Source organism: Triticum urartu, chromosome 4A (assembly GCF_056163025.1).
Source record: "Triticum urartu cultivar PI428250 chromosome 4A, HENAU_Tu73, whole genome shotgun sequence".
Lineage (NCBI taxonomy): Eukaryota > Viridiplantae > Streptophyta > Magnoliopsida > Poales > Poaceae > Triticum > Triticum urartu.
In genome coordinates, this window is record NC_141876.1 from 602,045,538 (window position 1) to 602,117,626 (window position 72,089).

General features: G+C 45.0%; 2 protein-coding genes, 1 long non-coding RNA gene and 1 pseudogene across 7 annotated transcripts; 2 read left to right on the forward strand and 2 right to left on the reverse strand.

The window, feature by feature from the left end:
- Positions 1–5,252: 5,252 nt before the first annotated feature.
- On the reverse strand, positions 5,253–8,706 carry LOC125554384 (uncharacterized). The gene is made up of 5 exons (XR_015602197.1): positions 8,358–8,706; positions 8,163–8,256; positions 7,995–8,080; positions 6,013–7,912; positions 5,253–5,927 (listed from the first exon to the last, which is right to left on the reverse strand). It is a non-coding gene; the product is annotated as an uncharacterized LOC125554384 (long non-coding RNA).
- A 10,200-nt stretch (positions 8,707–18,906) lies between these two features.
- On the reverse strand, positions 18,907–21,046 carry LOC125553151 (uncharacterized). 5 transcript variants are annotated; one of them, XR_015601773.1, is made up of 5 exons: positions 20,866–21,046; positions 20,494–20,759; positions 20,238–20,385; positions 20,017–20,156; positions 18,907–19,234 (listed from the first exon to the last, which is right to left on the reverse strand). XR_015601773.1 is itself a non-coding variant. In XM_087519177.1 (5 exons), the coding sequence occupies exons 1-5, from the start codon at positions 21,032–21,034 to the stop codon at positions 19,146–19,148; spliced, it is 768 nt and encodes a 255-aa protein (XP_087375303.1). In that variant the 5' UTR covers positions 21,035–21,046; the 3' UTR covers positions 18,907–19,145. The 5 variants fall into 5 exon arrangements, 4 of the variants coding, with proteins under 4 accessions (XP_087375303.1, XP_087375302.1, XP_087375304.1 ...); XM_087519177.1 differs by having other exon boundaries at positions 20,017–20,112; XM_087519176.1 differs by having other exon boundaries at positions 18,907–20,112.
- A 4,520-nt stretch (positions 21,047–25,566) lies between these two features.
- On the forward strand, positions 25,567–27,835 carry LOC147977160 (uncharacterized). Its single transcript, XM_087521086.1, has 3 exons — positions 25,567–25,791; positions 25,849–27,139; positions 27,540–27,835. Exons 1-3 carry the CDS (start codon positions 25,567–25,569, stop codon positions 27,833–27,835), a joined length of 1,812 nt encoding a protein of 603 aa, XP_087377212.1.
- A 7,515-nt stretch (positions 27,836–35,350) lies between these two features.
- Positions 35,351–36,557, forward strand: LOC125554972 (uncharacterized; annotated as a pseudogene).
- Positions 36,558–72,089: the final 35,532 nt, after the last annotated feature.

Here is a 72,089-nt window from a genome sequence, read left to right on the forward strand (position 1 = left end):
GGGGCGATATGGTACTATTTAACAATGGAATCAACCTTCATTCTACAAGTAGCACAAGTTAGCTCAACTGGCTGTGCCACTCTATCCTTATCGTGATGTGCTGGGTTCGAGTCCTCTCACATGCATTTCTTTTTTCTTCAATCGGGATACATGGGCCAGATTTATTGGGCCGCAACGCATGATTGGGTTCGGTTGGCCTGGCTCGGACTCGAATGGGATGAACGATATTGACGGACGATGGTCGAAACAAACGTCACATACGAACGCTGGCCTGGCTCGGACTCGAATGGGATGAACGATATTGACGGACGATGGTCCAAACAAACATCGCATACGAACGCTGGACGGACGAATTAGTACCGCCTTATTTATACTAGTAGACGGCCCGTGCGTTGCCACGGGCTTTTAATTTATTTATTTTATTACATCTACGAATACATGATAGATTTTTTTTCTTGATTTATTGGGCCGCAACGCATGATTGGGTTCGGTTGGCCTGGCTCGGACTCGAATGGGATGAACGATATTGACGGACGATGGTCGAAACAAACGTCACATACGAACGCTGGCCTGGCTCGGACTCGAATGGGATGAACGATATTGACGGACGATGGTCCAAACAAACATCGCATACGAACGCTGGACGGACGAATTAGTACCGCCTTATTTATACTAGTAGACGGCCCGTGCGTTGCCACGGGCTTTTAATTTATTTATTTTATTACATCTACGAATACATGATAGATTTTTTTTCTTGATTTATTGGGCCGCAACGCATGATTGGGTTCGGTTGGCCTGGCTCGGACTCGAATGGGATGAACGATATTGACGGACGATGGTCGAAACAAACGTCACATACGAACGCTGGCCTGGCTCGGACTCGAATGGGATGAACGATATTGACGGACGATGGTCCAAACAAACATCGCATACGAACGCTGGACGGACGAATTAGTACCGCCTTATTTATACTAGTAGACGGCCCGTGCGTTGCCACGGGCTTTTAATTTATTTATTTTATTACATCTACGAATACATGATAGATTTTTTTTCTTGATTTATTGGGCCGCAACGCATGATTGGGTTCGGTTGGCTTGGCTCGGACTCGAATGGGATGAACGATATTGACGGACGATGGTCGAAACAAACGTCACATACGAACGCTGGCCTGGCTCGGACTCGAATAGGATGAACGATATTGACGGACGATGGTCCAAACAAACATCGCATACGAACGCTGGACGGACGAATTAGTACCGCCTTATTTATACTAGTAGACGGCCCGTGCGTTGCCACGGGCTTTTAATTTATTTATTTTATTACATCTACGAATACATGATAGATTTTTTTTCTTGATTTATTGGGCCGCAACGCATGATTGGGTTCGGTTGGCCTGGCTCGGACTCGAATGGGATGAACGATATTGACGGACGATGGTCGAAACAAACGTCACATACGAACGCTGGCCTGGCTCGGACTCGAATGGGATGAACGATATTGACGGACGATGGTCCAAACAAACATCGCATACGAACGCTGGACGGACGAATTAGTACCGCCTTATTTATACTAGTAGACGGCCCGTGCGTTGCCACGGGCTTTTAATTTATTTATTTTATTACATCTACGAATACATGATAGATTTTTTTTCTTGATTTATTGGGCCGCAACGCATGATTGGGTTCGGTTGGCCTGGCTCGGACTCGAATGGGATGAACGATATTGACGGACGATGGTCGAAACAAACGTCACATACGAACGCTGGCCTGGCTCGGACTCGAATGGGATGAACGATATTGACGGACGATGGTCCAAACAAACATCGCATACGAACGCTGGACGGACGAATTAGTACCGCCTTATTTATACTAGTAGACGGCCCGTGCGTTGCCACGGGCTTTTAATTTATTTATTTTATTACATCTACGAATACATGATAGATTTTTTTTCTTGATTTATTGGGCCGCAACGCATGATTGGGTTCGGTTGGCCTGGCTCGGACTCGAATGGGATGAACGATATTGACGGACGATGGTCGAAACAAACGTCACATACGAACGCTGGCCTGGCTCGGACTCGAATGGGATGAACGATATTGACGGACGATGGTCCAAACAAACATCGCATACGAACGCTGGACGGACGAATTAGTACCGCCTTATTTATACTAGTAGACGGCCCGTGCGTTGCCACGGGCTTTTAATTTATTTATTTTATTACATCTACGAATACATGATAGATTTTTTTTCTTGATTTATTGGGCCGCAACGCATGATTGGGTTCGGTTGGCCTGGCTCGGACTCGAATGGGATGAACGATATTGACGGACGATGGTCGAAACAAACGTCACATACGAACGCTGGCCTGGCTCGGACTCGAATGGGATGAACGATATTGACGGACGATGGTCCAAACAAACATCGCATACGAACGCTGGACGGACGAATTAGTACCGCCTTATTTATACTAGTAGACGGCCCGTGCGTTGCCACGGGCTTTTAATTTATTTATTTTATTACATCTACGAATACATGATAGATTTTTTTTCTTGATTTATTGGGCCGCAACGCATGATTGGGTTCGGTTGGCCTGGCTCGGACTCGAATGGGATGAACGATATTGACGGACGATGGTCGAAACAAACGTCACATACGAACGCTGGCCTGGCTCGGACTCGAATAGGATGAACGATATTGACGGACGATGGTCCAAACAAACATCGCATACGAACGCTGGACGGACGAATTAGTACCGCCTTATTTATACTAGTAGACGGCCCGTGCGTTGCCACGGGCTTTTAATTTATTTATTTTATTACATCTACGAATACATGATAGATTTTTTTTCTTGATTTATTGGGCCGCAACGCATGATTGGGTTCGGTTGGCCTGGCTCGGACTCGAATGGGATGAACGATATTGACGGACGATGGTCGAAACAAACGTCACATACGAACGCTGGCCTGGCTCGGACTCGAATGGGATGAACGATATTGACGGACGATGGTCCAAACAAACATCGCATACGAACGCTGGACGGACGAATTAGTACCGCCTTATTTATACTAGTAGACGGCCCGTGCGTTGCCACGGGCTTTTAATTTATTTATTTTATTACATCTACGAATACATGATAGATTTTTTTTCTTAATTTATTGGGCCGCAACGCATGATTGGGTTCGGTTGGCCTGGCTCGGACTCGAATGGGATGAACGATATTGACGGACGATGGTCGAAACAAACGTCACATACGAACGCTGGCCTGGCTCGGACTCGAATGGGATGAACGATATTGACGGACGATGGTCCAAACAAACATCGCATACGAACGCTGGACGGACGAATTAGTACCGCCTTATTTATACTAGTAGACGGCCCGTGCGTTGCCACGGGCTTTTAATTTATTTATTTTATTACATCTACGAATACATGATAGATTTTTTTTCTTGATTTATTGGGCCGCAACGCATGATTGGGTTCGGTTGGCCTGGCTCGGACTCGAATGGGATGAACGATATTGACGGACGATGGTCGAAACAAACGTCACATACGAACGCTGGCCTGGCTCGGACTCGAATGGGATGAACGATATTGACGGACGATGGTCCAAACAAACATCGCATACGAACGCTGGACGGACGAATTAGTACCGCCTTATTTATACTAGTAGACGGCCCGTGCGTTGCCACGGGCTTTTAATTTATTTATTTTATTACATCTACGAATACATGATAGATTTTTTTTCTTGATTTATTGGGCCGCAACGCATGATTGGGTTCGGTTGGCCTGGCTCGGACTCGAATGGGATGAACGATATTGACGGACGATGGTCGAAACAAACGTCACATACGAACGCTGGCCTGGCTCGGACTCGAATGGGATGAACGATATTGACGGACGATGGTCCAAACAAACATCGCATACGAACGCTGGACGGACGAATTAGTACCGCCTTATTTATACTAGTAGACGGCCCGTGCGTTGCCACGGGCTTTTAATTTATTTATTTTATTACATCTACGAATACATGATAGATTTTTTTTCTTGATTTATTGGGCCGCAACGCATGATTGGGTTCGGTTGGCTTGGCTCGGACTCGAATGGGATGAACGATATTGACGGACGATGGTCGAAACAAACGTCACATACGAACGCTGGCCTGGCTCGGACTCGAATAGGATGAACGATATTGACGGACGATGGTCCAAACAAACATCGCATACGAACGCTGGACGGACGAATTAGTACCGCCTTATTTATACTAGTAGACGGCCCGTGCGTTGCCACGGGCTTTTAATTTATTTATTTTATTACATCTACGAATACATGATAGATTTTTTTTCTTGATTTATTGGGCCGCAACGCATGATTGGGTTCGGTTGGCCTGGCTCGGACTCGAATGGGATGAACGATATTGACGGACGATGGTCGAAACAAACGTCACATACGAACGCTGGCCTGGCTCGGACTCGAATGGGATGAACGATATTGACGGACGATGGTCCAAACAAACATCGCATACGAACGCTGGACGGACGAATTAGTACCGCCTTATTTATACTAGTAGACGGCCCGTGCGTTGCCACGGGCTTTTAATTTATTTATTTTATTACATCTACGAATACATGATAGATTTTTTTTCTTGATTGCGCATATAATGTATATCATATTTCACATGTATAGAAAAAAATAGCTTGCAATAATTGGAAAATAATTGAAATCCATGTCACCTGCCATGTAACTCGATGGTATATAAATAGAGAGCAATTATCCGATTAATTATATGTTACAAGCTAAGATCTGCTTGATGCGCTTAAAATGTTTCCATACAAGGTTAGAAACGTTGTCTTTAACTTCATTTGCATGGTGCTTCACCAAGTATAATAAAATTTTATTTCTGAGCTCATAAGCATCTTACACAAGCAATATATATATATAATTAGTATAAAGATTTAGTCGAGTTAAAGTATACCTACAGTTTTTTTGTGCACATCTGCAGTCTACTTTTTTATCAATAGATCCCTCCGCCCCCCCTCTCTCTCCCTCTCCCTCTCCCTCTCCCTCCCTCTCTCTCTCGGACATACACACACACACTCCTGTCTCTCTCTTTCCCTCTCCCACAACTCAAACCTTAATATTGTTCAGTGTTAACATTCAACGGCTACAGTATATCCTAGAAGCTTAAACACTAAAGGAAAATCTTAACCTTTGCACGGGTTGAGACAACTTTTCTAACTTAATCCTGGCTCATTTACTCCACCATTCCGAAGCACATAAATTAATGGTTATACTCCCTACGACAATCAAAAATGACTTTATAGGGGAATGTTTTTAGTCCATTGCCAGAGTTGACAAGCGTCAATGTTTTTCTTGCCAACGGGCTTCCTTTGAACTGTAACCGGTTGTCGTTTCCTTGATCTTCATGTGTTTCATTCCACCCTTACCCAACAGGAAGACAAAGTCCCTATACGTCTCACTAAATAACCTTTGGAATTACCGCCACGACGCCATTGTGTGGTTTTAGATTGTCCAACTTAAACAAGGAAAGGAATCGAAATGCTCCACCACTCTGTTAATTAGCCATCTCAAATTTTGCTGAAAGCCTGAAAAAACTAATGTTAGTGCATGACTCTAGTGCTGACGATTTTAGGAGGCATGCACCAGTACATTATTCACATCCACATATCTCATATGGTCGTTCCAAAATTATTACAGCACATCTCTTCTACGAGAAAAATAAAACACATGACAAGTTTACACGGCCACACGCCATGGTATACAGAATGCACGATTTCAGTTTTCTAAATCATTAAGGAAACATCCATGAAATGAAAAAAATTCCGGTCTCATGGTTGAAAGTAAAAGCAGTACTTACTTTGAGTATATTTCTAAGGTTTTGCAGAAACAATGAATTCTTTTCCAGTGCAACTGCTGAAAGCATAATAAATGTGAACATATAGTAAAATATTGTAAAATAGGCATGAAAATACATAAGCAAAGTATAACATGTTACCAGTCGCAAAGGACGGCTCCACAACCACTATCGGTTGTTCTGATGTAATATCCCGCGCAAATGCATTAACCCAGTTATGTCTGAAATTCGTGTGTTTCTGCATTCAACCAACTTTGAAACCAATGCATAAAACTGAGTGCATGAGGTGATTCAGCTGTGTCAGAAAGAAAAAAGTACCTTAACCAAGTCAACAGCTTGTGAAGAAAATTACACACATGAACAAATATATCTGGAGATATATGCCAGCAGTGGAAATATTGTACTTCCGGCTCTACGGCCAACCTATATCGAACTTCACATCAGTCATGCTCATATCACGCAAGCAAGAAAAAACATGAAAATCATCTAGATTCAGATAATTAGTCATATCCATTGAACCATAGATTCAGATAAGCAATGTCCGCACCTCCAAAACTGCCATATTCCCCTATATTGGACTTCAAAGTATTTCCCCATTTCTTATCAAGTAATATCAATCATTAAAGAACTATACAAATCGAAGGACACGAATCAAATAAATGGCAAAATAAATCAAACAAGATGACATTTGCAGTATCACTTGCACTTGCAAGGGCAGTTTATAAGATATGGAAATTGTGTGTTTTACGAAGAGACGAAAAATTCACTGGTCCAAAGCTTAGGGACGAAGGGATCACAAGAGGTTGGATACGTTCGTTGCTTATATTGCCGATTGACCGTGACACGTATAGAGCTATGATGTTCAGGAGGACATAGAGAGGAGACATGCCCGTGACCTCCATCCGTCCACTCGCTGCCACCGTTGTCCTTCGTTACTGCTTCGCGCGGCCCCGGCCGCTGCTGCTAGCAGAAGGGGAGGCAGGGGAGAGGAGGAGTGGAGGACCAGGGGCGGCGACGGAAGCACGTCCTACCATTCATACCCTGCATCCACTATAATTCATGTCAAGTCTTCACAAGGATCAAAGAACTCTTACGAAGAGAACTGAAGAAAAAGTATACCCACTTCTCATAAGTAGATCATGCTTGTTTACTAAGCACCATGCCGGCCGAAGATAACAGAAGATCAAGCATCAAAGACCAGCAACAAACCGATCGATATGAGGACCAGGCCGGACGGCCATCGGCATCACCTTGCTTCATCCATGGGGCAACCCCCATACACGTAATTGTTTATTGACAAAAATAAAACAATAGGAGCATTCTTTCTTGACAGGACCAGTGATATTCCTCTATCTGACCTTCACTTTTATCAGATTATGGATTTAAGTTCTTGTTATGGACGAATAATATGCACATGTTACTTGCTTCCAGTAGCTCTATCCTGAAGAATGTTCCTGACTAAGCTGAATGCACCAAACCAGCTGGCACAAAGGTCTCCATATTAGCAGAGTGAAAACCCATGCATTTGTCCCAAGACATTGGGACCAAACCTGCCTCGGAATTCCTTATAGCAAGCTAAATTTTCTATCTAACTGTAATTGGTTTTCTACATACAAATTCTTTAAAATATTTACACCATATCAATACATTAGAAATATTATCAAGATTTTGAATGCAGCAGACTTGATAACGTTTCTGTTAAATACATGCAAAATCGACTCTTTTAGAAGAAACAAGGCAAATTTGTTACTATATATGTGAACTCGGGAACTTTTGAGCATGGCCTAAATTAATGTCCAGTACAACCAACTCACCTAGAACTGCCCACACTGTACGATCAAATGAAGCAAATCATTTGATCCTTCACCATGTTTTACGATGTCAAGTACCCAAAGCTCATGTTCAATAGCATAGACAATGAATATTACGGCAAACCTCACCTGATCGAATCATCAAGCTGCAGGTCAGTAATACCATGCCGTGCAGTACCTAGAGCACCCTATCAGCCACTAATTAAGGTTGTGCCTTGGTACTTCCAAACCTGCCAATAAATACAAGACATGAACGGATGAAAATCGCTGACCCATGTGCTCACATGGCTCGAACATAATTCTTTGACCAACCTAACACTGCACCGCTCACTCTTGCCCTCTTTCTTGGGGCCTGGAGGGATAGTCTGATTCTCCTGGAAACCCTCTGACCTCTGCAACTGCACAACCGGAAGTCATGACGGCCCAGCTAGCTACGGTTAATACGAATAAGATACAAGGTTATTTCTGTAGTCCCACTACCATCAAGACTGGTGGACGCAGCCGATGAACTCACTGCAGTCGGCCTCCTATGCATGCGGAGGGCCGCAACGCAGCCACGAAACACCCATTCCTCCTGGAGCGAACGAGATTAGCAATGCAAGATTTTTGTTTAGGCACTACTAAGAGGGTGAGATTGGGCAAAGCGATGAGAAACCAATAAGAGCAGGGGGGTACCTGGAGTGGCTGTCTCTAGGGAAAGATGGCGAAAACCAGCAGTGCACGCACGAAATACCAGGCGCATCCTTACGGACGTACCTGACGCCGGAGACGGTGCTCTTGTCCTTGCAGCGCCGCACGACCTGCCCGTCACCCTCGTGGACGTAAACCTCCAGGTCCATCTCCCGCATCGGCAGGGCTTCACGCGCTCGTGGGGATCCTATCGTCTCATCTATCTGGACCGGAGGCGGCGCCGGGTGAGGATGGGCGGCAGGCTAACCCTAGCGCGCTGCGAGGTCGGGGTCATGGGTTTGTGCTTCCTGCGTGCGTCTGCTGCTTGAGGCGCTAGAGAGGATTGGGTGGGCTGGGCTCCCGAACCACCTCTTCCTTGTTCGGGAAAAATAATCGTGATCCCATAAAAAAGGAAAAAATCGGGATGAATTAAAATAAATCGGTGGGGATTGGTGGGAAAAAGGAAGGAGAAAATCGGTGGAACGAGGAGGACTAGCGACGGGTGGGGATGCGAACGAACGAAACCAACGAACGACCTACTGAGAAATTAGGAGTAGAGATTACGATTTTATCTATACAAATCGTAAAAGCGTATTATGACATGAGAAGAAAGCGTATTGTGACGGTGAACCTGACAAAGTCAATCCGTACTTTATTATTAGGAAGAGACAGACAACTATAGGCATATTTGCTTCGTGCCACACGCGCGGGATGGGGATGAGTAGTACTTGTTTGGCATGTGGCACAAAGTAGTTGCGCTTACATTTGTGAGCAATTCTAATATTCTCCCACACACAGCCTGTGTAGGCTGCCTCCTGCTTACGCCACACACGATGTGTGGGCAAATGTCTAATTTGTCACACGTGTGAGCGTTATCAGGACCCTTTTTAATTCACGTATTATGAAAAAAGAAAAACATTTTTCGCGCCTGGTGGGCTGGGCCAATCGAGTCCGTCCAGAGCCAGACATGCCACATTGACAATCCCTTTGAAAACGCGTTCAAGTTTTAAAATAGACCAGAATTAGAAAGTTTGGTGTGCTGATTTCAAGGATTGGAAATTTAGGATTCAATTTAGCTTTCGTCTACAAGTTTAAGGTTTGTTTTAGATTTTTTCTTTTATTTTTTGCCTATTTGTCCATGAAACATCTGCTCGGGTGTCGTTGCAGTGGGTTAAGTCAGGTTAATTAGGATACCTTCCAAAAAAAAGATTAATTAGTACACCGTTAAGGTCACTCTGGTGTCGTTGCATTTTTTTACGAGCACTTTGCTAACAGTGGAAAATCATTTGTTATATTTGATTACGTTGCCCGAGTACGCCCGCTGCTAGTTCAAGTCCTTGTCGGTAGAGGGCGCCTGAACATTGCAGTTCCTCTAAGAGAAGATGTCTTTGGATAAACTATATTGCATCGTTCCTTACGGCTTGTATAACGAAGAAATGTAATTCTGTTAACTAATCAATAAAGCTATTGACTCCAAAAATATAACTGGTAATGAAACTAAACTTGGTCGCATCTTTTATTCCAGTTTCAAGTGGTGCGCGAGGTCTGTGCCAATTTTCAGTGTGTTCGGACATCTGAGTAGCTGTCGGCAAAAAAGAAAAAGATCGGTTCGAACAGTACGTGAACGGTAAATAGTTTCACAAACCTAAATTTGTCTTTTTTGTTGAGAGCTTCTCAGATGTCCAAACATGCTGAAAATTGGCATGGACCTCACGCACAAAACATCTTACATCCAAAAAATCAATCACATTATATTCAATAATGAATGTAATGGTATTGATTTTTTTATTGTATATGTTAATTTTTGTTTATAAACTTTGTCAAAGCTTACAAAGCTAATACGTGGAGTAAATAAAGACGAAATGAGTATTTAGCATACTATTCATGCGGGAGGAGATGCGCTCGGAAGCCAAACCGCCCCCCTCTCTCTATCTCTCTCTCGCTATTCCTTCTTCTTCCTCACTTCAGGTGACCGAGCTCAACCTAGACGTGGTGAGGGATTCCCCTAGTCCATATTCTCGTTTGATTCAAAGCTATGGTGTAGCCCCCACGAGGGGGGGGGGGGGCAATTGCTCCCCACACCTCCTAAGCATCTCTGGCAGGCAGGCGAGCCAATATGGGCTAAATTCAAACTCCGCTCCGCTACAGCCCAAGCCTCCTAATGACGGGTATTCACTCCGCCCCATTACTTCACACTTGTTTCTGCTCGCTGCTTCGACGTTGTGCTCCTTGTCGATCGTAGACCCTGTGACAGTGAGGCCACCTTTCTCCAAGTACCCTTCTTCGGCTCACCGATGAGCTCGTTCGTCATGCGCTACACCACAGCGGCTCTCGACTACGCTGCCGAGCAGTGTAAGTACATTATATTTTGTTACTATATCATGATAAATTAGTTAAGTTAATTAATGCTAGGCTTAGTATTAAATATGAGTAAATGAACCTCATGTGGATTGCTCAAATGCCTAGTACTGTAACATGAAATTAAGCGAACCCTAGGAGAAATCAAGTTTGTTGGACCAGCTAAAATTGATTAGCCAAAATTACAGTAGTATTTACTAGACTTGTACAATAGTTGATAAAATCAATTACATTAATTAAATAACAACTAAGTTGAACAACTCGCAAAACTGCAATCGCGTACTGCACTAAGCAGCACAATCTAGCAGATTAGTTAGCTAAACCTGCACAATTTGGTAGAATAACTGAATTCAAAACATCGGGATAGAACACCAAAATCATCCGAAGCTGCCTACTATGTTGAGCAGAGTTTGTTGTTGCCAACACAAACACACAGAGAACTAATTTCTCCTCATGACCAACAACAGCTTGATTGTAGTCACATAGGCCGTATGCCTGGCAAAGCCACTGCCCAACTACTCCCTCCGTCCCAAAATTCTTATCTTACATTTATCTAAATACAAATGTATCAAGTCACGTTTTAGTATTAGATACATCCGTATCTAGACAAATTTAAGATAAGAATTTTGGGACGGAGGAAGTATAATTTAACAAACCAAGCTTGTCTTGCTAAGAGCGCCTGATTGGACACTCTCATATCCTTAAAACCCATTCCTCCTCTAGTCTTTGGTTTCAGCATAATGTCCCAGGCAACCCAATGAGTTTTCCTCTTTCCTTTCTCCGAGTCCCACTAACAGTTCCTAATGATTTTAGTTAAATCATCATAAAGGCCAAAGGGCGGCTTATAGACACCCATTACATAGGTTGGCAGTGCTTATGCTACTGCTTTCATCATTACTTCTCTCTCACCTTGCGCCATGTGATTTTCCCCTTGCATTAGTCTTTTAGCCAATTTGCCTTGCAAGCTCTCGAATTTTCCTTTTGACATTCTTCCTTCTGGAGCAGGTAGGCCTTGAAAGAGAATACACTAAGAACTATTTGTATCTTTGAGTTAGGATTAGTTTTATCTTCCTCTGGTCTATAAGTAGCTCTGCTAAGAAGTTGTCTGATTATTTTTGGTTAGTGATCTTTACATTTGAATGCAATGAATTATAAATTTAATTAGTTGGCCTCACTAGAAGTACCCAGCACTGAGCAGGCTAATAAAAATGCTACCAACACTAGCCGTTACTTGTTATAGTTCATTTGATATTATAACAATGAAAAGATACCAGGTTCATCTTTTGCGCTTACTAGGAGAATGCCTGTGTGTTGCAACGGAATACAAAATAGTATGGGGTATTAAGAAATGATAATCAAGGTCATAATTCAACTTCATGGGCATTACATTTAACTTCCACCTCTACTATGACCAATGTGCACCTGAAAACTATTCCAGCCTATTTGTTTCCATAGGGTACATATAATTATCTGAATGCATCAAGCAAATGTCATCATGTTTTCTAACATATATAGGATTGGCTCCATTCATCTTCTTGGACCCTTCTGGGACCACTATACGCTTTGTTCCTTCGTTCCTTCCTATTCATTGACATCTTCAAACACACCCTCTTGGAAGTAGCCCCACACTACTAATCAAATGCACTAATAAGGGAATTGGTACTATTGACATGATAAATAACATGATCTAAAATAAACATGTATTCCTTGGATATGAACTATATTAATCAAATGAGAAGTTGGATATGTGGGATCTTGAGTATAGCTGGATCGGTGACCCCGGATTAAAGAAAATAATTGTACAATGAAATAACAAAGAAAAAGGACATGGTTCGACGAGCACCTCAATATCTGCAATGGAAAAGCTACCGTGACACAAAAAATGGAAAAACTTTGGATTCAATGGATAATTTGTAATGTATCTAGGAAGTAAGGGAAAATGATAGCTTACATGAACTGGTTCCTAAAGATAGAACACACATCAACTACGGACAAAATAAAAATGTAGAAGTTCCTAAAGAGTCCTTATAAGAAGTGCAAGATACTGCTTAAACTACCAAAAAGCCACCAGATCTTAGTAGCGATTAATTAAGTAGATACTACTATTTCCAAGGATGAACTATAATATGAATGTGACTGGAACAATAAAATATCCTACAATAGCATATTATACGCGCGCACACACACACACACACCAATATGTTCAGAAACGAGAAGTAAAACCGGTAGCAATGAACTTGTAAACATAATAAAAGGATACTTGTCTACACAGGCGACACCTGAGTTTTGATGATGGTCCATGAGAGATGAGAGAAGAATAAGCTTGAAGCCCCCGCGTCGCCCGCTCGGGCGACTCGGGCGGCAACTAGGGTTTCGAGCGCCGCCACCTACATCTCCTCTACTCCTCCTCGCCGCTACCCGAGGAGGGCACCGGGCAAGCCCGTGCGGCCACCAGTGACGGTGGCGGCGAGGCCTTCGTCGTCCCTTTCGCGGAGATCCGGATCCACGGGGCGGCGGCCCCTGCTGGTGCGGCGCCGCCGTTCGCGCCCTGGACGGTGTGCGCGGGGACTCTGCCGGCGTCCTAGACCGCTCGGGTGGTGGGGCGTCGGCGCTTGGCGGCAGCAGTTCGGGGGCCTTCGTCCTTGCCAGATCTGGAGGCCTGCTACTCCCTCGTTCCCGCTCCTTCCCCTTTGCGCTGGATGCCAGCGGCTGCTGCTGGATCCGGTGCTTCTGGGGATGGTGGTGCAGATTGGGACCGGGGAAAACCCTAGGCCGGCTGGTTCGCACTAGTAGAAAAAGGGTCAAACGTGAAGCACATTAGTGCCGGTTTGTATTTGAGCCGGTACTAATGGTACCATTAGTGCCGGTTCGAACGGATTTGCATTAATGCCGGTTCGTGTTGAACCTTTAGTACCGGTTCGTGGTACGGACCGGCACTAAAGGGGTGGTGGCAGGCTGGCGTCAGGCCGGGGCCCCACAATCACCTTTAGTACCGGTTCGTGGCACAAACCGGTACTAAAGGTCTAACCTTTAGTACCGGTTCGTGCCACGAACCGGTACTAAAGGTCCCATTTTCAAACTCTACCCCCCCCCCGGTGGATCGCCTTTTCAGTTTTAAAAAAATAAAAGAAAATAATGGAAATGTCAATAAAATAAAATAAAATAAGTTTCTCATGTGATATGTGGTCTAGTTGTTGGGAAAATTTGCAAATGTGAATTTTGACTTTATTTGCAAAATCTCTCTGAAATTTGTAAAAATGGGCATAACTTTTGCATACTAACTCGAATGAAAAAGTTTTTTATATGAAAAATCATCTACTTGAAAAGTTACATCCGAATTGATCCCCGTTAAACATTTGCAAAATCCTCAAAAACCTAATAGAAAAAAAGTTACGGGGCTTTTAAGATCTAGAGTGGAAAAAATTGAAAAATATTCAAACAGTGGGCAAACTGTGGTCAAACAATGGTCAAACTAATTATTCAAGAATATTAGTGTTACTAAATAATTATTTCAATTTTTTGAATTTTGGTCAAATCTGGTCAAACTATGGTCAAACTGTGGTCAAACTATGGTCAAACTTATTTAAGAAATATTAGCGTTACTAAATAATTACTGTTTTTTTAGAATAATAGTTTCAAACTCAAACGGTGAAATGTGTGACTTCATGCTCAAGCTAAACTCCTGAGGGTTAATAGGATTGACATCTTACTATTGTCAGGAAAACAACAAGTGCAGACTCGGAAATGAAGGAGAATAGAACCTGAAAGTTAAGCGTGCTCGGGCTGGAGTAGTGAGAGGGATGGGTGACCGGTCGGGAAGTTAGATGATTTGGAATGACTGATCCACACTTGAGCAGTTAAGAGAGGTGATTAGAGCCTAAATCATCAAATAATTCAGAAAAATTAAAAATCAAAAAATCAAAAAAAAATTCCAAAATTTTCAAAAAAAAAATCAAAAAAAAACCTTTAGTACCGGCTGGTAACACCAACCGGTACTAAAGGTCCCCCGTACCAGGGCGCGAGCTCACGCCACGTGGTGGCACTTTAGCGCCGGTTCGTGCCGAACCGGTACTAAAGGGGGGGGGCCTTTAGTACCGAAATGTTAGTGCCGGTTCCATAACCGGCACTAAAGGCCCTTACAAACCGGTACTAATGGCCCGTTTTCTACTAGTGTCGGCTCGACAGCAGCGTCGGCTTCGGGCGACGCATCCTTCCTGAAGGCGGTGTCATGGTCCCTATTCTTGCCACCTCCGGTCCTCTCCCGGGTGAAAACCCAAAATCCGGCCTGGATTGGGCAGCGGTGGCGCCATGGGCGTCATCCCCTCCTTGGAGGCGTTGCCTGGGGAGATAGGATTCGGGTTGTGGGTGGATGAAGGTGGGGGCTTTGGCCGTCGGCTGGCTCTCTGCAGCTGCTCGCGGCGGCTTTCCTGCTGTGCAGAGTGCCCGTTGTATCTTTAGGGCGTTTCCTGTTTTTGGTGTTCGCGTCGGAGGAGCGGCGTGGCATCTGGCACGTCGACAACGGCGGGTCTCAGCGGCATGGAGCAGTGGGGGTCTCGCCGGTGGGCGTGTGATGATGGACGAGCGCAGGGTGGTGGCGTCGATGGGAGAGAGACCTGGCACGGTTCATGCAACATTACAGCTCTGAAGATAGATTGATGGCACGTGGCTGCGGCGGCCTCATACCCGGCAGGCGTCCTGGTTGAGGAGTGCGCCGGACTGGTAGGTGCCCCATACCCGGCAGGCGTCCTGGTTGGGACCTCAGGTCTTAAATGTTTAGGTTTGGCTGCGATGTCTTTTTGGTATTAGGCCCAAACTATCTGCGCCCCTTCATCAATTGGATAGGTGTAGCGACAACTGTTGCTTAGACGGTGGCTTTAGTCTTGCTGTTGTATAACTTTATAAGGTCTTGTGAGAATAATAATAAAGTGGCCGTATGCATCGTCCAGATGCAAAGGCCGGAGGTCGTCCTCCTTTTCTAAAAAAAAAACTTGTCTACACAGGACTCTTTTTATACGACTAATCAGCAGTGCCACACATATCAAGTGAAACATGGGCCACGTCCAAGAATGCTGATGCTGGGTTGTAGTTTTACAGATAAACAGAGCAGAAAATCAGGCATGCATTTGGAAATCTTGATATACATACACCATCGATGGACAAAATACCTTCACGTGACCAAGGCCACCAGCAACATGCAAGTACAAGAAACGTGCCGCACACTCCAGCGCCTCTGCCAGCGAAAAATGCGTTTGGTGGCCGCGCTACAGGCAGGCCGCTATCCCTGCCGTCTGGCCATCATTGAGATTCTCGCTGTCAGGGGCTGTTTGATTTGTGACTAATTTTGCCAAGTTGCCACATTTAAGGTTAAGCAAGTTTGACTAACTTAGATGAGTGTTTGGTTCAAGCCACATTTTAGGCAAGCCACACTTGCGCCCCACATGGCATACACACAAAAAATGTGGCAAAATTCCCTTAAACTTGCCAACTTATGGTTTCTTTTTTGATGAACTAAATTTAGGCAAGGTTGGCAAAAATATATGACAAAGTATGACAATATTAGGCCTAGAATCGAACAGCCCTCAGTGTATAAGGCTTGTATTCAATTTATTTTTGGCTTGTATCCAACCAGCCCTGACCCACCCACATGCCAAAGCACCTAGGGCTCTTACACCCAACTGACATGCACGCACAACGTCAGGCTTTTTAGGCCAACTCCATCGCGTGATCCCAAGCAGATGTCCGTTTTGTCCGGATTCTGTCCGTTTGGGTAGAGCAATGGGGTCGTGTCCGGGCGTGTTCTGGGATGCGGTGGCCGTGCGTCCAGCGCGCGGACGCATCCCGGCCGCATCCTGTTCGCGTGCATTTTTCTTTGCAAGTACTTAACTTTTTTCATCATTTATTTTCGGTACATGAAAAATACATCATCACATTTTGACTAGAAAAACAAGACCAAAGAAAACAAGAACAACAAGAATACATTTTAGAAGATACCCAACTTCCATAACTGCTCCCTTGAGTTGGGTTAGGGCCTTCTTGATACACTCATTGTTGATCTATGGAGGAGGCTCGATCTGGCATCCTCCTTTCTTTTTCAAGCCAGAAGTCGATGTTGCTTCCTCACACCTAGTCTCATGTCTAGCCTCTAATCTAGCAACAAATGCACTTGTCTCATCTACAACCTCTATGCTAGCTAAAAGTGCACGAACATGTACTAAATTTCGCTCTATCAATATATCAATGTACTCTTCTTCTCAATACCAAAACTTGCATCCATACTACACAATAAAATTTAAATTTATCACAACTAGTCAAATCTAGAGCACAAACCGAAGCTAAAAAGATCACATACCCCATCATTTAAGCACTTGATGAACACCCATTCGGGATGTTCCGGCGTTGTAGACATGCGGCGCACGACCATCCTTGGGCAGTGGTCGCACTTAATGAGTGGCAACGGTGCGGCGACGAGCTTTTGGGCAAGCATCGAGCCCGGCCGACCGCCATTCGTGTATCTGCCGGCGGACGACCGACGGTGCAGATACGAGCGGCTAGAGGAGGAACCACTACCTGCATGTGTCCTTGCGGCCCTGCCAGGGCCTTCCGGCGAGGTGCCCGGCCAGTCCATGGCGCAGCCCGGCGTCCCCCAGCCGGGCGAGCTCAAGACCGACCGGATCCGCCCCAAATCCGGCCGGTGGGTGCGCAAACCAGGTGGCCGTGGTTGGGTAGCTCGGCGGCGCCGAGGGGAAGGGCATGGGCGAGCGCGCGTCCGAACTGCATGACTGCAATGGCAACGGTGGCGGCAGCGAGGGAAAGAATGGAGGGGGTGCGGCCGGAGGGAGGGAGGGGGCGGATAGAAAAAGGCCCGCCCTGTGCCACCGACGGGCGGGCCAGGGGAAGACACGCGCAGACGGCCCGCGCGTCCACGTGGTGTCCGTTTCACTCCAAAACTGGCGCAAACTTGGGCCAGGGATGGGTTGAAAGCGGACACAAAGCGAACAAAAGTCCGTTTGCGCCCGCACGCTGGGCCATCTCGTTTGTCTCTTTTACCCCAAACGGACGGGGACGGATAGGATAGGGTCGCGCGATGGAGTTGGCCTTACTACACATGCTCCATGCGCGTGCAGACTTGTACGACCAGCGTATGCTAGTCGTGGTCGATTGGTGGCCAGAGCCAGAGGAGAGCAACCCGCGGGCAATTTTCCGTTCGTGGATCATTTCGGGCCAGTGAAAATCACTCTCGTGTTCTCCATTATGTTTCACCAAGCATGATTTTTTGGGCGTGGTGATTGTGTTTTTTTTAATATCAGGCAGCTCCTCGCTTGGCAGTTTCTGCTGAAAGCCGTTCCACCTCTAGATTAAGTACATTGTTTAACCACTGTTAACCACGTTCTAATCACACTGCTGCATGCTAAAATCGGAACAGCTAGGCACATGTGTGTGTTAATGGTTTTGAGATATGTTTATTCAATATGAAAACGTGTCAGGGACTCACGATTAGATTGTTTTGTGCTGAAACGTTTATGCCCATGGTTTATCAAGGCTGCGCTGCTAGATTTCCAATGAAGCAGACTTACGTCACGATGAACAATGAACAATGTGCATGCCAATTCGCAGCCCATGCCGCTCGCTGCTGCTTGCATTGAATGCCTGTGACACTATGACGTCGTTCAGAAACATCTGCCATATCCCGTGAATCCCCAATGAGCTCTAGGACATGAATTGTCACTTCACTAGCACTCATCACTCGTCGATGCATTGCATTACACGCCCAGAACACGACCCTCCAAACAAGCAGTGGAGAAAGAACTAATACTGTCACCCAAAGGTTATCAATTTAACTAGTCCATCAACATTTCGCAAAAAAAAAAACATCTGCCAGGTAACCAAAATGCAATTCAAATGACCCACACAGTTGTCCTGTGGAGCTATTACTTGTCTGTACACACAATCTGAACAAAGCCCACTAAAGATAATAATTTGAGGGCACCAGACCCATGCAGGATACAAGCCTCGTGCACAAGAAAACACAGTACTTCAAAATTCAAACACCAGCCAACATAGCGAGCAGAAAAACGAACACATTTTCTAAAATACCAATCACCAGGGTATAAACCACCACGCAAATTTCACAAATATTGGTTCAAATCAATGATGCCAATTAACATATATACCCAGAAAACATGAGGCCCAGAAAACCTCAAGGCCCACAAACCCTCACATACCAGGCATGATTTTATCAGCAGCACAGCTAAGCAGAATGGATTTGCAAATACAGCCATACAAAATGACCAATATTAAATTTTCTGGGATTTTAACAGGAACAAGCCGAAACTACAGTTTTTCCAACTGAATAGATGACACAAACAGTCCGTTACAGAAAGCATACAATGGTGAAGCAGTAATGTCTTTGTTTCATACATCTTTTGCTGGAGGAAATTAGGCTCGGATGGTCACAGTTACGCCGCAAACAAGCTCTTGCATACATTTTGTCCTCTCGACATTCAGTCTGCTTTTGGCGTAACAGACTCCACAACCAAAAACATGTATGATCAGATGAAAAATAGGCACAACAAAAAAATTGTACAACGCTAACAAAATAAATTGACTTGGTTAACAATTGTTGGCACAGTGGGTTATACAACAATAAGGAAAAAATGTTGGCACATGTATAAATTGATGGCACATTGGTTAACAAAATAAGACGTAAACACGAAATTTATTTTCATGAGCACACACTAAGGATATGTCTATAATCCATATGTACAAATTGCATTGAGTTTACCCGCAGCACAGCTTATCACAGTGATAAGGAACTCACAGTTTGAAGGCAGCAGGGGCTTATTTCCTTAGAGACATAACAACGGATTCTTTTTTTTTTGACCAGTGAAAACAGCAGGAGAGACTCCTTTTTTATTAAAATGTTAACCTATGGTTAACATTAGGGATATGGTTGTTTTACATGGCTTTTTACTAGAATACAGTAAGCACTGAACTAGCCTATGTAAAACAGGAGATCAGACAGACAAATAAATGCTAAAACCTTCTAAAAATGTTAAATTTTGAGGGTTGATCCTGTAACCTAAGATCACAAAATCTTCCGTGAGCTTTCTTAGCCACTCAGCGTGGGTGGCTGCTTCACCATCGAATACCACTCTGTTGCGTTATTTCCAAATAATTTTCTACAATCCACGGCGTGATTAATGACCAGACCAAAAGCGGCACGCCATGACAAGTTCATCTTGCAAACGGAAGATATACGCAAGGACCTCATCTTTCCATATCCATAAATAATAATCATAAGACTCACCTTTTGTCCAGCCGCCAGTAGCTCCAAAGCACATCTCGAACCCGTCACCGCGGCATATTTGTCCGTCGGCGTTTCTCATTGAAGCCCGTGACTTCACTGGGACCATCACGGCCATGGGCGGCACGATATCAACATGGATGCTGGAGAGAGGGGATGCAAACTTGCTAAACAGTTGCAAAAATAAAAGAAGAACTACTGTGCCGCCCTGTTTGCTAACTAACCTTCGTGTCCAGCCACTGGTAGCTTCAGAGCACATTTCGTATCGATCTTCATCTTCACATGGATGTGCCTGCCGGCCCCGTCACTCATGGAATCTTGGGACTCCGCCGGGAGGCGGAACCACTCCATCCCGCCGGGCCGGCAACGCCCCTGCGTGAACCAAATCTAGCCATGTGAGTAAGAAGTTTCCAAATCGACGACGCCGATCCGACACTCAGGAGATGAAGGAAGAAAAATAGCGGGGTAACATACACATACCAGTTGAGCTCCACACCGTCGGTGGACATCTCGCCAGAGCAGAGCCATTGCCGCCCCTGCGCGTATGGGGAAGAGACGGGACTGGGGAGGGAAAGCTGTCCCGTGGCTCTGTCTGCTCCACAAGGTAAGCCGAGGGTGGATCGGGTCGCATGGGATTCTATCACCTGTGCTGTTTCGAATCACAGCCCATGTGATAGCAAACTTGGTGCAGGCCACCGAGTATTGCCATGGGACAATTCCATCCGGCGATGTCTGCTCCCCACTTCCTACAATCAAATCTAGACCCATCAGAAAATAAATTTCGAATCGAAAGCCGTCCAATCCAGACGGAAAATATGGGGAAAGGAGGCCAGTGAAACAAAATGAACATACCCATCGAGCTCGAGGCCGTCTGTAGACATCTCGCCGGTGAGGAATCGCCGCCGCAGTGCGCCTGGAAGAACAGAGCAGCCGCCTTCCTGACCTTCTGTGGAAGAGAAGGGGATGCCGAGCCAACCTGGTCACGTGGTTCTATCTGCTCCACAAAGGTCATTGGGCCCATTTTACATGTGTTGTTTCGAAACACCACCCTGTACTATAGCTGGCCAAACGGCCCGGCCCGGCCCGGCACGGCACGGCCCATCCTAATCGTGCCTGGCACGGCGGCCCGGCCCACGGAGGCACGATTATTATACGGGTCGTGCCGTGCCGGCCCGCGTGCTGCAGCCTGCAGCCTAGGCACGACCTGTAAGCTAATCGGGCCGGCCCACCGGCACGCTAGGCCCGCTAATCTGCCTCCTATTTTGCGCACTGGACGTTTTTTAGCCTATTTTTACCTGTTGGGCCACATTAGGATACATAAAAAAATAAAAAAAGATAATCGGGCCGTGTTGTGCCGGCCCGTGTGCTCGGCCTTCAGGCCCAGGCACGGCCCTTGGCGTGCCGGGTCTGGCCCGTTTAGCACGTGCCGTGCCGTGCTAGGCCCGTGCTACCGGGCCTGGCCCGTTTAGCACGTGTCGTGCCGTGCTAGGCCCGTGCTACCGGGCCGGCCCAGCTATCCCGGCCCGTTTAGCCACCTATACCCTGTATTGCCGGTCCAGGACAATCAGTGCTCAAGCGGGCCGGGGGAACAGCAGCGGTTGGTGGGCCGAACAGCAATACGCCTATGTGAATATAGGTGTATCACGGGGAGCAACTAGTTAACGAGCGCTCCTTCGGGAGCCTCGCAACGATCAGCGTCACTTGGCGCGCTCTCAGCCATTCGCCACATGTCGCGCTCTGGACGCTCCTTCCGGATTTTATTATTTATTTTTTTCGCACGCGTTTTCGGCTTTTTAAACGGTTTTTTTTCCGGGTTTTTTCGACGTTTTGGTTTTCCCCCGGTCCTCATTTTTTTTTGCGCGAAATAAACGTGTTTTTTTCTTTCACGAAAGTCACGGTTTTTTTCCGCGAGAGGCACGTTTGTGCTTTAGCGAAAGTCACGGCCGTGCCTTTCGGAAACGAAAAAAAACGTGTTTTCTATTTTTTTTCTTTTGTGAGAGTCACGGTTTACTTCCGCGAGAGGCACGGTTGTGCTTTCGCGAGAGTCATGGCCGTGCCTCTCGAAAAGGGAAAAACAAAACGCGCTTTCTGTTTTTTTCTTTCGCGAGAGTCGCAGTTTTGCTTCCGCGAGAGTCACGGCCATGCCTCTCAGAAAGGGAAAAATACGTGTTTTCTGTTTTTTTTCTTTCTTGAAAGTCACGGTTTTGCTTCCGCGAGAGGCACGGTTGTGCTTTCATGAGAGTCACGGATGTGCCTCTCGGAAACGAAAAAAAACGCGTTTTCTGTTTTTTTCTTTCCACGAGAGGCACGGGTGTGATTTCGCGAGAGGCACGGGTGTGATTTCGCGAGAGGCACGGGTGTGCCTTTTTCGGAAAGAGAAAAAACCATGCTCCCGGTTTGGTTTTTTCGCCCGGTTTTTTTCGTCCGTTTTTTTCATGAAAAAAAAGTTCGTCAAAACCTATCAACATGGGATCTAGTTTTGAAGATCTCGACGCGTGGAATCCAATGATGAAAACGGTTTGATATTTGGACGCAAGGTTTAAAAGAAAAGGCGTTTTGAATAAACGAATCTACGAAAAAAGGGAAAACTCCCCGGTTGTGACAAGTGGCGCGTTGCTTGTTCGCCACTTGTCGCGACCTGGGAAAGTGGAGTGTTCTTTCCAACGAGTACTCCTTAATTAGTGATTTCGGTATCACGGACCGTATTTCGCCCACTAGGCCTGTCAGGCTGCTGCAACGAAATGACTGATTCACAATCCCAAAGCCCACACGGATGGACCAGATTGCGCCTGCCTGTAGCCCGGCCACCAAAAGCCCTCACTCCTCTACCAGCCGCTTGCCTGAGGCCGCTCTTGTTGCACGGCTGCTTCTAGTCCGTCGTTGCCGCACTCGAGCAGGATGTTCCGAGACGTTGTCTATCATCCGCCGCCACAACAGGACCAGGGAGATTGCAGCTCATGGCAGGAAAAGTGCGGATGGAGGTTGGAAGAGAGAGAGAGAGAGGTCCGAGGCGAGTTCAATGGTGGCGGCGAACGACGAGTACGACAGGTGGCGCCTTCAGTTTTGTTGAATCAACAGTATGTCACAAGGGATGTCTGCATAACGACAGATGATTGTGGGGAGATGAACGGAAGTGGTAGAACAGATGCAGATGAGTGCGGCGGCGCGGGAAGGAAAATGGGGCGTGGATGAGGAGATCGGCTGCTCCAAGCCTCGGACCTGGAAAGGAGAATCTCAATCCTGATTTTTTTGGCACGAAGTAAATACGATTAATTGGGGGCTAAAACCCATGGCAAGTGAGGGAGGAGGGAAGGATGTGCGGGAGGGGAAGGGTCGGACGAAGTGGAGGACGTAACAGGGGGAGGGGCGGATGAGATCACACTTTTCCTTCAGTACATCCCCTGAACACATTGACGGCTGAGATCTCTCTATATCCCTTCATAATAAAGGATAGGATGATCTTTTCACCCGCACCGATACGTGGCCTGCGTACATATACGCAGCACCCTCAGCTGTTTTTCACTTTTTTTAAAAGAAAAAAGAGTGTAGGCAACGTGAATGGGACTCAAGACCTTTTGGTCTAAGGAGAACCACACTAAACACTAGGACATCTGCGAGCCCGATGGCAGTGGGCCACGCGATCAAAGAGCAGATCCACACACCGCCCCATCTGTTGTGCATCACCAGCCACGATCCGGAAGACTTCCTCGTCCATTTCAAGCTCCCCGTGCACAAGGAGAACGCCGTCCGCCGCGGTGTCATCAAGGTGGATGGCGTCGACTTCGCGGTGAAGGGATGGCACGAGGATGACCATGAGGTGCCGGATGACCGCACACTCCACATTCGCGTCATCATGGAACATATGCCCATGCAACTGTGGTCGCTGGAGGACGCGGTCGAGGTGCTCGGCGACCTCTGCATCGTCGACCGCCTGGATAGCCGCACCCACGAGCGGGGCCACACCAAGACGTTCGCTTGCTGGGTGTGGGCGGCCGACATCACGCACATCCCCACCAGGCACACGCTCTGGCGCGCGGCTCGCGGCGCGGGCAAGGGTCGAGGCCATGCTGGGGTTCTCGCCTCCGAGCCGCCAAGTCGCCTCGCCACCCAGCGTCTGATGCCGGGAGCTGTTGGTGCGCGTGGACTGGATTGAGGACTGGACACCCCGCATGCCGCAGTCTTCCAGCTCGTGCCAGAGCGGTCTCCCATCGTCAGGATCAGGGGAGGAGCCCCCCTTCCTGGCAGTCTACCCGGGGACGTGGACCAGGCATATAGAGGACGGGCAGGGTCGCCGCCAGCCCCCTGCGGTGGCCTCCTCCGGCTACCACGGTCTGCAACGCGGTGGCGGCCGCAGGGACCATGATGACCAAGACGGAAACCGCAGGGCCAGGCGCTCCTGGGCGGATACGCTGCTCGGGCGGAGCCACTCAACCAAGGCATCGGCAGCGGCCAAGGACCGCCCCCAACAGAAGCGGCAGCGCAGTCGCACCCCCACCAGCTGGCACCACAGCTCGAGCTGCCACGGGCATGAGGTTGCGATCCACGTCACCCCGCCTCTGCCTCTGCGACGCCGCGCCCTCCCCACCCCTTCCCCCTCCTTCGCCCCCGGCGAACCACAGCCCCGACCCCTGTCGCCGATTTCTTCTCCGGCAAAGAGAACCAGCTTTCAACCCCGCCTCACGTCGAGCCGGGGTGGGATGAGCTTGAAGAGGCCGTCGCCAGCGTGCTGGCGTCATCGCTCGACTTCGGTGGGGATGGTGCACATGACTCCAGCGTGGACGTGTCGGCTCCTGGTGGGCCCTTGCATGCATGCAAACCGGCTCCGTCCAGGCATGCAGGACCGCTCCGTCCCCTCCCACGATTGCAACTGCTCTCGGGGCGGTGACTCACCAGGTTCAGCAACTGCAACTTGGGCAAGACGGCGCCACCGCTCAGCTGCTCTACCGCGAGGCTCCTCCCCCCTCATGGCGGCACCACCACCGGCACGGCGACCCTCCGCCCCTCCCAAGACGCGAGCACCATCGGCCCCCGTCCGGCACAACGCCAGGCAAGCGGCCAACCCCTCCTCCACCCTTGTCATGCAGCGGGCCACGCTCCGACTGGTTCAGGAGCTCGGCGTCCTAGGGCCAAAGGAGCAGATGACGGTGAAGGCTGCGGAGGCACTGCTACGTCGTTTCCACGAGCCGCTCACTGAAGACAATGTCGCCTACATCGCCAAGCTTACGCGCCTCGACGTCCAGGCGCTGCGTACCATGGCTGGCCTGGCCAGCCCAGACGGAGCAGCGCAGGGGTAGATCATGTTAGCACTTGGATTAGGAAGTCTCCGGCAGCAGCTGTCCTTAAGCCAGTCTGAGTTAGGTATCTTTGTTATGATTAGTGCAGGTTATCGATGTTTAGCTCGTAGTCAGCGTGATTTGGGGCGTATGGGTGGACGCTGGCACGCCATGGATGGGCGGTGGTGTCTTTGTGCTAGAATGTTATCTTCAGTAATAGAATTTGGTTTGTTGCTAGAGCATTTTCGAAGGTGTTATGAGTAACACAACCATCTCCATCATGAACTGGACTGTTCGAGGCCTGAACTCGCCGGCTAAGAGAGCAACCATTTGTGAGATAGCCAACGCTCACAGCCTCGCTCTCCTCTGTCTGCAAGGGACCAAGATAGATGCGTGGACACAGGGCATCATCAGAGAGATCGGTGGTGGCCGTCTGGACAACTACGCCGTGCTCCCGGCCGTGGGTACGCGCGGCGGGGAAGCAATCTTCTGGGACTCCACCAAGGTTGTCGTGGCTACGCACTCTGTGGGGCAGTTATCCATCACTGCCAGTGTCCTCTAGCTGCGCACCAACACTTCTTTCTGGTTAACAACATTGTATGGCCCCGCCGACGAAGCCAGGAAAGATGAGTTCCTCGATGAGATGATCAGAATCAGGCCGCCCCACGGTGAGCCATGGCTGATCAACGGAGATTTCAACATCATCTACGAGGCAAGAGACAAAAGCAACCACAACCTGAACAGGAGAATTATGGGCAGATTCAGAGACGCCATTAACAGGGCAAGCCTGAAAGAAATCAAGTGCAAAAATAGATGTTTCACCTGGAGCAATGAGAGGGAAAACCCAACCTTCGTCGTGATCGACAAAGTTTTCTGCAACCAAGAATGGGAAGATTCTTTCCCAGCGCACATTCTCATGGCTGCGTCCACCTCTTGCTTAGATCATTGCCCTCTGCTTCTGACAGACGCCGCGGCACCACCCCGCAAGGCCATTTTCAGATTTGAATCTTTCTGGCCCAAGTTCCCTTACTTCCAGCTGACGGTGGCCAGGGCATGGCAGAGGCCGGTGAATCACAGTTGCCCTTTTACCAGGATGAAAATCAAGCTCAAGAGAACCGCGGCTAGCTTAAGGATTTGGGCCAAAAGCATCTTCAGCAACTCTAAACTTCAATTCCACATTGCATTTGAAGTTGTACTCCGGCTATATGTAGCACAAGAAAAGCGTCAACTCACTCCTAGTGAATTTTGGTTAAGGAAGACGCTGAAACTAAAGATTGTCGGGCTCGCAGCGCTCGAGCGCGTCAGAAAGAGGCAGGCAGCGCGGACCACCTGGCTGAAAGTGGGCGATGCTCGCACCGCTTTCTTCCAGGCAAAGATCATCTCCAGGAGGAGGAAGAACCACATCCATAGCATTGAGGCCACGAGCAAGCAAGCAACAAACCACAGTGACAAAGCGAAGCTAGTACATGAACACTTCTCTGCCCTGCTTGGCACCAAGCGGAGGATGGCTCGAGCAATCAATTGGGACTCAATCGAGCTCCCGCGGCTGCAGGCAGGGACTGGCCTCGACAACCCTTTCATGGAGGGTGAGGTGTGGGCTGCGATCTGCGCCTCTCCGGCAGAGAAGTCGCCAGGACCAGACGGTTTCAATGACACTTTCTTCAGAGCGTGCTGGCAGACTATCAAAGCGGACGTCATGGCGGTTTTTGAGGCTTTCTACCAGCTGGCTGGCGGCGATTTTGCAGCCCTCAACCGAGCAATCATCGTGTTGCTGCCAAAGCAATCAGGTGCAACAAAACTGACTGATTTCCGCCCAATAAGCCTCATCCACTATGGCCAAACTGATCGCGAAGGTTCTATCCATCAGGATTGTTGGCGTCCTGGATCAACTGGTTTCCCCCGCCCAGAGCGCTTTTCAGAAGAAAAAAGGGATACATGACAATTTCCTCTACGTGCAAAACACGATCCGGATGTTCCAGAGGAAAAAATCGCCAGCGCTGCTGCTCAAGATTGACATCACAAAAGCTTTTGATTCGGTTTCCTGGGAATATATGTTAGAGCTACTGCAACGATTAAACTTTCCAGCGCGCTAGAGAGACTGGATTGCGCTGCTCCTCTTCTCCGCATCCTCGGCATGCACGCTCAACGGCGACCTAGGGCAAGCCATCCTCCACCTGCCCGGGCTACGGTAGGGGGATCCGCTCTGGCCACTCCTCTTCATCCTGGCGATCGACCCCCTACATCGGCTGCTAGAGGCGGCGCAGACGGCCGGCATCCTAACCCCACCGCCAGCCAGAGCCGCGCGCCTGCGGGTCACGCTCTACGCCGACGACGCCATCCTCTTCGCCAACCCAGAGTGGCATGAGGTCGACATCATCATGCAGATACTGGAAAGGTTCGGGGACGCCACGGGACTGCACTGCAATCCTCAGAAATCATCAGTAGCGGCACTCAACTACGACAACTTAGATCTCATGGACGTCCTGGGAAACTTCGGTGGCAAGAGAGTAGGCTACCGATCAGATACCTACGTCTCCCCCTCTGCATAGGCAAGCTACAGCTGGTCCACATTCAATCCCTCCTCGATCGCGTTCGCGCACGGCTGGCGGCATGAAAGGGTCGGCTCATGCCAATCGCAGGGTGGCGTGTGCTCGTTCGGTGCACTGCCCGCCTTCGCGATGGCCGTCCTGTGCATCCCAAAGAAATTCTTCAAAGACGTGGACAAGGCTAGATGACGCTTCCTATGGGCACAAGATGTGGAGATCACCGACAGGAAGTGCAAAGTTAACTGGCGGACAGTCACGTCGCCGGTGGACCGCGGCGGCCTCGGGATCCCGGACATGGAGCGCTTCGTGCGCGCTCTTCGGCTCTGCTGGCTCTGGCTGGCATGGACCGACCCAGCGCGGCCGTGGGTGGGCACAGGAACGCCCTGCGACGACAAAGACCAGGCGCTCTTCGCCTCGGGCACAAAGGATGGAGGTGGGCGACGGAAACCGGGTCCTCTTCTGGCACTGCCCCTGGCCGGGTGAGTTGTCGCTCTGCCGGGCCTTCCCGCTGCTGTTCAGCCGCTCCGTCAGGAAAAACCGCACGGTGGTGGAGGCCCTGCATGGAGACAGATGGGTGCTTGATCTAAGGCACGGCAATGCTATAAAAATCATCCCCCAGGTCGTCTTGCTGCGGCACCGGATCACTGAAGCCAATCTGACACTCCGAGAAGGGGTGGTGGACGTGATGAAATGGAAGACAGGAGGCCAATACACAGCGAAAGCAGCCTACAGCATCCAATTCCCAGACGAGCCGAGGGAGGAACTGCGTCAACTCATATGGAGGATCTGGGCACCGGGGAAGATTAAGTTTTTCCTCTGGCTACTCCACCTTGATCGCCTCTGGTGCAACGATCGCTTGCAGCGTAGAGGGTGGGAGAATGGATATTTCTGTCAGCTCTGCAACAGAAATTTGGAATCCTCCTTCCACCCCCTCTGGGAGTGCCCAACTTCACGCCAAGTCTAGACAACGGCAGCCACCTGCCACGGCTGCACTGCGCTCTCCCCAACCACCTGGGAAGCTTGCGTTACCACCACCGAAGCGGTGACCGCGATCGTCAACGACGCGACATCATCCGACAGAAAGGGCATCAAGACAATGGTCGCTCTGCTGGCCTGCCAAATCTGGGAGGAGCGAAACAGCTGCACCTTCAGAGGAAAATCGCCGAGCTACCGTGCCATTCTTGCAGCCTGCCGGAGGGACATCGAACAATGGCGGCTCACCGGAGCCCGCGACATAGAGGGCCCCTTCGGGGATGTTACGTGAGGAGTGAACCCATACTTGTATTTTTTGTTTCTCCGGAGGAAGTGGTGTGCGGCCTATGTGCTCACCCCTACCTCTTTTCAGACCTTGATCTTTTGATCACCCTTTTTTTAACCCTCTCTCTGCCAAGCTAATGAAAAGCGCTGGATCTTTCAAAAAAAAAACACTAAGACATCCTAAAGCTTTTGCCTATTTACTTCTTTTTTCTGTTTTCTTCTGATTCAATTCACGCCTGGGCTGACCCATTGTTGAATCGGTCCTTTTATCACTATTCCTTTTTAGTTTTCTTTTTTCTTTTTTCACTTTCCCTTTTTTCTTTTGCAGAAAACGCTCATGTTTAATAAATTTTGTTTGAAATTTTGAAAAATGTTTGCTTTTATATTTTTTGTCCATAAAGTACAAACATTCGCATTTAAAAAAATGTACAGATATGCCAAAAATTGTTCGTGTCTTTCAAAATTTCTTAGAGTGTTATAACTCGAACATATTTTCAAAAGAGCAAACATAGTTTTGAACAGGAACATTTTTAGAAAAACACTACGAAATTTTAAATTTCAAGCAAAAGTCAATAAATATGAAAAAATGAAACCAATTTATTTGAATTTCCACAAACATTTTTTTGTATTTGTGTAGAAACAAAATTAAATACAACATTATTTTCTAAATTGCAAATAAATTTTGAAAGCACAAACATTATTTGAAAATGCAGAATTGTCGAAATCACAAAACCTTCACATGATGCCTTGGAATGGTGATACAAGGCCCTAGAAAAAAGTTTGGCCCATGTGAATGAGGTCAAAAAATTACCATGAGATAGAACCTTCCGCCAAACCCGAACTTTTTCCCATTTAAATTCATGATCATTTTCTGAAATTCGCAAACTTTTTTCAAATTCATGAACTATTTTCCATATCCAGGTACTCTTTTCCACTTTTACAAACGTTTTATAAAAGCCCATATGTTTTCCAAATTCATAAACATTCTTTTTTTCATAATTAATGAGTTTTTTCTAATTGGCGAATGCTTGGGCCGGCCCAACAGGCACCCGACAGAAGCAATGGCGTCGCCCGATTGGGCAAGGCCTGAGCGTACCTTTTCTATTGTATTTTTTCTTATTTGTTTTCTTATCTTTTTCAATTTTTAGCTTTATTATTCATTTTGTAATAATATTTTTGGAATACCGAAAAATGTTCTTCTTTTCAAATTTGTTTTACAAATTATAAAAATGTTCCAGAATTTCAAAAAATGTTCCCATTTTTGAATTTTTGTTCATAAGTAAAAGAAATGTTTTTGTTTCGGAAATGTTGACAATTTTTTAAAAAAGTATGTCGGCTGGAATTTTGTGTACAACATCAATATTTGGGAATTTATTAACAAATTTGGAAAAGTGTTCCTGTTTATAAAATTTCATGCACAATTTGAAATTCCAAAATTGTTGAAAAATTTCAAGAGATAATCCGATAGAAAATGGCAAAACTTGTCGAATCTCAGAATGAACCGCCTTAGGCCAGAATCAATTCACCCATTTAGGAGAGAATTAGACAGTTTGCCAGGTCTCGTGCTAGATTTTAGGTCGGACGCCTCAAACGTGCCTCTCGCTTGGTTATGCACTTATGCTACTATGTACTTTTTAGGCCAGTTATTTGGGGTTGTTGCTTTCTCGGTTCGCTTATCTCGCCGGAGCATGACAGGCCATTATTTTGTTTGGTGTATTGGTAGTGTACAAGTATGCTATGATACTCCTTGTTTCTCGCTTGACCAGCTTCATGGAAAATGAGCTGGCTAATGGCTAGAATGTTGACATTTGGAAAATGATGGTTACTCACGACTTTTTTGCATGACTGATTTCGTCCTAAATTTCACCACAGTTGCACAAGAAAATTTGGTTTCTCCATATATTTTTCCGGCACTGATAACAGAAAAGTTGGCATCTTCGACAATTTTTGCGGTGTTGGGCTAAGGCTGCAAATGGGATCTACAAAGTTGGAAAAAGGCTTCTTGGCCTTATCAATGAGCTTGGCATCAAAGTTGAAGCAACACCTCTCCTCGAGACAAAATGTGTTATCAAATTAGAAGCGGAAAAGTGTGAGGCTAAATTCTTGAAAGAGAAAGAAATTAAATGAGCCCAAAGGGCCAAAGTAAAGGGAGTCAGGGAGGGAGACAATAACGCTCGTGTTTTTCCATTTCAGAGCTTGTGGAAAATATAGAAATAAAATAATTGTCCAATTTGAACAAGAGGGGGGGGGGTTACGATTGTGGGTCAACAGAACTTGAAATTGTACATCTCTAATTCCAAGACTTAAAATACGCATATTCGCTCATGAATTCATCAAAGCATGCAGAACACCGTGTTTAAAATTACTGAACACAAGAAACAGAAAGTATTCGGAGGGCAGAAGTTTTCTCTACCTTTATATCATTATATGAGATGTTCAGGCAGATGTAGATGCTCCTGCGCACAGTGAACATGGCAAGTAGTAGATGCGGGGACCTCTTCCTATACTTGAGCATCAGGTACAACCCGAGGGTTGTGCTCAGGAGGACGAGGAGTGCATTTGCATTTGCATCTCGAAGTGTGTGGCAGGGGGGGGGGGGGGCACTGCCGCCCCCATCCTTGCTATAATCATTGAAGCAAAAGAATTTTCAAGGGCTTAGATAGAAGAAAAGTGTGTTCGAGGCAAAGTGAGGAGGCATGCAATTAAAAGCTAGTTAGTTTCTCCCAAACACAATATCTTCCAATTGAAGAGTGTTGCACTATGTTTGCATCTTTAGGATTGTTGGTTTTGCACTTTCGTGCCACATCTTCACACTAAAGGGATTCAAGTTCCATGCCTGATTTTGATGCCAAAATCCCACCCAACTTTATACCTCCTGACACGATCTCCACCTCGGTGTTGTGTGTTGATCCAAATGGGTGTTGCAAGTTTACCATGGTGCAAGGAGCGACTAATATTGTTCCAAACAATAGTTCAAAGAGAGCCGTACTATGGATTAACAAGGGCATATACTTGTAAGACAGAAAAGTGTAATGGAGGACGGTATATCTCTTGTTTTATTTCAAATTAAGGTGGCTTCATCTTGAATAGTGCAGCATATATGCACACCCGTAGCGTGCACAATTAGAATATTTTAGCATGCACGGTGCTCTTGTTTATCAAATATTGATGTTTGCCACACAACAACAAAGCTATGTGCATCTGGAAGGGGAGGAACACTATGAAGATGTTGTTTGGATCGGATCGTCACCCACTCCGAGTTGCAGCTGAAGAAGAGCCAGTGTATATCGTACTTGAAGTCTCTCGAACCGTCAATGAATGATCCCTCAAACTGTGCACGAGCGATCCGGAAGACCGAACGCACGACCTCTTCACAGTTTACAAGCGTACAGTCTTCATGATCCGACAACGATTCGCCGTCCAGAGCTAATCATTGCCGAAGAATTAGAGGGAGGAGATTATAACCACATTGGGCTTCTAATTATGAGGAATAGATGGGATTAGATCTAGCTCTAATTGGATCAACTAGAACTAGAGTTAGAGGAGGAGGCTCCAAAACATATGTTTCTCAAGGGCCAAATCCTCAAGTATATATAGGTTGGAGGAGCAAGGAGGGGGTGCCACAAGGGAAAATGTTTCTCCCCCTTGTGCCGGCCATAGGAGGGGGAGTCCCCCTCCAATTCGCCCCCTTCCTTCTGAGGGACTCAAGGGAAGATACGTTCCCTCCTTATTACCATCCATTGATCTAATGCTTGTAAATATTAGTACGATGTAATAGAGTTAGTCAGATTTTTAATTGGATTCCTAAAAGTAAGATCGCCAGGATATAGTTTAGTTTCATTCACAAGCATAACCATTGGATCAAAACTCGCTCTGTGTTGTCGCCTTGGGAATGTTTGTATTCGGCCCGTGTTGGCTTGTTCGCTCTCAGCTGGTGAAGTGGGGAGCTCCTAGTCGGGGCCTTATTCACCGGCTAGGAGATCTAGCGCACACTAGCTTGCAGGAATGTGCTGGCCCTTCTAGCACTCACCGTTAACTTTTGAAAAAATACGAATCTGATTTTTCAAAAAAAAGAAAGAAAAATCCCAAAAATAAAAAATATTAACGAGTTAAAAAATGTTCACAAACTTCAACAAAAGGTTGATATTTAGAAAAAATAAAATTTTTGGAAAAATTCATTGATTTCGAAAAATGGTAATCATATTGAAAACAATTCAAATGATTTAAAAAAATTTCATGCACTTGTACAAACAGTGCATAATTTTGAAAATTTTACGAATTTTAAAAAACACATGGATTTTGGAAAAAGTTGATTAAATTTGAAGAAAAAGTTCATGAATTTTGAAAAATCGTGCATTTTGTAAAATAAAAATAAAAAGTGAATAAAAGGAAAATAATAAATAAAAAGGTAAAAAGTAAAAAGAATAAACAAAGAAGACCGGTCCAAGAAAAAACATAATCAGAAAAAGAATTAAAAAACGGCTTCCTGCTGCACCCCTAGATGGGCCGGCCCAAGTAAGAGCACCTGCAGTGCTAGTTAACAAAATGCCTGCTGACAGTCGCTAAAGGCGCCAAATAGGAAATGACAGTGAAGTGTCTCACGGAACATTATTTGTCTTCTTTTCTCGGCTGTTAGGCATGGGCCTATGCCGCTGGGGTTATAGGCCCATTTCGTGTGTGTTTTTGTGGTTCATTTCTATGAAGAGAGGAGATGGGTGGACATATCCATTTATTAGCTTAAGGACGCAGCCGCCCTTCCTGATATGTACTACCTCATCTTTTTAGAGCCCTATTTTGGGCTCAAAAGGTTGGTGTAGTAAAAAAATGAGCACGAAAACCGGCTTTTTTGGGCATGAGGAAGCCTCATCTCCAACAACAGCAAATAGGGCACAAAAACACATTTTTTGGGCACGAAATAGGGCAAAACTGCTCCAATAACTGCCCTAAAATAGGGTGGGAGCGACGACGAGCGTATCCAGGTCGAAGGAGCCAGCCATGGCACGCAACAACCGGCAGGCAGTCGGAAGATCCAAGGTTTCTGACCATAGGCGGGAGTCTGGATGCATCCTCGCATTTTTGGGCAGTAGCAAAAGTGCCCTATATTGGCCGCATGAGAAGCCTCTTTTTTAGACTTCCCAATTTTTCTGTTGAAAAATTATAAGTTTGGGCAGCTGTTGGAGTCCGTTTTTTGCCCTCTCGTGATCTAAACACGTCTCATGCCAAAAATAGGGGTGATGTTGGAGATGCTCTTATGTTCTTATTTTCTTTTGTTTTTGTTATGTTAACATTTTTACTTTTTATGTCCGCCTTCTTGTTTTATCCTCTTTCATTTTTTCAAAAAAAAATCTTTCTGTTTCTCTACATTTTGTAAGCAATTAACCTATAAATTGTTAGAGTTATTTTATGTTTTATTCCTACAAATGTGTGATTAACATTTTTTCAAATATCCTTTCAATTTTATTTTTGAAATTCTTGATTAACATTTTTATATACATGATAATTTTTTTTAATTATTTTTAATAAATGTTAAACTTTTTTATACACATTTAACATTTCCTAAATGCTTGATTACAATTTTTCAAATATTTTTTCATATTTTTTTCCAATGCTTGTTTAATATTTTTATATACATGGTAAAAGAATTATCATTTTTTTAATACATGATCAACAATTTTTCTATACACAGTCAACATTTTTCCAAATGCTTGATTTACATTTTTCAAATACTTGTTCAATATTTTCGTTTATTTGAGTTTTTTTGTACTTTATATTTATAATATTGTAAAGTATAAACAAAAGTACGAAAATAAAGCGAAAAACGAAAATAGAAAACGAAAAAAGAGGCTGTGGCCTGCGGCGCGGAGGGCCGGCCCATATAGCCCGCCCCTTAAGCGAGTCGGAAGAGGCGAAATATAGGGGCGCCCGACAACCACAAGGTTTTACTCGATCCCTCAATCTGGCGACGCGCCGCCGCCCACCCCACGGCCACCTCCGCCGCCATTCTGCTCGGGCTCAGGCCAGCCGCCGCCTGTAAATCTGCTACATCTTCTTCAATCTTAACCGGCCCTCTGTGATTGAAAGCCATGCCATTTCCTTGGTTCCTCACCATGTATGTATAGCTAGGTACGTCCAATCCATGTATTGATGTATAGCGAGTTACTCGAACTGAGGAGATCAATCGCCTCCACTCTCGAAAAACAGTTCCTTCCCCCCTTGCTCACGTGCGTAACGACGACCGATTTGATGGCTTCGAAGTCGACGATGCGCCGGTTCGTGAACCTGATCGTGGACGACCACATCCCCGGAGCCAGATCGCTGCGCCGCATCGACCTTAGGCGCCACAAGCTGTTCAACACGACGGTGGCCGTGCTGCCCCTGGACGGAGACGCCGCGCCCGCCGCTGCCGACGACCGCAAGAGTAAGAAAATGCGGACGATCAAGCTTCCCGCCGCAGACTTCAACTTCCGAGGCTCGGGTTCGAGCCTCTACTGGTGCATCCAATGCTTCCCGCTCGCCGGCCGCAAGGTGCTCTGCGTCGACCAGTGCGGCCGCACCTCGCTCTTCGACGCCGACGCGAAGCAGATGGACGACATCCCCTACCTTGACACGCCCAAGCGCATGCCCGTCTCCATCTTCGTCCCCGGCGCCGACGACCGTGACGAGAGCATCTACATCATGGAGGGTCGTCCCGGACTCCCGGTAGAGAAGAGACAGGAGCTGACGGTGAACGGCTGAGCGATCAGTACGAGGTCTTTGTGTACCGCAGACCAACCTTGACCTCCTCCACCAAGTCCTGGCAGCGCCAGCTCCTCCCGCCGCCGCCGTTCGTCCGTGACCCCAAGGTGCTCGACCACGTGATCACCTCGCACGTGGTGCTCCGCGGCGGCTCCAGCATCTGCATATCGGCCGGGGGTATAAACCTCCTTAGCCAAAAAACAGCCGAACGTTCGGGCACCTACTGCTTGGACACGACCAAACACACCTGGACCCAAGTCGGCGACTGGACACTGCCGTTTGTAGGCAAGGTCCAATATGTGCCGGAGCTCAAGCTTTGGTTTGGCATCTGCGCCGACGACTGGCAAATTGGTGCTGCTGACCTTTCCAGCATGGACACGGCCAAGGACACGGACTCCCGTCAGCCAGAACTAGTAGGTGCTTGAAAGGAGCTGGAGCCACTTCCAGAGTGGACGGAGATACAGTGTCCTCAGTTTGTCAGCCTGGGCTCCGGGAGGTTCTGCGTCGCGAGGTTCTTCCACCACTCTTGGATACATCCCTGGGCTTCTTCTATAATCAATATGATCCAAATGTGGATGAATATTTCACCGTCTTGACTGGTATGGATCTGGTGCCAAGCTTCGTCCATGGCGTCGATACTGTTAAGACCGCCAGTGCCGCATGCAGCAATGGCGGCAATAGGAAACCGCAACTTCAAATGATCAAGCACAATTCAAGATGCCACATGTCTTAGAGCATCTCCAGCGGTTGGCCCTATAGGGGGCGCCTAAAATCGCCACCTGAGGGTGAGCCGGCATAAAAATTGAGCCTGGGGGCGAGTTGGTCCCCAGCCGCCGGTCCCAGGGCCGCCCCCAGGCGCTTTTAAAAATAAAATACTTGTGTTATCTTCTTTCTATTGACCTTCCTAGATTAAACATGGCGAACGAGTGATGGCTTCGTCCGCAATGCTCATACATCCTGCCCAGCAACAACAGCACTGGAAGGCCGTCACGGCGAAGCCCGTAATGAAATCGAGGGAAACTACGGTGACGAGCGCGAGTTCTTTCAGACTTTGGCTCGCAACCTCCAGGTTCCAGCCATCCTCGCAGACAGATTGCAGGCTACGGCAGGACAGTTGGGCATAGTGATAATCGCAAACCCTGCTGCGTAACACCGTCAAGCTCTAGGAAAACATAAGCGAGTCGCGGCCCCACCTCCTGACACACTATCCTACTACATTCAGTAAAAATTAACCACACAAAATCGTATCCAATCAATGCATACAGAAGTGTTGGAAGATCTGGTTCTCAGATAAGGAGTTAATCTTTGTGGAGGAAACAATTCCATTTTTGTGGTTGTCAATTGTGAGGATAGTACAAAAACTAGAACCCAGTGAATTTGTATATTCGGGGCAAGAAACGCGTGATCCTCATGTTTTGGAGGACAAGAGTAAACTGTTCACTGCTAATGAATCCATGATTATATTGTACCACAGTTGAGATCTGCTTATGGAATAGAAATTTAATGTGTCGATGAGGTGCTAAACAAACAGTAGGCCAACACATTGCAGATGACTCATGTTTAAACAAGCAAAAGAGAAAGGGGGACACGACATGTAAGGGGTGTAGACATCTCTTTATTCACATGATAGATGTAGTACAAAGTTAAGTACCCAGACATATCCTTTAAGAACGTCCATGCCACATGAGAAACGCGATGCCACTCGCTATGCGGGCCAAAGCTTGATTTTCTGAGTTCTCTTCCTGCATGGGATTCTTCTCGGCTCCCTCAAACAAGGCAATATCACAATCTAAGGGCGTATATGAGGCCTGATATAAATTTTCGTATATCAGTTCAGCATCTCGTCCTTTGTGCAAGTCATCAACGGCGGCCACTATCAAATCAACCATATGCTTATAATAACCGATGCAAGCGTTGAGCTCCAACACTAAGTCGCCCATCATATGCAACGTGGACGTCACGTTGTGAACGGTTAGGTTGGCAGCGGCGACGGCCAGCCCACGCGTATCTATGGCGGAGGCACCTGTTGGTTCGGCCGAGAGCACGCCAACACAATAGTGGTAGGATATCTCAGGAATCTTTGAGCATGTTGTGTTGATGACAGACGAGGTGCTGGCTATGAGGCCCGGGAGCATGGCTAGGGTAAGGAAGAAGAGCACGGTAAGAGTCTGCATTTGTTAATTGTTTGCAAATACAGCATACAAAGCTTTTTGCGAGGATTGATCACTGCACTCCGCAAGTCTAATTTAAGCACCGAACCGAGCACTAAAAAGGAAAGAGAATCATGCATTAAATGTAAATATATCCAAATAAATACTCCCCAGCTGGCTCTTTACACCACGCGCATTTACGAACATAACTTAAAAGAAAATATTGATATTATGAACACAGATACTACTAGTACTAGTAGTATATCGTATCTTTGGTTAATCAACATGCAGTGATGGCCCTGATTTATTTGGATATCTTTACATTTAATGCATGATTACTTTCCTTTTTAGTCTATTAAACAAAAGGCTTATCGTATCTTTGGTCTATTAACGACCGGTAAAAAAAGTCGCATCTTTCTTCTGTGAGGATCAATACTCAAGTTTGACAGTAAGACACGTGACACAACAAAGTTATACTTAGCCACAGGATTTAAGATGTCATATTGTCATAAGGCTTTTGTTTATGCAGAAGGAAGTAGTGAAACAATAAGCCCGAGTGCTGATTAGATCGTTACAGAGGAGAGATGTAGAGGGACATGAGCTGAAAGCTGAATTATTTTGCTGGCAGATCACGACCAGGAAGAAATGTTCTTAAAGAAACTAATGAAAATGCACTTTGTACTAAATCAGCGACACTTACTTGGGGACGGAGGGAGTACTACTTCCTCCATTCCATAATTATTGGCGTGGTTTTAGTTCAAATTTCAAATAAAACCGCGATAGTAATTATGAAACGGAGGGATTACAGTTCAGTTCAGTTCATAATTATTTTTTTTATACGAGGCTTGATGACTTGACGATGTTAGAAAGTGTGTTCTCTTGTGCTTTCTCAGAAATAAACATGCATTCATTGTTCAATCTCATCTCCGAGCTCCAAATGCAATTCTCCCTGTTTTCCGTAGGTCTTGCTTGTTTGCAAGGGTAGACCTAGTTAGTTTATGCTTGTCACCTGAGATGCAGCTGTTGAGGCAAGATTTGTCAGGCAAAAATGGTAACGTCTGGTAAGCAGTTTTGAGATCTTTTCCCTCTGTGACACAATACCCAGCAATTCTTTTGCTGTAAAGAGGTTTTGACTTTTGACTGAATAAAAGTGGTATACATTCTTCTCTTCATGCCTAATGCTGCTAAAAGGGTTCGTTCTTTTCTGTTATCTTGAGCACTCTAAAACGTTGGAGACGTTCAATATTGTTGAAGGTGATGGCACGATCGTCACTTGTGCTACTCTGTTTGAATTTCCTGAGGAAAAATCAGGGGGGAAGCGGTTGCATATTGCTGTATCTGAATTCTGAAGTCTTGCTCTAGTACTGAGAGTCGCCTTCATTGGCTTGGGTTTGATGTGCTGTCTTGGACGCTTTGGACTATTAGGAATAAACTAGTTATTGAACACGCCATCTTGCGGCAACCATCTGATGCAATTTACAACTTCTGTGGTTTTTTGCAGTGGAAGATTCTTAGCAGACTGCATGAGGGCGTTAACGTAGAGGAGTTGGCGCCCAGGCTTCGCATCTTGGCGCATCGGCTGTCTCCTCCTCCCCCGGAGCCCGATTAGTTGTGGTTTTTTCTCAGTTCTGTTTGGGCATGATGTTGAGCTGCTGCCCCAGCACGTACCTCCTTTTATTTTCCTTTCCTTTTCCTTCTGGCTAGACTTTGAGACATTTGTACGGATTGATGCTTGTGTGGTGGTTGGGCTTTATCTATAAAGCGAGGCAAGAGACTTTCTCGGTAGAATGACAAAGGACAAACAAGCAGGAGCCACATCTGCATTTTAAGCAGATTCTTTTAGCCATATTTTTCGGGCCTTAAACCATTGCAAACGGAATGGACACAATGAAGCCTCAAGTTTTTCTTGCCTAGTTGTCCATGGACAAATAAGTTGCAGTGGGTTAAGTCAGGTAAATTAGTATACCTTCAAAGGTCACTCTGGTGTCATCGCATATTGTTAAGAGCATTTTGCTAGCTGTAGAACATCATTGGTGATATTTGATTACATGGTAGCTCTGCGCCCCATAGGTCCAACTTCGTTATCTTTGTTGCAGTACCCTGCTATGCCTGCTGCTATAGTTCAAATCCTTGTCGCTGAAACTGGTAAAATGAAACCGCTTTGACGCCTCTTTCATTTTAGTTTCAAGTGATGCTTTCTTTGGTGCTGTGGTTAGTCATCACCTCGCCGCTGTGATTAATTTGACCTGCTCCCAGAATGTGCTGGCTGGGAAGAAGCTTGCCTCCGTCTCTGTGGCCTTCTTCTTTGCATTGTGCATGATCTTGTCGGAATCCTTCATCCTTGTGTGGTTGAAGGTGACAACGCTGTTGTTATTCAGGCTGCTTCCGATGACAGATCCATACTCTGCTTCGTGTACAAAGAGATTGGCAGAGTTCTGCAATCCTTCTCGGATTGGCAGAGTTCTGCAATCCAACGCTGTTTGTATCACACGCTGTAGAGGCCGGGGATAATTCCCCTTTTTCGAAAAAGACGACCCATGAATTAGCTGTGTTCTCTCCGTCACAGAATGTGTTTGGCACCTGGGTTGCTGAGATTCAGAGCAGGTGCATATACCATGTAACCAACGAATGTTACCTTGCTGGTTGATCAATGGAAGTCTCTCTTACACTAAAAATGGAGAAACACAAACATTTGGGACGCGGAGTTTCTGCACCCGAGCTCAAATGAGCTCGGGTGAACAGTAAAATCAAAACTAAATCAAAAAAATTCAAAAAAATCCAATTTTTTTGGGAGAAGCATTGACAAAAGTTCTAAGTGCTTGCAAAAATTCTTCATGAAATCACATTTCTAGAAGGCGTGGCAAAAAAAGAAACAAAATCAGTACTCCGAAAAAGCTACTTTCAAAAGCATTTTGGAGCATTGAATTTGTTTTTTTTTGCCACGCCTTACAGGAATGTGATTTCGTGATGAATTTTTGCAAGCACTTAGAACTTTTGTCAATGTTTCTCTCAAAAAAAATTTGGATTTTTTTGAATTTTTTTTGATTTTTTTCGATTTTACTGTTCACCAAGCTCAAATGAGCTCGGGAGCAGAAAGGCACTTTCGAAAACATTTGTTGCTATATCCTATATAGACCGGGAGAGGGTTTCTCTGACATCACTCAGAAACAAACAGATCATAAATAAGGGTGAAATTGGTTGGGATAGTTTTCGACCGAAATCGTTGTTAAATCCGAATCTTAAAGAAGTATCTGTAAATTTGAGCTAGTTTGGGTTCTTGCTAACTGCGATGTTGTTCTGGTGGTGTGGATCAGTTCCGGCGAGTGCCTGGTCGGTAGTTGTTTTGCTGTCCTGAGTGTATTTGGACTGCAAGATCTTACTCTTCTACAGGCCACTAGAGGAGAGGTGCACCGATGACCCATGACCATGCAGACTAGATCTAACCAAGGAAGAGGGACGGCATGGTGAACACTGAGGCTATCATGATGGAGTGCAGAGCCGGTGACGAGTAGCAGAAGCTGGCCTTCTTGGATTAGATTCAACAGCTTAGTTTGATTTTTGTTGTGGAACATGTTCTTTGGCATGATTATTTGGAATGGGTTAGCTTTTATAAAGCGTAATATGGGTGAAATTTGAATTCTGAACAGCTGTTATTTATCCTAGATTTGAGGGCATGCATGAACGATTTCTGAATTCCGAACATACTTGATTTGCTTGCCAAATAAAATAATCTCTTTGTGAATTTACATTTTGGCTGATGCATTGGGTGGGTGTATAGTATTTTGTATGTAAAGGGAATGGAGAAACAAGGGAGTAATGTGGGCTTTTAGAAATCCTTCCTGTTATTGATATTGATGGGGATAGAAAGGAGGAGGATAATAATAATTACAAATACGGTCGAACCTCTCTTGATGGAGGGTGTAGTTTCTGTCATAGACAATCCTAATTTCCCGCAGGGTGTTGAGGAGAAACCCAAACGACCCTGGAAGCGGAAAATCTATCCTACTTCGGCAGTGCGCAGAAGTGCTAGAGTTAAGCATAAGAAAAAAATTTATGATGATTTATGAAAGGACTCTTTTGGAATAGCAGAGGTCTAGTTGACTTGGCTAAACAAAGATTCTTAGCAGAGACAACGTTAGAACAAGACTTAGACTTTATTGCACTTTTGGAAACTGGACGAGATAATTTCACATCACAGTTCCTTCAAACCCTCTCCAGTGGTATCGATTTTGGCTGGCACATTTTACCACCTAGAGGAAGATCCGGCGGGATTTTACTAGGAGTACGTTGTGAGACGTTAGAGGTGCTTAATGTGGTTCAGGGAGACTTCTCGGTTAAATTCAGGGTAAGATCAAAATTGGATGGGTTCCAATGGTCACTAGTTGCTGTATATGGGGCAACACAACCTGAATTTAAACCTGACTTTCTGGCCGATCTGGTGCGGATTTGTGGAGATGAAAATCTGCCAATACTAGTCGGGGGGGGGGGGATTTCAATATCATTAGGAGGAGAGAAGAAAAGAATAATGACAATTTTGATGGCCGTTAGTCTATGATGTTTAACATGATTATCGAGAGTCTCAATTTGAGAGAAATTGAGCTCACCGGTAGACAGTTTACATGGGCCAACTTGTTACCTATTCCGACTTATGAAAAGCTGGATAGGGTACTTTCTAGTGTGGAGTGGGAACAAAAATATTCGTTGGTGTCGGTTCATGCGATGCAGAGAGCGATCTCGGATTATACACCACTCCTCTTAGACTCGGGTGAGGCTACCCATGTGGCAAATAAGAACATCTTCTCCTTCGAGCAAAGCTGGTTTGAGCGAGAAGGATTTATGGAGATGATTGCACGCAAATGGTCTAAGCCGGTTACAGGAAGGACACATGTCGAGAGATGGCAAAATAAAATTAGACATCTCCGACAATTTCTGAGAGGCTGGGCCAGAAATGAGAGTGGGATTTACAAACAGGAAAAAGAGCGTCTTACTCAACTGATTGAGGCATTAGACTTAAAGGCTGAAATCACTCTTCTTTCTGTTAATGAGCACTGTGTTGGGGAACATAGTAATTTCAAAAAAATTCCTACGCACACGCAAGATCATGGTGATGCATAGCAACGAGAGGGGAGAGTGTTGTCCACGTACCCTCGTAGACCGAAAGAGGAAGCGTTAGCACAACGCGGTTGATGTAGTCGTACGTCTTCATGATCCGACCGATCAAGTACCGAACGTACGACACCTCCGAGTTCAGCACACGTTCAACCCGATGACGTCCCTCGAACTCCGATCCAGCCGAGTGTTGAGGGAGAGTTTCGTCAGCTCGACGGCGTGGTGAGGATGTTGATGTTCTACCGACGCAGGGCTTCTCCTAAGCACCGCAACAGTATTATCGAGGTGGATTATGGTGGAGGGGGGCACCGCACACGGCTAAGAGATCAATGATCAATTGTTGTGTCTATGGGGTGCCCCCTGCCCCCGTATATAAAGGAGTGGGGGAGGGGGAGGGCCGGCCCTCTCTATGGCGCGCCCTAGGGGATTCCTACTCCCACCGGGAGTAGGATTCCCCCTTTCCTAATAGAACTAGGAGCCCTTCCAAGTAGTAGGAGTAGGAGGGAAGGAAAGGGAAGGGAAAAGGAGAAGGAAGGAAGGGGGCGCCCCCCCTCCCTAGTCCAATTCAGACCAGCCCATGGGGAGGGGTGCGGCCACCCTTTGAGGCCTTTCTCTCCTTTCCCGTATGGCCCATTAAGGCCCAATACGAATTCCCGTAACTCCCCGCTACTTCCGAAAATACCCGAATCACTCGGAACCTTTCCGATGTCCGAATATAGTCGTCCAATATATCGATCTTTACGTCTCGACCATTTTGGGACTCCTCGTCATGTCCCCGATCTCATCCGGGACTCCGAACTCCTTAGGTACATCAAAACACATAAACTCATAATATAACCGTCATCGAAACATTAAGCGTGCGGACACTACGGGTTCGAGAACAATGTAGACATGACCGAGACAATTCTCCGGTCAATAACCAATAGCGGAACCTGGATGCTCATATTGGCTCCCACATATTCTACGAAGATCTTTATTGGTAAGACCGCATAACAACATACGTTGTTCCCTTTGTCATCGGTATGTTACTTGCCCGAGATTCGATCGTCGGTATCTCAATACCTAGTTCAATCTCGTTACCGACAAGTCTCTTTACTCGTTCTGTAATACATCATCCCGCAACTAACTCATTAGTTGCAATGCTTGCAAGACTTGTAGTGATGTGCATTACCGAGTGGGCCCAGAGATACCTCTCTGACAATCGGAGTGACAAATCCTAATCTCGAAATATGCCAACCCAACAAGTACCTTCGGAGACACCTGTAGAGCACCTTTATAATCACCCAATTACGTTGTGACGTTTGGTAGCACACAAAGTGTTCCTCCGGTAAACGGGAGTTGCATAATCTCATAGTCATAGGAACATGTATAAGTCATGAAGAAAGCAATAGCAACATACTAAATGATCAAGTGCTAAGCTAACGGAATGGGTCAAGTCAATCACATCATTCTCCTAATGATGTGATCCCATTAATCAAATGACAACTCATGTCTATGGTTAGGAAACATAACCATCTTTGATCAACGAGCTAGTCAAGTAGAGGCATACTAGTGACACTCTGTTTGTCTATGTATTCACACATGTATTATGTTTCCGGCTAATACAATTCTAGCATGAATAATAAACATTTATCATGAAATAAGGAAATAAATAATAACTTTATTATTGCCTCTAGGGCATATTTCCTTCAGTCTCCCACTTGCACTAGAGTCAATAATCTAGTTCACATCGCCATGTGATTTAACACCAATAGTTCACATCACTATGTGATTAACACCCATAGTTCACATCGTCATGTGACCAACACCCAAAGGGTTTACTAGATTCAATAATCTAGTTCACATCGCTATGTGATTTACACCCAAAGAGTACTAAGGTGTGATCATGTTTTGCTTGTGAGAGAAGTTTAGTCAACGGGTCGGCCACATTCAAATCCGTATGTATTTTACAAATTTCTATGTCAACAATGCTCTGCATGGAGCTACTCTAGCTAATTGCTCCCACTTTCAATATGTATCCAGATTGAGACTTAGAGTCATCTGGATCAGTGTCAAAACTTGCATCGACGTAACCCTTTACGGCGAACCTTTTTTGTCACCTCCATAATCGAGAAACATATCCTTATTCCACTAAGGATAATTTTGACCGTTGTCCAGTGATCTACTCCTAGATCACTATTGTACTTCCTTGCCAAAATCAGTGTAGGGTATACAATAGATCTGGTACACAACATGACATACTTTATAGAACCTATGGCCGAGGCATAGAGAATGACTTTCATTCTCTTTCTATCTTCTGTCGTGGTCGGGCTTTGAGTCTTACTCAATTTCACACCTTGTAACACAGGCAAGAACTCTTCCTTTGACTGTTCCATTTTGAACTACTTCAAAATCTTGTCAAGATATGTACTCATTGAAAAAACTTATAAAGCGTCTTGATCTATCTCTATAGATCTTGATGCTCAATATGTAAGCAGCTTCACTGAGGTCTTTCTTTGAAAAACTCCTTTCAAACACTCCTTTATGCTTTGCAGAATAATTCTACATTATTTCCGATCAACAATATGTCATTCACATATACTTATCAGAAATGTTGTAGTGCTCCCACTCACTTTCTTGTAAATACAGGCTTCAGCTCAAGTCTGTATAAAACCATATGCTTTGATCAACTTATCAAAGCGTATATTCCAACTCCGAGATGCTTGCACCAGTCCATAGATGGATCGCTGGAGCTTGCATATTTTGTTAGCACCTTTAGGATTGACAAAATCTTCTGGTTGCATCATATACAACTCTTCTTTAATAAATCCATTAAGGAATGCAGTTTTGTTTATCCATTTGCCAGATTTCATAAAATGCGGCAATTGCTAACATGATTCGGACAGACTTAAGCATAAATACGAGTGAGAAACTCTCATCGTAGTCAACACCTTGAACTTGTCGAAAACCTTTTGCGACAATTCTAGCTTTGTAGATAGTAACACTACTATCAGCGTCCATCTTCCTCTTGAAGATCCATTTATTTTCTATGGCTTGCCGATCATCGGGCAAGTCAACCAAAGTCCACACTGTGTTCTCATACATGGATCCCATCTCAAATTTCATGGCCTCAAGCCATTTCGCGGAATCTGGGCTCATCATCCCTTCCTCATAGTTCGTAGGTTCATCATGGTCAAGTAACATTACCTTCAGAACAGGATTACTGTACCACTCTGATGCGGATCTTATTCTGGTTGACCTACGAGGTTCGGTAGTAACTTGATCCAAAGTTTCATGATCATCATCATTAACTTCCTCACTAATCGGTGTAGGCATCACTGGAACTGATTTCTGTGATGAACTACTTTCCAATTCGGGAGAAGGTACAATTACCTTATCAAGTTCTACTTCCCTCCCACTCACTTCTTTCGAGAGAAACTCCTTCTCTAGAAAGTATCCATTCTCAGCAACGAATGTCTTGCCTTCGGATCTGTGATAGAAGGTGTACCCAACTGTCTCCTTTGGGTATCCTATGAAGACACATTTCTCCGTTTTTGGGTTTGGGCTTATCAGGATGAAACTTTTTCACATAAGCATTGCAACCCCAAATTTTAAGAAACGGCAACTTTGGTTTCTTGCCAAACCACAGTTCATATTGTGTCGTCTCAACGGACTTAGATGGTGCCCCTTTTTAACGTGAATGTAGCTGTCTCTAATGCATAACCCCAAAACGATAGTGGTAGATCGGTAAGAGACATCATAGATTGCACCATATCTAATAAAGTACGGTTACGACGTTCTGACACACCATTACACTGTAGTGTTCCAGGTGGCGTGAGTAGTGAAACTATTTCACATTGTTTTTACTGAAGGCCAAACTCGCTAAATCAAATATTTTACCTCTGCGATCATATCGTAGAAACTTTTATTTTCTTGTTACGATGATTCTCCACTTCACTCTGAAATTCTTTGAACTTTTCAAATGTTTCAGACTTGTGTTTCATCAAGTAGATATACCCATATCTGCGCAAATCACATGTGAAGATCAGAAAATAACGATACTTGCCGTAAGCCTCAATATTCATCGGACCACATACATCAGTATGTATGATTTTCAACAAATCTCTTGCTCGCTCCATTGTTCTGAAGAACGGCGTTTTAGTCATCTTGCCCAAGAGGCATGGTTCGCAAGCATCAAGTGATTCGTAATAAAGTGATTCCAAAAGCCCATCAGCATGGAGTTTCTTCATGTGCTTTACACCAATATGACCTAAACGGCAGTGCCACAAATAAGTTGCACTATCATTATTAACTTTGCATCTTTTGGCTTCAATATTATGAATATGTGTATCACTATGATCAAGATCCAACGAACCATTTTCATTGGGTGTGTAACCATATAAGGTTTTATTCATGTAAACAGAACAACAATTATTCTCTAACTTACATGAATAACCGCATTGCAATAAACATGATCAAATCATATTCATGCTCAACTCAAACACCAAATAACACTTATTTAGGTTCAACACTAATCCTGAAAGTATAGGGAGTGTGCGATGATGATCATATCAATCTTGGAACTACTTCCAACACACATCGTCACCTCACCCTCAACTAGTCTCTGTTTATTCTGTAACTCCTATTTCGAGTTACTAATATAGCAACCGAACAAGTATAAAATACCCAGGGGCTACTATAAACACTAGTAAGGTACACATCAATAACATGTATATCAAATATAGCTTGTTCACTTTGCCATCCTTCTTATCCGCCAAATACTTGGGGTGGTTCCGCTTCTAGTGAGTAGTCCTTTTGCAGTAGAAGCACTTAGTCTCAGGCTTAGGACCAGACTTGGGCTTCTTCACTTGAGCAGCAACTTGCTTGCCTTTCTTCTTGAAGTTCCCCTTCTTCGCTTTGCCCTTTTCTTGAAACTAGTGGTCTTGTCAAGCATCAACACTTGATGCTTTTTCTTGATTTCTACCTTCATCGATTTCATCATCATGAAAAGCTCAGGAATCGTTTACATCATCCCTTGCATACTATAGTTCATCACGAAGTTCTACTAACTTGGTGATGGTGACTAGAGAATTCTGTCAATCACTATCTTATCTGGAAGATTAACTCCCACTTGATTCAAGCGATTGTAGTACCCAGACAATCTGAGCACATGCTCACTGCTTGAGCTATTCTCCTCCATCTTTTAGTTATAGAACTTGTTGGAGACTTCATATCTCTCAACTTGGGTATTTGCTTGAAATATTAACTTCAACTCCTGGAACATCTCATATGGTCCATGACGTTCAAAACGTCTTTGAAGTCCCGATTCTAAGCCGTTAAGCATGGTGCACTAAACTATCAAGTAGTCATCACATTGAGCTAGCCAAACGTTCATAACGTCTGCATCTGCTCCTGCAATAGGTCTATCACCTAGCGGTGCATCAAGGACATAATTCTTCTGTGCAGCAATGAGGATAAACCTCAGATCATGGATCCAATCCACATCATTGCTACTAACATCTTTCAACTTATTTTTCTCTAGGAACATATATAAAACATAGGGAAGCAACAACGCGAGCTATTGATCTACAACATAGATATGCTGACACTACCAAGACTAAGTTCATGATAAATTAAAGCTCAATTAATCATATTACTTAAGAACTCCCACTTAGATAGACATCCCTCTAATCCTCTAAGTGATCACGTGATCCAAATCAACTAAACCATGTCCGATCATCACGTGAGATGGAGTAGTTTCAATGGTGAACATCACTATGTTGATCATATCTACTGTATGATTCACGCTCGACCTTTCGGTCTCAGTGTTCCGAGGCCATATCTGCATATGCTAGGCTCGTCAAGTTTAACCTGAGTATTCCGTGTGTGCAAAACTGGCTTGCACCCGTTGTAGATGGACGTAGAGCTTATCACACCCGATCATCACGTGGTGTCTGGGCACGACGAACTTTGGCAACGGTGCATACTCAGGGAGAACACTTTTATCTTGAAATTTAGTGAGAGATCATCTTATAAAGCTACTGTCGAACCAAGCAAAATAAGATGTATAAAAGATAAACATCACATGCAATCAAAATATGTGACATGATATGGCCATGATCATCTTGCGCCTTTGATCTCCATCTCCAAAGTACCGTAATGATCTCTATCATCACCGGCATGACACCATGATCTCCATCATCTTGATCTATATCAATGTGTCGTCACGTGGACGTCTCGCCAACTATTGCTCTTGCAACTATTGCTATCGCATAGCGATAAAGTAAAGAAATTATTTGGCGCTTGCATCTTATGCAATAAAGAGACGACCATAAGGCTTTTGCCAGTTGCCGATAACTTCAACAAAAACATGATCATCTCATATAACAACTTATATCTCATCACGTCTTGACCATATCACATCACAACATGCCATGCAAAAACAAGTTAGACGTCCTCTACTTTGTTGTTGCAAGTTTTACGTGGCTGCTACGGACTTAGCAAGAACCGTTCTTACCTACGCATCAAAACCACAACGATAGTTTGTCAAGTTGGTGCTGTTTTAACCTTCGCAAGGACCGGGCGTAGCCACACTCGGTTCAACTAAAGTTGGAGAAACTGACACCCGCCAACCACCTGTGTGCAAAGCACGTCGGTAGAACCAGTCTCGCGTAAGCGTACGCTTAGTGTCGGTCCGGGCCGCTTCATCCAACAATACCGCCGAACCAAAGTATGACATGCTGGTAAGCAGTATGACTTATATCGCCCACAACTCACTTGTGTTCTACTCGTGCATATAACATCTACGCATAAAACCTGGCTCTGATGCCACTGTTGGGAAACGTAGTAATTTCAAAAAAATTTCCTACGCACACGCAAGATCATGGTGATGCATAGCAACGAGAGGGGAGAGTGTTTTCCACGTACCCTCGTAGACCGAAAGCGGAAGCGTTAGCACAACGCGCTTGATGTAGTTGTACATCTTCACGATCCAACCGATCAAGTACCAAACGTACGGCACCTCCGATTTCAGCACACGTTCATCCCGATGACGTCCCTCGAACTCCGATCCAGCCGAGTGTTGAGGGAGAGTTTCGTCAGCACGATGGCGTGGTGATGATGTTGATGTTCTACCGACGCAGGGCTTCGCCTAAGCACCGCTACAGTATTATCGAGGTGGATTATGGTGGAGGGGGCACCGCACACGGCTAAGAGATCAATGATCAATTGTTGTGTCTATGGGGTGCCCCCTTGTTGGGGAACGTAGTAATTTCAAAAAAATTCCTACGCACACGCAAGATCATGGTGATGCATAGCAACGAGAGGGGAGAGTGTTGTCTACGTACCCTCGTAGACCGAAGCGGAAGCGTTGACGCAACGTAGAGGAAGTAGTCGTATGTCTTCCCGGTCCAACCGATCCAAGCACCGTTACTCCGGCACCTCCGAGTTCTTGGCACATGTTCAGCTCGATGATGCTCCCCGGGCTCCGATCCAGCAAGGCTTCGGGGAGGAGTTCTATCAGCACGACGGCGTGGTGAAGATCTTGATGTTCAACCGTCGCAGGGCTTCGCCTAAGCACCGCTACAATATGACCGAGGTGTAATATCGTGGAGGGGGGCACCGCACACGGCTAAGGAACGATCACGAAGATCAACTTGTGTGTCATGGGGTGCCCCCCTGCCCCCGTATATAAAGGAGCAAGGGAGGAGGGGGCGGCTGGCCTAGGAGGGGGCGCGCCAAGGGGAGTCCTACTCCCACCGGGAGTAGGACTCCCTCCTTCCTTGTTGGAGTAGGAGAAGGGGAAAGAGGGGGAGAGGAAGAAGGAAAAGGGGGCTGCGCCCCTTGTCCAATTCGGACCAGAGGGGGGGGGGGGCGCAGGCCTCCTTCCTTTTGGCCTCTCTCCTCAATTCCCGTATGGCCCAATAAGGCCCATATACTCCCCGGCGAATTCCCGTAACTCTCCGGTACTCAGAAAAATACCCGAATCACTCGGAATCTTTCCGAAGTCCGAATATAGTCGTCCAATATATCGATCTTTACGTCTCAACCATTTCGAGACTCCTCGTCATATCCCCGATCTCATCCGGGACTCCGAACTCCTTCGATACATCAAAACTCATAAACTCATAATATAACTGTCATCGAAACCTTAAGCGTGCGGACCCTACGGTTCGAGAACAATGTAGACATGACCGAGACACGTCTCCGGTCAATAACCAATAGCGGAACCTGGATGCTCATATTGGTTCCTACATATTCTACGAAGATCTTTATCGGTCAGACCGCATAACAACATACGTTGTTCCCTTTGTCATCGGTATGTTACTTGCCCGACATTCGATCGTCGGTATCTCAATACCTAGTTCAATCTCATTACCGGCAAGTCTCTTTACTCGTTCTGTAATACATCATCTCACAACTAACTCATTAGTTGCAATGCTTGCAAGGCTTAAGTGATGTGCATTACCGAGAGGGCCCAAAGATACCTCTCCGACAATCGGAGTGACAAATCCTAATCTCGAAATACGCCAACCCAACATGTACATTCGGAGACACTTGTAGAGCTCCTTTATAATCACCCAGTTACGTTGTGACGTTTGGTAGCACACAAAGTGTTCCTCCGGTAAACGGGAGTTGCATAATCTCCTAGTCATAGGAACATGTATAAGTCATGAAGAATGCAATAGCAACATACTAAACGATCGGGTGCTAAGCTAATGGAATGGGTCATGTCAATCAGATCATTCAACTAATGATGTGACCCCGTTAATCAAATAACAACTCTTTGTTCATGGTTAGGAAACATAACCATCTTTGATTAACGAGCTAGTCAAGTAGAGGCATACTAGTGACACTCTGTTTGTCTATGTATTCACACATGTATTATGTTTCCGGTTAATACAATTCTAGCATGAATAATAAACATTTATCATGATATAAGGAAATAAATAATAACTTTATTATTGCCTCTAGGGCATATTTCCTTCAGTCTCCCACTTGCACTAGAGTCAATAATCTAGATCACATCACCATGTGATTAACGTCGATAGTTCACATCATCATGTGATTAACACCCACAGTTCACATCGCCATGTGACCAACACCCAAAGGGTTTACTAGATTCAGTAATCTAGTTCACATCGCTATGTGATTAAAACCCAAAGAGTACTAAGGTGTGATCATGTTTTGCTTGTGAGAGAATCTTAGTCAACGGGTCTGCCACATTCAGATCCGCATGTATTTTGCAAATTTCTATGTCAACAATGCTCTGCATGGAGCTACTCTAGCTAATCGCTCCCACTTTCAATATGTATCCAGATTGAGACTTAGAGTCATCTGGATCAGTGTCAAAAACTTGCATCGACGTAACCCTTTACGACGAACCTTTTGTCACCTCCGTAATCGAGAAACATGTCCTTATTCCAGTAAGGGTAATTTTCACCGCTGTCCATTGATCTACTCCTAGATCACTATTGTACTCCCTCGTTTAACACAGTGTAGGGTATACAATAGATCTGGTACACAGCATGGCATACTTTATAGAACCTATGGCTGAGGCATAGGGAATGACTTTCATTCTCTTTCTATCTTCTGCCATGGTCGGGCTTTGAGTCTTACTCAATTTCACACCTTGTAACACAGGCAAGAACTCTTCCTTTGACTGTTCCATTTTGAACTACTTCAAAATCTTGTCAAGGTATGTACTCATTGAAAAACTTATCAAGCGTCTTGATCTATCTCTATAGATCTTGATGCTTAATATGTAAGCAGCTTCACCGAGGTCTTTCTTTGAAAAACTCCTTTCAAATACTCCTTTATGCTTTGCAGAATAATTCTACATTATTTCCGATCAACAATATGTCATTCACATATACTTATCAGAAATGCTGTAGTGCTCCCACTCACTTTCTTGTAAATACAAGCTTCACCGCAAGTCTGTATAAAACTATATGCTTTGATCAACTTATCAAAGCGTGTATTCCAACTCTGAGATGCTTGGACCAGTCCATAGATGGATCGCTGGAGCTTGCATATTTTGTTAACACCTTTAGGATTGAAAAAACCTTCTGGTTGCATCATATACAACTCTTCTTTAATAAATCCATTAAGGAATGCAGTTTTGTTTATCCATTTGCCAGATTTCATAAAATGCGGCAATTGCTAACATGATTCGGACAGACTTAAGCATAGATACGAGTGAGAAACTCTCATCGTAGTCAACACCTTGAATTTGTCGAAAACCTTATGCGACAATTCTAGCTTTGTAGATAGTAACACTACTATCAGCGTCTGTCTTCCTCTTGAAGATCCATTTAATCTCAATGGCTTGCCGATCATCGGGCAAGTCAATCAAAGTCCATACTTTGTTCTCATACATGGATCTCATCTCAGATTTCATGGCCTCAAGCCATTTCGCGGAATCTGGGCTCATCATCGCTTCCTCATAGTTCGCAAGTTCGTCATGGTCAAGTAACATGACTTCCAGAACAGGATTACCGTACCACTCTGGTGCGGATCTCACTCTGGTTTGCCTACGAGATTCGGTAGTAACTTGATCTGAAGTTACATGATCATCATCATTAGCTTCCTCACTAATTGGTGTAGTAGTCATAGGAACAGATTTCTGTGATGAACTTCTTTCCAATAAGGGAGCAGGTACAGTTACCTCATCAAGTTATACTTTCCTCCCACTCACTTCTTTTGAGAGAAACTCCTTCTCTAGAAATGATCCATTCTTAGCAATGAATGTCTTGCCTTCGGATCTGTGATAGAAGGTGTACCCAACAGTCTCCTTTGGGTATCCTATGAAGACATATTTCTCTGATCTGGGTTTGAGCTTATCAGGATGAAACTTTTTTCATATAAGCATCACAACCCCAAACTTTAAGAAACGACAACTTTGGTTTCTTGCCAAACCACAGTTCAGATTGTGTCATCTCAACGGACTTAGATGGTGCCCCTTTTTAACGTGAATGTAGCTGTCTTTAATGCATAACCCAAAAATGATAGTGGTAAATCGGTAAGAAACATCATAGATTGCACTATATCCAATAAAGTACGGTTATGACGTTCGGACACACCATTATGCTGTGGAGTTCCAGGTGGCGTGAGTAGTGAAACTATTTCACATTGTTTTAACTGAAGACCAAACTCGTAACTCAAATACTCTTTTCCACGATCAGATCATAGAAACTTTATTTTCTTGTTACGATGATTTTACACTTCACTCTGAAATTATATGAACTTTTCAAATGTTTCAGACTTCTTATTTCATTAAGTAGATATACCCATATCTGCTCAAATCATCTGTGAAGGTCAGAAAATAATGATACCTGCTGCAAGTCTTAAATATTCATCGGACCATATACATCAGTATGTATGATTTCCAACAAATCTGTTGCTTGCTCCATTGTTCCGAAGAACGGCGTTTTAGTCATCTTGCCCATAAGGCATGGTTCGCAAGCATCAAGTGATTCATAATCAAGTGATTCCAAAATCCCATCAGCATGGAGTTTCTTCATGCGCTTTACACCAATATGACCTAAACGGTAGTGCCACAAATAAGTTGCACTATCATTATTAACTTTGCATCTTTTGTTTCAATATTATGAATATGTGTATCACTATGATCGACATCCAACGAACCATTTTCATTGGGTGTGTAACCATATAAGGTTTTATTCATGTAAACAGAACAACAATTTATTCTCTTACTTAAATGAATAACCGTATTGCAATAAACATGATCAAATCATATTTATGCTCAACGCAAACACCAAATAACACTTATTTAGTTTCAACACTAATCTCTAAAGTATAGGGAGAGTGTGATGATGATCATATCAATCTTGGAACTACTTCCAACACACATCGTCACCTTGACTTTTACTAGTTTCTGTTTATTCTGCAACTCCCGTTTCGAGTTACTACTCTTAGCAAATGAACCAGTATCAAATGCCGAGGGGTTGCTATAAACACTAGTAAAATACACATGAATAACATGTATATCCAATATACCTTTGTTCACTTTGCCATCCTTCTTATCCGCCAATCACTTGGGGTAGTTCCGTTTCCATTGATCAGTCCCTTTGTAGTAGAAGCACTTAGTCTCAGGCTTAGGACCAGACTTGGGCTTCTTCACTTGAGCAGCAACTTGCTTGCTGTTCTTCTTGAAGTTTCCCTTCTTCCCTTTGCCCTTTTCTTGAAACTAGTGGTCTTGTCTACCATCAACACTTGATGTTTTTCTTGATTTCTACCTTTGTCGATTTTAGCATCACGAAGAGCTTGGGAATCGTTTCCGTTATCCCTTGCATATTATAGTTCATCACGAAGTTCTACTAACTTGGTGATGGTGACTAGAAAATTCTATCAATCACTATCTTATCTAGAAGATTAACTCCCACTTGATTCAAGTGATTGTAGTACCCAGACAATCTGAGCACATGCTCACTAGTTGAGCGATTCTCCTCCATCTTTTAGCTATAGAACTTGTTGGAAACTTCATATCTCTCAACTCAGGTATTTGCTTGAAATATTAACTTCAACTCCTGGAACATCTCATATGTTCCATGACGTTCAAAACGTCTTTGAAGTCCCGATTCTAAGCCGTTAAGTATGGTGCACTAAACTATCAAGTAGTCATCATATTGAGCTAGCCAAACGTTCATAACGTCTGCATCTGCTCCTGCAATAGGTCTGTCACCTAGCGGTGTATCAAGGACATAATTCTTCTGTGCAGCAATGAGGATAAACCTCAGATCACGGATCCAATCCACATCATTGCTACTAACATTTTTCAACACAATTTTCTCTAGGAACATATCAAAATAAATACAGGGAAGCAACAACGCGAGCTATTGATCTACAACATAATTTGCAAAATACTACCAGGACTAAGTTCATGATAAATTTAAAGTTCAATTAATCATATTACTTAAGAACTCCCACTTAGAAAGACATCCCTCTAATCTTTTAAGTGATCACGTGATCCAAACCAACTAAACCATAACCGATCATCACGTGAAATGGAGTAGTTTTCAATGGTGAACATCAATATGTTGATCATATCTACTATATGATTCACGCTCGACCTTTCGGTCTCAATGTTTCGAGGCCATATCTGCATATGCTAGGCTCGTCAAGTTTAACCTGAGTATTCTGCGTGTGCAAAACTGGCTTGCACCCGTTGTAGATGGACGTAGAGCTTATCACACCCGATCATCACGTGGTGTCTGGGCACGACGAACTTTGGCAACGGTGCATACTCAGGGAGAACACTTTTATCTTGAAATTTAGTGAGAGATCATTTTATAATGCTACCGTCAATCAAAGCAAGATAAGATGCATAAAATATAAACATCACATGCAATCAATGTAAGCGATATGATATAGCCATCATCATCTTGTTCTTGTGATCTCCATCTCCGAAGCACCGTCATGATCACCATCGTCACCGGCGTGATACCTTGATCTCCATCGTAGCATCGTTGTCGTCTCGCCAATCTTATGCTTCCACGACTATCGCTACCGCTTAGTGATAAAGTAAAGCATTATAGCGCGATTGAATTGCATACAATAAAGCGACAACTATATGACTCCTGCCAGTTGCCGATAACTCGGTTGCAAAACATGATCATCTCATACAATAAAATTTAGCATCATGTCTTGACCATATCACATCACAACATGCCCTACAAAAACAAGTTAGACGTCCTCTACTTTGTTGTTGCAAGTTTTACGTGGCTGCTACGGGCTTAAGCAAGAACCAATCTTACCTACGCATCAAAACCACAACGATAGTTTGTCAAGTTGGTGCTATTTTAACCTTCGCAAGGACCGGGCGTAGCCACACTCGGTTCAACTAAAGTTGGAGAAACTGACACCCGCCAGCCACCTGTGTGCAAAGCACGGCGGTAGAACCAGTCTCGCGTAAGCGTACGCGTAATGTCGGTCCGGGCCGCTTCATCCAACAATACCGCCGAACCAAAGTATGACATGCTGGTAAGCAGTATGACTTATATCGCCCACAACTCACTTGTGTTCTACTCGTGCATATAACAACAAACCATAAAACCTAGGCTCGGATGCCACTGTTGGGGAACGTAGTAATTTCAAAATATTTCCTACGCACATGCAAGATCATGGTGATGCATAGCAACGAGAGGGGAGAGTGTTGTCTACGTACCCTCGTAGACCGAAGCGGAAGCATTGACGCAACGTAGAGGAAGTAGTTGTACGTCTTCCCGGTCCAACCGATCCAGGCACCGTTACTCCGGCACCTCCGAGTTCTTGGCACACGTTCAGCTCGATGACGCTCTTGATGTTCCGTCAAAGCTTCGGGGAGGAGTTCTGTCAGCACGACGGCGTGGTGACGATCTTGATGTTCAACCGTCACAGGGCTTCGCCTAAGCACCACTACAATATGACCGAGGTGTAATATCGTGGAGGGGGGCACCGCACACGGCTAAGGAACGATCACGAAGATCAACTTGTGTGTCATGGGGTGCCCCCTGCCCCCGTATATAAAGGAGCAAGGGAGGAGGGGGCGGCCGGCCTAGGAGGGGGCGCGCCAAGGGGAGTCCTACTCCCACCGGGAGTAGGACTCTCTCCTTCCTTGTTGGAGTAGGAGAAGGGGAAAAAGGGGGAGAGGAAGAAGGAAAAGGGGGCCGCGCCCCTTGTCCAATTCAGACCAGAGGGGGGGCACAGGCCTCCTTCCTTTTGGCCTCTCTCCTCAATTCCCGTATGGCCCAATAAGGCCCATATACTCCCCGGCGAATTCCCGTAACTCTCCGGTACTCCGAAAAATACCAGAATCACTCGGAACCTTTCCGAAGTCCGAATATAGTCGTCCAATATATCGATCTTTACGTCTCGACCATTTCGAGACTCCTCGTCATATCCACGATCTCATCCGGGACTCCGAACTCCTTCGGTACATCAAAACTCATAAACTCATAATATAACTGTCATCGAAACCTTAAGCATGCGGACCCTACGGTTCGAGAACAATGTAGACATGAACGAGACACGTCTCTGGTCAATAACCAATAGCGGAACCTGGATGCTCATATTGGTTCCTACATATTCTACGAAGATCTTTATCGGTCAGACCGCATAACAACATACGTTGTTCCCTTTGTCATCGGTATGTTACTTGCCCGAGATTTGATCGTCGGTATCTCAATACCTAGTTCAATCTCGTTACCGGCAAGTCTCTTTACTCGTTCTGTAATACATCATCTCGCAACTAACTCATTAGTTGCAATGCTTGCAAGGCTTAAGTGATGTGCATTACCGAGTGGGCCCAGAGATACCTCTCCGACAATCGGAGTGACAAATCCTAATCTCGAAATACGCCAACCCAACATGTACCTTCGGAGAGACCTGTAGAACTCCTTTATAATCACCCAGTTACGTTGTGACGTTTGGTAGCACACAAAGTGTTCCTCTGGTAAACGGGAGTTGCATAATCTCATAGTCATAGGAACATGTATAAGTCATGAAGAAAGCAATAGCAACATACTAAACGATCGGGTGCTAAGCTAATGGAATGGGTCATGTCAATCAGATCATTCAACTAATGATGTGATCCCGTTAATCAAATAACAACTCTTTGTTCATGGTTAGGAAACATAACCATCTTTGATTAACGAGCTAGTCAAGTAGAGGCATACTAGTGACACTCTGTTTGTCTATGTATTCACACATGTATTATGTTTCCGGTTAATACAATTCTAGCATGAATAATAAACATTTATCATGATATAAGGAAATAAATAATAACTTTATTATTGCCTCTAGGGCATATTTCCTTCACCCCTGCCCCCGTATATAAAGGAGTGGGGGAGGGGGAGGGCCGGCCCTCTCTATGGCGCGCCCTAGGGGAGTCCTACTCCCACCGGGAGTAGGATTCCCCCTTTCCTAATAGAACTAGGAGCCCTTCCAAGTAGTAGGAGTAGGAGAGAAGGAAAGGGAAGGGGAAAGGAGAAGGAATGAAGGGGGCGCCCCCCCTCCCTAGTCCAATTCGGACCAGCCCATGGGGAGGGGTGCGGCCACCCTTTGAGGCCTTTCTCTCCTTTCCCGTATGGCCCATTAAGGCCCAATACGAATTCCCGTAACTCTCCGGTACTTCCGAAAATACCCGAATCACTCGGAACCTTTCCGATGTCCGAATATAGTCGTCCAATATATCGATCTTTACGTCTCGGCCATTTCGAGACTCCTCGTCATGTCCCCGATCTCATCTGGGACTCCAAACTCCTTCGGTACATCAAAACACATAAACTCATAATATAATCGTCATCGAAACTTTAAGCGTGCGGACCCTATGGGTTCGAGAACAATGTAGACATGACCGAGACACTTCTCCGGTCAATAACCAATAGCGGAACCTGGATGCTCATATTGGCTCCCACATATTCTACGAAGATCTTTATCGGTCAGACCGCATAACAACATACGTTGTTCCCTTTGTCATCGGTATGTTACTTGCCCGAGATTCGATCGTCGGTATCTCAATACCTAGTTCAATCTCGTTACCGGCAAGTCTCTTTACTCGTTCTGTAATACATCATGCCGCAACTAACTCATTAGTTGCAATGCTTGCAAGACTTATAGTGATGTGCATTACCGAGTGGGCCCAGAGATACCTCTCCGACAATCGGAGTGACTAATCCTAATCTCGAAATACGTCAACCCAACAAGTACCTTCAGAGACACCTGTAGAGCACCTTTATAATCACCCAGTTACGTTGTGATGTTTGGTAGCACACAAAGTGTTCCTCCCGTAAACGGGAGTTGCATAATCTCATAATCATAGGAACATGTATAAGTCATGAAGAAAGCAATAGCAACATACTAAACAATCAAGTGCTAAGCTAACGGAATGGGTCAAGTCAATCACATCATTCTCCTAATGATGTGATCCCGTTAATCAAATGACAACTCATGTCTATGGTTAGGAAACATAACCATCTTTGATCAACGAGCTAGTCAAGTAGAGGCATACTAGTGACACTCTGTTTGTTTATGTATTCACACATGTATTATGTTTCCGGTTAATAGAATTCTAGCATGAATAATAAACATTTATCATGAAATAAGGAAATAAATAATAACTTTATTATTGCCTCTAGGGCATATTTCCTTCACACCGAACCAAGTCCGAAGCTGAGCAAGGCCTGCGTGCTCTCCTGAGAGAGGAGGAGCTCAAGTGGGCATTGCGTGCGAAAATGCTTAAGGTGGTCCAAGGGGACGACAATACACAATTCTTCCATATGGTTGCAAATGGTAAACATAGGAAGAAGAAGATCATACAACTTGAGCAAGACGAGGGGACAATTGTGGGACATGAAAATCTGAAAGCGTATATTTCTAATTATTATAAAAAACTTTTTGGTCCCCCGAATACAACCACGGTGTCTCTTGATGAAATGGTGATTGATGATATACCTCAATTACAGGTAGCAGAGAACGATGTTCTATCTGCACCATTTACTGAAAAAGAGGTTCATCAGGCCATAACCAAAATGAAGCCGAATAAAGCACCAGGACCAGATGGGTTTCCAGCTGAATTTTATAATAAATGTTGGCATATTATTAGAGGTTATCTTATGCCTATGTTTCACGATTTTTTCGATGGCCATTTGGAGTTGTTTCACCTCAACTTTGGTACGATAACATTGTTACCTAAGAAAGAGGAGGCTGTTTGGATCGAACAATTCCGGCCCATTTGCCTGTTGAATGTGAGTTTCAAAATTTTCACAAAGGTTGGAACCAATAGATTGACACAAATTGCTCACTCAGTGGTTCAACCCAGTCAGACAGCGTTCATGCCGGGACGACACATACTAGAAGGGGTGGTCGTCCTACATGAAACGCTTCATGAGATTCACTCGAAGAAACTGGACGGGGTTATCTTCAAAGTGGATTTTGAGAAGACTTATGATAAAGTAAAATGGCCTTTTCTTCAGCAGGCAATGCGCATGAAGGGTTTTAGCGAAACCTAGAGGAACCAAGTGGATACTTAAGTCCAGAAAGGTAGTGTTGGAATTAAGGTGAACGATGACATCGGTCACTATTTCCAAACGCATAAGGGGTTGCGACAAGGGGACTCCATGTCACCTCATTTGTTCAATATTGTGGCAGTTATGTTGGCCGTCATTATTGGTAGGGCCAAGCAGCATGGCCATGTGTAGGATCGAAAGTATGTCTAGAGGGGGGCGATTAGACTACTTGACCAAATAAAAGCTTAACCTTTTCCCAATTTTAGTTCTTGGCAGATTTTAGCTATTTTAGGACAAGTCAAGCAATCATCACACAATTCAAGCAAGCATGCAAAGAGTATATTGGCAGCGGAAAGTAAAGCATGCAACTTGCAAGAATGTAAAGGGAAGGGTTTGGAGAATTCAAACGCAATTTGAGACACGGATGTTTTTCCCGTGGTTCGGATAGGTGGTGCTATCCTACATCCACGTTGATGGAGACTTCAACCCACGAAGGGTAACGGTTGCGCGAGTCCACGGGGGGCTCCACCCACGAAGGGTCCACGAAGTAGCAACCTTGTCTATCCCACCATGGCCATCGCCCACGAAGGACTTGCCTCACTAGTGGTAGATCTTCACGAAGTAGGCGATCTCCTTGCCCTTACAAACTCCTTGGTTCAACTCCACAATCTTGTCGGAGGCTCCCAAGTGACACCTAGCCAATCTAGGAGACACCACTCTCCAAGAAGTAACAAATGGTGTGTTGATGATGAACTCCTTGCTCTTGTGCTTCAAATGATAGTCTCCCCAACACTCAACTCTCTCTCATAGGATTTGGATTTGGTGGAAAGAAGATTTGAGTGGAAAGCAACTTGGGGAAGGCTAGAGATCAAGATTCATATGGTAGGAATGGAATATCTTGGTCTCAACACATGAGTAGGTGGTTCTCTCTCAGAACATATGAGTTGGAATTGTGTATGTGTTCTGATGGCTCTCTTCACGAATGAAGAGGAGGTGGAGGGGTATATATAGCCTCCACACAAAATCCAACCATTACACACAATTTACCAATCTCGGTGGGACCGAATCAACAAACTCGGTCGGACTGAAAAGGTAAACCTAGTGACCGTTAGAGATTTTCGGTGGGACTGACATGCAACTCGGTAGGACTGATTCTGTTAGGGTTTGGGCATAACGTAATCTCGGTGAGACCGATTACACAAACTCGGTGAGACCGAGTTTGGTAATAAGCTAACCAGAGAGTTGGTCAGGTAAACTCGGTGGGACCGACTTGCTCTTTCGGTGAGACCGAAAAGTTACAAAAAGGAAACAGAGAGTTTACATTGCAATCTCGGTGGGACCGATTCGCTCTTTCGGTGAGACCGAAAAGTTACGAAAGGGAAACAGAGAGTTTGCAATCCCATCTCGGTGAGACCGAGATCCCTATCGGTAGGACCGAATTGCTAGGGTTTGGCAGTGGCTAATGACAAGTGAAACTCGGTGGCGCCGGATAGAAAGAATCGGTATGACCGAGTTTGGCTTAGGGTTTAGGTCATTTGTGGATATGGGAAAGTAGTTGAGGATTTTGGAGCATATCACTAAGCACATGAAGCAAGAGGCTCATTAAGAAACACCTCATCCCTCCTTGATAGTATTGGCTTTTCCTAAAGACTCAATGTGATCTTGGATCACTAAAATATAAAATGAAGAGTCTTAAGCTTTTAAGCTTGAGCCAATCCTTTCTCCTTAGCATTTTGAGGGTTCCACTTTCACATCCATGCCATGCCAATCATTGAGCTTTCCTGAAATAATCACCTTGGAAGAGCATTAGCTCAATGAGCTATATGTTGTTATGAATTACCAAAACCACCTAGGGATAGTTGCACTTTCAATCTCCCCCTTTTTGGTAATTGATGACAACATATAGATCAAAGCTTCGAAAAATGATAATAAGCATGAAATATATCATCGCTTTGAGAAGTATGTGACAAGTAAGAGCTCCCCCTAAATTTGTGCATATTTAAAATTTGCTTTGGACTGCAAATGCACAAAGAGTTAGAGTCATGGGTTACTCTTCCATGTCACATACATCTTGGTGGAGCGCTTAAAATGATAAGAATGAAATACATGCACTCATCACCAAGAATAGTGTGTGATCACATAAGATAGATAGGATGATAATATTAAGCAAACATTAAGTGTAGCTTATGATCAAACACATGATCATCAATGTCTCACAGATAATGACGTAGTATCTCAAGCACTCAAAAGCAAACAAAGTTCGAAAAACCATCAAATAAAGCAAGAGAGAATAAAAGCAACACTCTCTCTCGAAGCCTATGATCTATACATTTTCTCCCCCTTTGGCAACAAGTTACCAAAAAGTTCCTAGAAAATGCATAGTGCTAAGTCGACACACAGGCTTGATCTTCAGGTGGTAGTGGAGTCCGGAGCACTCCAAGGACGAAGCCTTCTGTAGACGTGGTCGGAGTCGAGGCTGAAGTGGACGCTGGAGCTGGTGGAACTGAGGCTGTGGCTGGTGCTGAGGCGGTTGCTCTTGTGTCAGGAACTGGCACTTCAGACGACCTCGGACCTCGTGGCACTCTGGCAAAGGCATCAGTTGTAGTCTTGCCTCTCCTCTCCTGCATGTCATCCTGGAGCTGCTCCACTGCAGTCTGAATCTCTGTCACTTTGACATCCAAGTCATAGAATTTTTGTTCCATGATCCTCTCTAAGCTTGCCTGGTTCTGAGTTAGGGTGGCTAGTCCTTGCTCAATCCGCAGGGTGGATGCAATCAAGTAACCAAGCTGCTCTTGTTTGGTCTTCAAGAAGAACTCAGATGCCTCCTCTTGAGTTGGCATCTTGGCAGCTTTCTCCTTCCTCGCCTTCTCCTTCTTGGCTTGTGCTTGGGCAGATGATGGCTCATTCTCAGTCATGACCACTTGATTATCTTCAAAATCTGGACGGATGGGCAGGTGGTCCTTGTCCAATAAGTATATGCCCGTGCCCATCTTGGAGTTGATGAGCTCCTGAATTTGTGGGGCATACCCACAACTCCTCTTCTGGTCTGCCGCTGTCCTTTTGATTGTTTCTATCATAAGGCTCATCACCTTGAACTTCTGTGGCACATCAAAGATATGTAGCAAATTGATCGCGTGGCCTCTGATCATCTTGTGATCTCCAGACTTGGGCAATAAGGTGTGCCTAAGAATCCAGTTGATGGTTGGCAGCCCTGACAGAAGATAATGGACTGAGCCAAACTTGAACGTGTCAAGTGCTTCATTTGGAATCTCCTTGTACATGTTTGACATTGAGTTGTGGTCCATCTTCTTCTTGGCATAAATGTCCAAGTCATCTGCTTGCTCCTCTGGGGCATTAATCAGCTGAGCCCATTCAGCAACTGTAGACTGGTACCTCGTACCCTTTGACATCCAAATTATCCTACCATCTGGATAAAAATGGGCTGTGGAGTAGAACTGCATGATGAGTTCCTCGTTCCACTTTGTGAGCTTCTGCCCAACAAAGTCCTCTACTCCACACGCCTTGAAGCTGTCCTGCACTCCAGGGTAGTACTCTTTGTTGTCCTTGATGTATTGCCAATCGACCCATCTCATATCACAGACTATTGGCTTCTTGTCTAGCAGCACTGTCTCATAAAAATCTTGCTGCTCCTTGGTGTGAAACCTGTAGTCAACTGCAGTCCTTCTTCTTGAAGCATACGGGTCTGCTTCTCTCCACTTCCTCAGCCTTGAGTCTCTCTTGAGCTTCATATCCTCAGCCACAGGATGAGCATCATTGTGGTCTGGGATCTTGGGCTTGAGTTTTCTGAGAACTTGCTCTTCCTCTTCTTCTGCAGTGTCAGGCACTGGGGCCTTGTTCTTCTCAGCAGCTGGGATGCTTCTTGTATTCCTCTTTGGATTTGGCTTTGGAGCTGGCTTGGCCTTGTAAGCAGCTGCCCCTGATCTTATGGCATCACCCATCAGCTTGGGTGCCTTTGGTGCTGGTGCAGCTACCTCTTCTTCTTCCTCCTCATCTTCCATGATGGAAGCCTTGCCAAGCACTCTGACTACAGTTTTCTTCACCCTTTCTTTCCTCTTCTTGCCTTCAGCAGCAACTGGCTCTATGGGAGTGGGCTTCTCAGTGGAGGCTCTGGCCTTTGACATAGGCTACCTGCGTGCTGGCCTTTTGATCTTTAGCCCTGGCTTTGTGCCCTGTGCTGGCTCAACTCTCTTGGAAGTTGCTTCCTCTTCTGCCACATAATCCTCATCTTCTGAATCTGAGGTTCTCTTCTTTCTCTGTCTTGTGGCAGCTTTAGGCAGATTGCTAGGGGTGCTCCTGCTGCCATCATCTGAGGAACTTGAGGGACTAGTGCCCTCACTCATCTGTACTTGCTGCTCTGACATGTTCTGGCTATCACTTTGGTCTGACATGTTGCAAACTCTGACTGCTGACCCTGTGAATAGGTTATAGATGAGATAGAGTGGATGAGCATCACAAAATGTAGAGGTTTTTGCAAAAGAATAATTCAAAAACTTAGTTTTAGTTTCCCACCGAAAGCATCTCAGATCTACCGATTTCTAAACTCGGTGATACCGAAGCAGTTTTGGAACCTAAACTAGTGAACTCAGTCAGACCGAGTCACAGTTCGGTGGCACCGAGACTGCTAGGGTTTCACAGAGTTCCAAAATCGGTCACACCGATAAGTAATTCTCGGTCAGACCGAGTCTCACTTGTGCAATGGCATAAGCCAAATCGGTGGGACCGAGTTTTTCAACTCGGTGGGTCCGAGATGGTTTCGGCGGAAACCTAACCCTAAAATTTTCGAATTAAACCTAATCTACGAGTTCATTGACTGGATAGAAGTTTATCAATCGTGGCAAGAATCATGATGATCACAATGTGCTAGGAATCGGATTGGAGAATAGCACAAAGATCGAGTCCATACCCTAGTTCGGCGGAGACTCGCTACGGCGGCAACGGCGGGGTAGAATTCCCGTTGACGGTGACGGAGACCAGCGACTGGAGGCGGCTGGCGGCGAGGAGACGATCCGGAGACCAAGTTGGCAGAGCAGGCTATCGCGTGGGCGAAGGGGTTCGGAGAAATTTCCAAATTTTTGCCCGTGACTATATATAGCCCGACCCTGTCGGTGTGACCGAGTGGAACAACTCGGTGGCACCGAGATGCAAAACTGTATACAGTTGTTGCAACTCGGTGTGACCGAATGGTTCAAATCGGTTGCACCGAGATCGAAAACCTAGATCAACTTAATGATCTCGGTAGGACCGAAAGTAGGGAATCGGTCAGACCGAGAATCACAAAGAGGTTTTGGAAGTTTAAGTCTATGACGAATCGGGGACTCCGAGCGCTCCTCACACAGAGTGGTTCGAATCTGACTTGATCAAATTTTGTGATGTAGCATGAATAGAGTTTGAGACGAGAAAAGCATAGATAGCTAGAAGAGGTTCTTAGGCATTCTTGTCCATCCACTTGGCAAAAGGAAATAAAACCAAACAATCAAAACAACAAGTGGATGTCCTCGAATGAGTAAAATATGCAACCAACATGCTCACACAATAAGATGGCAAATGAAATATGTGACAAAGCATGCACAACCAATTCTAGCATCTATCAAGCAATTTGCGATGACTAGGTCATCTATATATGAGTATATTGACTTAGGAGTCAAGTGAGAACACTTGATCATAGGTCATACTCATCGTTTAAGCTCAAGTGGGGTTACCACTTCTACATAAAGCATTGTTGTGTTCACATCTTTAGAGTTGCTTTAGCTCAAGTCTTAGAGTAAAGCTCCCCCTAGATGTGATATCCCCCCTAAGATGAACTAACCTTGGGTTTTGTCGATGATGACTTCATGTAGATGTTGAAGATGTGGATGCTCATTGTTGATGTAGATCACTTGGAGCTATCCATTTGAGTGAATTGCACTTTCAATACCTACATGGGTTAGTCCCACAAGGAACAAGCAAGGATATCCATAGACATAGAGTGATGCACACACAAGATGATGTCCATGAAAACTTTTAGGTTACCTTGTCCCTTGTCTTACCAACAAGAGGGTTTGTGACTCCTTGAACTAGTGCAAGATGTGGAAGTTGATTGCACTTGTTCTTGCCAAAATGAGAAGAGTGAAGTATGTTGGCGGAGTCACCCTCAAGAACTCTCTAGTTCTTCTTCTTTTGGATCCACACCATCTTGATGGGAATCCTTGGAGTTGTAGTCGTACTTGATGAAGTGGAACTTGAAGTGGTCTTGGGAATCCACGTGACTAAGGTCTTAGGAGCTTCTTCAAATGCATCAATTTCCTCTTAAAGCTTGTCCTTGCCTTTTTGCTTGTAGTCTTGTGGTGGAAGATCATCTTGAACTTGTGTCCCCTTGAAGGAAGTGTCATACTTCTCTTGTTGAGGAACAAACTTTGTCTTGGGGTATTGATCTTCTTCCCACTCAACTCCATTGGCATTGAACTTTCGTTCAAAACAAACACCTTGATTCTTCCGGTGCATTCCTTGCTTGCGCACAATTTCCTCGAATTGCTTACTCCCGGCAAGGCTTTTGTACACTCCTTTCTCTATAATTCCCTTCAATAAGCTATTTTCTTGCTCAAGTGTAACTTGGCTAAGAGAATCATTAGTGGAATCAAGAGAACTACTAGAAGCAACAATATTGGATTTAGCATGATCATTGTTACTACTAGAGGAAGAATCTTTCTTGTTCTTGTTACTAGACTTGACTTGAGGCATGTAAGTGGATAAGAGTAAACGCTTGGCAATGTAAGAAGAACTTTTCTTGCGGAGATCATCATTGATTGCTTTTAAAAACTCATGCTCTTGCTCAAGATTGATCTTTTCAAAGCGTAATTTCTCATGAGCTCTTAAAAGTTCTCGATGATCTTCGAAGATAGTTTCATGAGCTAACTTAAGAGTGTTTAGTTCTTTAGTTAGAGCCTCAATCTTATTCTTATCATTGTCATTCGTTTTATCTTGATTAGCATGATTAATTGACGTTTCATCATAGTATTCATCACTAGAGTTGTCAACAAGCAAATCATCATCACCTAACAAGTCATCTTCATCACTATTAAAATCAACATACTCGGGGTGTGTTACCTTAGGACCTTTGGCCATGAAGCATCTTCCAATTCCTTCATTTGGTGAGTCAAATATGTCGTAGGAGTTGGATGACACAAGTGCTAGACCGGCAACACCTTCATCTTGAGTATCTTCGGAGTCGGAGTGATAACTTCTCTCGGAGTGGCTGTCGGAGTTGGAGCCGGATACCCATTCACCAACATGAGCTTGATGTCTTCGTTTTGTGTAGCTCCTTGATGATTTTTCCTTCCTTTCCGAATCCTTGCTTCTCCGTGAGTATCTTCGTTCATAACGATCATCTCTACTCCTTCTCTCTCTTGGTGGTGATTCTTTGCTTCTTCTTTTTGGAGAATCTTCTCTTCTCTTGTAGGGAGCCGTACACTCATTGGAATAGTGTCCGGGTCTTCCACAATCGTAGCAGTTTCGCTCTCGACTAGAAGATCTTTTGTCATTGTAGGACCTTGACTTGAAGCTTCTATCTTTGCTTCTACTCTTATAGAACTTGTTGAAGTTCTTCACCATTAAGCTCAATTCTTCATTGAAGTTTTGTTTCTCACTTGATGATGTAGGCACTTCACATGAGGCTTTGTAGGCACCACTAGATTTATTGTGAAGTTCCTCTTTATCCTTAAGTGACATCTCATGAGCAACAATTCTTCCAATCACCTCCGTTGGCTTGAGATCTTTGTAATTTGGCATCATTTGGATCAATGTGCACACGGTATCATATTTTCCATCCAAGGCTCTTAGAATCTTCTTGATGATGAATCTATCGGTCATCTCTTCACTTCCTAAGCTGGCAATCTCATTTGTGATGAGAGCAAGCCTAGAGTACATTTCAGCGAGACCTTCACCATCCTTCATTTTGAACTTGTCAAGTTGACTTTGAAGCACATCCAACTTGGATTCCTTCACGGAGTCGGTACCTTCGTGCATATCAATCAAAGTGTCCCAAATTTCCTTTGCATTCTCAAGACGGCTGATTTTGTTGAATTCTTCGGGGCACAATCCGTTGAAGAGAATATCACAAGCTTGAGCATTGTATTGCAACATCTTCAACTCATCCACGGTAGCTTCACGGTTTGGTTCTCTCCCGTCAAAGAAGTCACCATGCAAACCAACACACACAATAGCCCAAACGGCGGGGTTATGTCCAAGAATATGCATTTTCATTTTATGCTTCCAACTAGCAAAATTAGTACCATCAAAGTAAGGACCTCTACGGTGATAATTTCCCTCGCTAGACGCCATACTCTCCTAGGTTGTGAAACCAAGGCTATGACCACCAAAAGTTATGGAGATCAAAGCAAATGGAGACCAAAGCTCTGATACCACTTGTAGGATCGAAAGTATGTCTAGAGGGGGGTGATTAGACTACTTGACCAAATAAAAGCTTAACCTTTTCCCAATTTTAGTTCTTGGCAGATTTTAGCTATTTTAGGACAAGTCAAGCAATCATCACACAATTCAAGCAAGCATGCAAAGAGTATATTGGCAGCGGAAAGTAAAGCATGCAACTTGCAAGAATGTAAAGGGAAGGGTTTGGAGAATTCAAACGCAATAGGAGACACGGATGTTTTTCCCGTGATTCGGATAGGTGGTGCTATCCTACATCCACGTTGATGGAGACTTCAACCCACGAAGGGTAACGGTTGCGCGAGTCCACGGAGGGCTCCACCCACGAAGGGTCCACGAAGTAGCAACCTTGTCTATCCCACCATGGCCATCGCCCACGAAGGACTTGCCTCACTAGCGGTAGATCTTCACGAAGTAGGCAATCTCCTTGCCCTTACAAACTCCTTGGTTCAACTCCACAATCTTGTCGGAGGCTCCCAAGTGACACCTAGCCAATCTAAGAGACACCACTCTCCAAGAAGTAACAAATGGTGTGTTGATGATGAACTCCTTGCTCTTGTGCTTCAAATGATAGTCTCCCCAACACTCAACTCTCTCTCATAGGATTTGGATTTGGTGGAAAGAAGATTTGAGTGGAAAGCAACTTGGGGAAGGCTAGAGATCAAGATTCATATGGTAGGAATGGAATATCTTGGTCTCAACACATGAGTAGGTGGTTCTCTCTCAGAACATATGAGTTGGAATTGTGTATGTGTTCTGATGGCTCTCTTCACGAATGAAGAGGAGGTGGAGGGGTATATATAGCCTCCACACAAAATCCAACCGTTACACACAATTTACCAATCTCGGTGGGACCGAATCAACAAACTCGGTCGGACCGAAAAGGTAAACCTAGTGACCGTTAGAGATTTTCGGTGGGACTGACATGCAACTCGGTAGGACCGATTCTGTTAGGGTTTGGGCATAACGTAATCTCGGTGAGACCGATTACACAAACTCGGTGAGACCGAGTTTGGTAATAAGCTAACCAGAGAGTTGGTCAGGTAAACTCGGTGGGACCGATTTGCTCTTTTGGTGAGACCGAAAAGTTACAAAAAGGAAACAGAGAGTTTACATTGCAATCTCGGTGGGACCGATTCGCTCTTTTGGTGAGACCGAAAAGTTACGAAAGGGAAACAGAGAGTTTGCAATCCCATCTCGGTGAGACCGAGATCCCTATCGGTAGGACCGAATTGCTAGGGTTTGGCAGTGGCTAATGACAAGTGAAACTCGGTGGCGCCGGATAGAAAGAATCGGTATGACCGAGTTTGGCTTAGGGTTTAGATCATTTGTGGATATGGGAAAGAAGTTGAGGATTTTGGAGCATATCACTAAGCACATGAAGCAAGAGGCTCATTAAGCAACACCTCATCCCTCCTTGATAGTATTGGCTTTTCCTAAAGACTCAATGTGATCTTGGATCACTAAAATATAAAATGAAGAGTCTTGAGCTTTTGAGCTTGAGCCAATCCTTTGTCCTTAGCATTTTGAGGGTTCCACTTTCACATCCATGCCATGCCAATCATTGAGCTTTCCTGAAATAATCACCTTGGAATAGCATTAGCTCAATGAGCTATATGTTGTTATGAATTACCAAAACCACCTAGGGATAGTTGCACTTTCACCATGTAGAGGGTCTAGTTCCTCATCTAGTTGATGGAGGGGTGTCCATTTTACAATATGCTGATGACACTATTTTATTCATGGAACATGACATGGCTAAGGCCCGTAACATGAAACTTATCTTGTGTCTATTTGAGCAATTGTCTGGCTTAATAATTAATTTTCATAAGAGTGAAGTGTTCTGTTTTGGGAAGGCCAAAGACGAGGAACACACTTACAGACAATTGTTTGGATGCGAATTAGGTGCCTTACCATTTAGTTACTTGGGTATCCCGATTCATCACCGTAAGCTATCTAATAAAGAATGGAAATGTATTGAAGAACGAATTAAAAAAAACTCAGCTACTGGAAGGGCAAGCTGATGTCATATGGAGGTCGGCTAGTTCTGATTAACTCAGTACTGACCAGTATGCCTATGTTTCTACTCTCGTTTTTCGAAATTCCGAAAGGGGTCTGAAGGCGACTTGATTTCTTTAGATTTCGTTTCTTTTGGCAGTATGATGAGGCCAAGAGGAAATACCGTCTCGCGTGATGGGATATCATATGCCGACCTAAAGACCAAGGTGGTCTTGGTATTGAGAACTTGGAAATTAAGAATAAATGTCTTATGAGCAAATGGTTGTACAGGTTAGTGACAGAGCCGGAGGGCATGTGGTCTCAAATCCTGCGCAATAAGTATTTGCACTCGAAAACACTAGCCCAGGTTACCATGAGACCGACAGATTCGCCGTTCTGGAAGGGACTTATGAGAACGAAGGACATATTCTTTCGTAGGGTCAAATTTTTGGTTGGCAACGGTATGTCAACAAGATTTTGGGAGGATACCTGGTTAGGAGAGACGCCTCTGGCCATACAATATCCTATCCTATATAATATTGTGCAATGTAAGGAGGATTACGTAGGCACCGTCCTTCAAAC

Coding starts and splice junctions, on each gene's coding strand:
- LOC147977160 (XM_087521086.1), top strand. CDS start 25,567: ATGAACTGGACTGTTCGAGGCCTGAACTCGCCGGCTAAGAGAGCAACC. Junction 25,792..25,848: donor TCTTCTGGGACTCCACCAAG/GTTGTCGTGGCT, acceptor AGTGTCCTCTAG/CTGCGCACCAACACTTCTTT. Junction 27,140..27,539: donor TGGCCAAACTGATCGCGAAG/GTTCTATCCATC, acceptor ATCGGCTGCTAG/AGGCGGCGCAGACGGCCGGC.
- LOC125553151 (XM_087519176.1), bottom strand. CDS start 21,034: ATGGGCCCAATGACCTTTGTGGAGCAGATAGAACCACGTGACCAGGTT. Junction 20,386..20,493: donor GACGGTGTGGAGCTCAACTG/GTATGTGTATGT, acceptor TGGTTCACGCAG/GGGCGTTGCCGGCCCGGCGG. Junction 20,113..20,237: donor ACCAGTGGCTGGACACGAAG/GTTAGTTAGCAA, acceptor TGATGGTCCCAG/TGAAGTCACGGGCTTCAATG.